Source organism: Myotis myotis, unplaced genomic scaffold (genome assembly GCF_014108235.1).
Source record: "Myotis myotis isolate mMyoMyo1 unplaced genomic scaffold, mMyoMyo1.p scaffold_m19_p_11, whole genome shotgun sequence".
NCBI lineage: Eukaryota > Metazoa > Chordata > Mammalia > Chiroptera > Vespertilionidae > Myotis > Myotis myotis.
In genome coordinates, this window is record NW_023416315.1 from 73,639,033 (window position 1) to 73,711,121 (window position 72,089).

Genomic DNA, 72,089 nt, shown 5'->3' on the forward strand with positions numbered 1-72,089 from the left:
TATGTCTTCAGAAAAAAAGAAAATCTATAGGACTTGGCTTAATTTTACCTGGAGAAAAATAGAGTAACATGAAAAACATTTCAAAACTATCATTGACATATAGTCACATTTGGTAAGAAGAATAAGACCCTTATAAGACCCTTTTTGTAAGTTAATATAAGATGTTAACATAACCTTTATCCACTGACTACTTCATCTTCATCTCCAACCAGAGGTCTGCTTTTTTGTTTTTTGTGTGTGCATGGTTGTTGTTTTTTTAGATCCAGATTTCACGTTCTAAACCATAACCCTCCACTTGACTCAAGTTCAACAAATTCCAAAGCAAAATCATCATTTTTTTTTCTCAAGAGAGAACAATTACCTGTGACTTGAAAATGGGTCAGATAAGAATGAGGTGGTGAGGGGAGTAAGCCAAGCATACTCCAGAACCAGTCCCCTCAGGCACTTCCTCATGTCTCTTGCACTGTCTCCCCGCCATCCTGGCTGTGTAAGAGGCACCCTGCCTAAGAAAGATGTCCCCAGGTGATGCCCACTTCATCTCTCCAGTCAACAGAAACCCAAGCTTCAGAACTAAACAGCTGCCTGGCAATCCCATATCTTCCAGCTCAAGACTGAATTCTAAATAACTATGCATCATAGTGCTCCCTGTCATCTGCCAATTCAATAGTCATTTCCTTTCTTCCTAGATCAGAAAATTATTGTTCTGGGTAGCTACATGCCCAGCCCTCAGAGCATGAATTATGATTGGATAGTCACCTATTTTCCTTTTCCTCTGAGCATGTGACCTAGTTCTAGCCCATGAAACGGATCACTAGGCAAGTCTGTTAGGGGCTCCAGAGAAAGATTTTCCTTCTTGCTAAGAGAGTAAAATACCCCTTTTCCCTCTCTCTGCTTTATACTTTGGGTGCTGCTATGTGAGGGAGTGGTGCTTGAATGAAAAGACAAACCTGAGAACGGAAGGCAACACTTAGAGGATGGCATAGCAGAGAGGTTAAAAGAGAGCTTCTTAGAAGCCAAATTTGTGCTGGGCTATGACTTGTCTTTAAAGCACTCTTAGTTTTTAGTTACTTGTTGCCAAAAGCATTCCTAACTGATGACTCATCCCTCTCTGGCAAACTGTCAGAACTAACCTTGGTATGCCTCTCAGCCCTGTTTATGGTAGGCATCTATAATTTTTGGCCTCATTTGGAAACCTGATATCTATTCTGCGTTGTAAACCCCCTAATCTGGCCCTATCTTCCTATGCTCCCTAATATTACCTCTTAGGGAGTCTACCTTCTGTGAACTGCAAACTCACTTGTACTCTCAACCTCTTCATCTCTTTGCTCCCCCTGATGATCTGTTTCCCAGCAAGGTCTCTGTTTCTTCCGTAGTACTTCAAGTAGAGACCAGTACTTTTTCTCCATGTGGGCATTTCCCAGTGCTTATGAGGTAGGTGTCTTACTTATTCTCCATTGCTATTTCCATGAATTCCTTTTTTTTTTTCTTTCTAACAATCAAAGTTCTTTGAAGTATAGCAAATGACCTCAGATTTAACCACTCATTTCTACCTTTAGTTGGCATCTACCAAATTCCAGGACACTGTGTTTTTGATAACTTTAGCCTCTAGATCACTCTTCTCCCCACTATTTTCCTTGCTGTTACTCTTGGTGACTTCAACATATTCACAGATGTCCATCCACATTTGGGCCTGTTATTTCCCAAGTTCCTCAAATCTAACAATCTTGTCCTCTCTCCTACTTGGCTGTAACTCTGAGGAGAGGAAGAATCAATGGGACCTGACCAGGTCTCTGGACTCCTAAGCATAGCCCTCCTTTTTGAACTATACCATAATGCCTTCACAATCACTATTTCTGGTGATATCAACTCAAATGTCTCTCTCTGCATTTGATAATAGTTGACTCTAATGACGATAACAGGATATAAAGATTTTATTTTTTTGTTTGTCTTTTTTAATGTGTGTGGATGTGTGTTATTGTCTGAAGGTCAAGATATCCTGGAGAAGCCCAGCCAGCATGGCTCAGTGTTGACCTATGAACTAGGAGGTCATGGTTTTTTGATTCCCAATCAGGGCACATGCCCAGGTTGTGGGCTCGATCCCCAGTGTGGGGCGTGCAGGAGGCAGTCGATCAATAATTCTCTCTCATCATTAATGTTTCTATCTCTCTCTCCCTCTCCCTTCCCTTGTAAAATCAATAAAAAGATATATATTTTTTAAAGATATCCTGGGGAAAATTATTGAATAAAAATCAATAGTAGCCTTCACAAATGTGAGCATGATATGCAATTCAAAACAGGCATGAAAGTTAATGATATCTTGTTTTGAGTATTTCAAAATACATTATCAGATTAAATAGAAGCTACAATGGCATTGTTTCCCATGAAGAGAAACAAATAATTAGCTAAGCTAAATATAATTTAGCTAATGGTAAATATATGAAAAATGCACCCATGTACCCAACACAATGATTCCTTTTCACATACAAGAGTATTCAGTGTAATCATGACAGTTGACATGGAACACTTAAACCAGGAGAGGTCAAAGCAGGGCAGAGAGAAGCTAGTAAGAATTTGTCGTAAAGTGCTATTAAATGGAGACAGCACAGGAGTCATAAGTTTTCTGAGGAAGTAAGTGAACACATAGAAGACAAGTTCAGATCTGCTAGGGCAGATCTTGAGACAAAGGCTTAATACAGATCTTGGGTGGTGGTGTCTACTTGGTAACCATGGTGAAGTTGGGTGAGCTTTAAACACTGCATGTTGGAAATTCCTTAAGAGTGAGTCAATAATACATCTTTTGCCTTTGATGAAATTGGGTTGAAATACTTCAAAGTCAGATTTTGAAATCTATGCTTGAAGACTTCAGAGTCATAGAAGTTTCGCCTATCCTTGATTAAGAAAAACAAGTCTTAGCTCCCCATTTCCAGAAAAATAAAAAAACAACAACGATACAACAAACATGAAGGCCAGTGAGTCTCTTGAGCAACTGGTATTTCTTAACGGAATTAAATCACCCAATCCACTGATTTCTCAAAACTATAACTGCAATCCAAGCGTTACAAGAAAAATTTCTTCTGCTTAGAGATGAATAGGATATGTGTACATTCTGTGAATGAGTTCATGATTTATTATTCTAAGACGGTCTGTTCCAATAAGATAGTAAATGTATTACCTTAATATACTTCATCAACTGATAATGTGTCAAAATCTTTTTTTTGAACTTCCTGGGTCTAAGGAAAGACATTTCTCTCCTCTTTTTTTCTTATGTAACCCCTCTGTTCTCAAGTACCCACTGCTGATTAGGGGAAAAGAGAATCAGAATTCATCATTATACCTTCTCTAAAAGCAAGATAGTGGCTTCTGCAGAAGGGAAAAGCACATCTCTTTTCTTACTCTCTATGGTACCTTTATCATGGTTCATATTTTGCTATTTTCTCCCTTTCAGTCTAATCCCTTTCAGGGTAAGGGTCTCTCTACTGCTGACTGCACAGATGTGGTTGTTAAATGCCTGCAATATTGAGTGCAAAAAGGATAAGCTATATCTTCGAACTTAAATGGGATTTGGATGATAGAAACTTCTATTATTGACCAATAGAAAATAAGTAGAACAAAAGATTATTCATTATCTATTTTGAAAAAAATGCATGAATCTAGATAAAAACTTTTATTACTTCCCTATCTTTTCCTCACTGCAAGAGGATTTAACTAATCTATTAACTATCTTGTTCTCTTGTGAAGTGTTCAAAGGACAATGTATCTGAAACAATTCCTTTTTACCTGATTAACACTTTAAAGTGGCAGGAAACTTTGAAACCTTTCATATAGAGAGTTCATTCTCTTATAAGGCCAAACTAAACATAAATCAGGACAAAGAATCAAATGTAGTCATTACGTATCTCCCTGGCAAAGTAGTTTATTGTTCTAGGAAATTCCTAATATGCATGCAGTTAGCATCGTTGGTAGTGAAATGTGGTTTTGGTCAAATTTCTTGGGCCTTTACAACTCCTAACCAGCCTGTTTCTACCTCAGACCCAAAAGAATGGAGGCTAGACAGGCAGACATATGAAGAGTGGCCATGTTAGTATGTAAGAAAATTGTTTCAATTTATTCCTATTTAGCCATGTTTTGGGAAGAGAGGGAGTGAATTTAAGGAGAAGCACGATCAGTCAAACAAACAGAAACTGAAAAAAATCAAATTATTCTGGGTTTTTGCCGGAGTATGCTGCTATTCCCACTATACAGAAATACTTCACACTGAGGGAAAATACATTCATGATTTGCTAATCTGAAGAAGAATAAATCTACTAATATTCCACATTTGTTTCCTTTTCACAATAGGTTGCCATGAAAAAATTCTTAGAAAACCAAATCGAGTTGCAATTTGAGTATCAGAGTAATCCTTGTTAGATTTATCTCAAGAGAAGATAGTTTTTCCTTTTTTCTAAAAGAAAAATAACTCCCACAGGACTTGAAAACTAACAACTTAAATACCTTGATTTATTTTAACGTTTCATAAACTTATCCCTTTATTATAATGAAAATTCTAGTTTCTGCTTTGTCAGAAGCAGCCTTTGTTTGGGTTGATTTTAATCCTTGGAGACAGCTCCCCCTGCTGCAATAAGTGCTTAATTGCAGAAGGATTTTTTTTTTTTTTTTTTGCTTTCCAATGAAAAGGAGCAAAGATGGCTGCACTTTAACAGGAGGCTGAGTGCCCTTGTTCCATAGACTGGATTTACAGCTAAAATTCTGCACAGCCTGCTTGAAAAAACAAGGCAAGTATAGCTGATTGGACTATATTTTGTCTAAGGAGCACTGAAGAAACAAGATAAGACTGGTAGCCCTAACCGGTTTGGCTCAGTGGATAGAGCGATGGCCTGCGGACTGAAGGGTTCCAGGTTTGATTCTGGTCAAGGGCATGTACCTTAGTTGCGGGCATATCCCCAGTAGGGGGCGTGCAGGAGGCAGCTGATTGATGTTTCTCTCTCATTGATGTTTCTAACTATCCCTCTCCCTTCCTCTCTGTAAAAAATCAATAAAATATATTTTTTTAAAAAAGACTGGTAAACGAGGGGGAGTTGCAGAAAGGGGGACCCCCCTCCCGAGATGGTGCTCAACTGAGAGGCCTGACAGTGGCTGCAAAGCTCCCTTTCCTTGGGAGTATGAACTGGCATCCGAATGCAAGGCTATCAAACCCTGAGTGATGGAGATGGAAGGAGAGCCCGTGAAGCATTGGGCAGAGGAACCCAGGGGAGCAGTCTGCCTGGGAAGCATGGTGTGTGCCTTCCCAGGGAAAGAACACGCCTAATGTCAGCAGAAGAGCCGGAGAGATTCACCAGGGTGTGTGGCTCCAGAATAGAAAGCAGCCTGTGGGTTGCAACCAGCGGTGACCTAAAGGGACCCTCTGCTTTCCTGAAAGGCATGGGACAGAGCCCCAGAAAGCATCTCAATTGTGTGGCAGGGAGAAGAGAAAGAGGATCCCCCCACCTCCAGAGAGAGTCTGAGCTGCAACTTCAGCTGCCAGCAGGGCAAAGCAGGGATTTAAAAAATATATGTATTTTTACTGATTTCAGGGATGGAGAGAGAGGGAGAGAGAGAAACATCAATGATGAGAGAGAATCATTGATCGGCTGCCTCCTGCACGCCCCACACTGGCCATGTGCCCCCACCGAATCGAACCCTGGTGTCCTGATTCATGGGTTGACACTCAACCACTGAGCTGTGCTGGTGGGGCAGAGAGCAGGGATTTGTTGACCCACACTGAAGATAGCTGGAATCGCGAACGGAGCTGGGAATTTCGGCCTCAGCTTTACGAGACCAGCTGTGTGGAGAGCCTGCATGGGGCTGACTTTGTAATCCCTTTTCCTTGATGGGAGTGCAAGGACAATGAGTCCTAGCAAAGCAGTTTTCTGCTTGTTTCTTTATCTTTTGTTTTTGTTTTTGTTTTTGTTTTCAATGGCACCCCATGATATCCACTAGGAAGACATATTGGAGAGAAAGACCAGCAAGCGCCAGGCTTTCTGTCTGCATTTGGCGAGGCTGACCCAAACGCCCTGAGTTCAGCCAGCGGTTATGGGGAAAGGTGGGTGGAGTACCTCTACCTCTCCTGTAGGCTAGGAGCACCTCCCCAATAGGAAAGGGCTGGATTAGCTCTCTGAAGCCCCAGATACTCCCACTGGGCAACATTCGGTGGGGAAAGGGAGAACAGCTCAGAGGAGGATAATCCAAGAATAAGACTCTCATGGACTATTGTTTGGAACCAGGAGGAAAAGCTTAACACCCCTCCTGGGGGCTGGGAAAGCAATGTGCTCACCGGAGATCAATCCTACTGAACCCAGGACAGCTGAAACTGAAAAGGCAGTAGGCTATATCCAAACAGAACCTACATCGGGCCATTTTAGGGGAACTAGGGTCGGAGGACATGGTACAGACTGAAGAGTTGGCTTCAAAGCAGAGATTAATCTCGCCTCAGTGAGTGCCTGATGGCGAAATCTCTAAGTAATGGGCCCCCTAGCCCTAGTTATGTTAGCCTGCCTCCACCTTAAAGACACTCTTCGAAAGACACTCGAGAAAGACCAGGAAACTACAGAGGGAGGCGGCCCTCAGAGAGCCTCAAACTGACCAGCTACAAACGGACACCAAGAGCCAAACTTGGACAGCCCCTGACATTGGCTGACACCAAGGCACTGCTCAGGAGGCTGAAACCAGCATACAAAACAGTGAGCGTAGCCGAGACAAACTTCACTTGGCTTACTTTAAAAAAAAGATAATTGTTTTATTTTGCTTGTATTTTTGTTGTTCTATTTTAAATATTTTCTGCTTTATTGCCTTGATGTTATTATAATTATTAAGTTTTTGCTTTTCTCTCTTATTTCATATTTCTTATTGGCTTCCTTCCTTACTTTTTTTTCCCACTTTCTTTTGCTTTACATCTCTTCTTACCTTTGCATAACATTTTTCTTTCTCTTCTTGTCTTTACTGTTTTCATTTTCCTACTCTCTACTCTTATTTTGCTCTCCCTTCTTTCCTTTCAGAAATCTTTTTTTCTGCCCAGTAACCTTTTTATTTACTTTTTTTTTTTTTTTTTTTTTTTTTACTATTAGCAATATCCTTTTCAATTTCTTTTTATTGCCTTAGTATTTGTGTTCTCTTTTCTCTTCGGTTGTTTTTATCATGGTTATAGGGATATTTTGTATGTTCCAGTTCATTTCCTGTCGGTTTTGTTTTGTTTTGCCCTGTCATCACCTGTACAATAGTTCACACAGTGTGGTTGTGGCTGAGCCCCACAGTTAGCCAGCCTGAGAGGACAGCTCTCTGACAAATAGGACAACAATCTAGATCTAACCACAACATGAGAACCCAAATAACACACAAAGGGACACACATACAGCTCAGTAGTTCAAGGAAAACACTGGGTCCTACAGAACATTTACTACAAAAGCCCAACCCACAAGACTGGGAGTCAAAACAAATACATATATAACGCATAGATACAAACACAAAGAGACAACTAAAATGGGGAGGAAAACATCCTCAAAATTTAAGAAAAGGAGGAATTGCCTGAAAAGGACCTAGATGAGATGGAGGTAAGCAAGTTTTCAGACATAGAGTTCAGAGTAATGGTTAGAAAGATGCTCAAGGAACTCAGTGAGAACTATAATAAACTCAGTGGGAACTTCCAGGGAGTTAGTGGGAACTACAAGGAATTTAGTGAAAGCTACGTCAGTATGAAAAAAGATATAGATATTATGAATAAGAACCAAATAGAAATGAAGAATACTATATCTGACATCAAGAATACATTGGAAGGAATTAAAACCAGGCACTATGAAGCAGAGGAATTATAAGGTAAGGAAGAAAAAAAAAATTAAGAGTACTCATACAACTCAACAAAAGGAAGCCAAACAACCCAATTAAAAAACGGACAGAGGACCAAAATAGACACTTCTTCAAAGAGGACATACAAATGGCCAAGAAACATGAAAAAATTCTCCATGTCACTAATTATCAGAGAGATGCAAGTTAAAACACAATGAGGTACCACCTCACACCTGCCAGAATAGCCACCATCAATGTTAACAAACAAGTGCTGATGAGGATGTAGAGAAAAAGGAACCCTAGTGTACTGCTGATGGGAATGCACACTGGTACAACCACTATGGAAAAGTGTGGAGTTTCCTCAAAAAATTAAAAATGGTACTCCCATTTGACCCAGTGATCCCACCTCTAGGAATGTATCCTAAGAATCCAGAAATATCAATCAAAAAGAATATATACACCCCTATTTTCACAGTGTTATTTACAATAGCTAAGATCTGGAAACAGCCCAAGTTCCCATCAGTAGATGAGTGGATAAAAAGCTGTGGTACATTTACACCATGGAATACTATGCAGCAATTAAAAAAAAAAAGGATCTCTTATTCTTTGAGACAGCATGAAAGGATTGGGAGAGTATTATGGTAAGTGAAATAAGCCTATCAGAGAAAGAGAAGTATCACATGATCTCACTTATATGTGGAATCTAATGAACAAAATAAACTAATGAACAAAATAGATCCAGAGACATTGAAGAATGCAACAGACTGATGTATTTCAGAGGAAAGGGGCAGGGGCTGGGAAGAGATTAACCAAAATGCTTATATGCTTGTATGTATAGCCAATGGTCAAACAATAGTGAGGGGGAGGTCTGGGGAGGCGGCAGGAGAGGGTGGAGGGGGTCAACAGGGAAATAAATGGGGATATTTATAATACTTTTAACAATAAAAATTTTAAAAAGAATATGAATAAAGGTACAATTATTAAAGTAAAAGAAATTTTATTTTGAATAACATACATATCATTAATTTTATTTATTTTTCATACTGCATAGTATATGTAAGTATACAAGGAAAAATAAACATTAGGGATACCTATGGAATGAAGTATATGGGAGAAGAAGGCTTTCGATATATAGGCTTAGTAGCATCACAGGACAGTATCCATTAGAAAAAAATAAAAACCATGCAAAAATATATCCAAATCATGGTGAGTAAGTGCAGTCAGTACAAATTATAGTTTCTTGGGTATAAAAAGTATATATGTTCTTTGGATTGAAAAAATAATATATAAATATGCGGCATGGATTTTAAGTCCAAGCCAAATATCATCTAAAGTAAAAAGTGGGATGCCACATGTGACAATAAAATATTAAAGGCCACATATGGAGGTCACCAGCTTACAAAGAGACTACTAAGAGGTAGGGAAAAAATTTTTATATAAGAAATGCAATGAAGTTACCTCTGTCTAAATTAGAAAATAGTGAATGCATCGACATTAAAATGATAACAGCTCCCCATACTATGTTGCGTTTCTATTTCCTCTGTCAAAAGAATTCACTGTGCATCACTACAAAGTTCAGTGAATATGATGAGGTAATAAATGTAGAGTTTTGGCATTAGGGAAAGTTTAATATTTTTCATTTTACACTAGAGGGAAACAAGACTATAGAACAAGAAATGATCATCTCTCCATTCAGCACACTACCTTTTAATTGTTTCAGATATACTGTTTGGCACAAGGGGAATAGAGATATAAAGATATAAACCCAACCTTCCAACTCAAAGATTTTACATCTAGAAAGCTAAAAGGATAACATTCTTTACCATTTTAAAATTAAATGCTCAAAGTAGGTTTTAAATGTTGAGATGATAAAAAAGATGAGAGAAAAACAGCACAGAGAGATACTTAAAATCTTCTGGTTTCCTTTATAGTTTCATTTTTTCCCATTTATTTTTCTAAATTGCATTTACAGTAGGAATGCAGACCACTTTGGATAGCTGTGGCTCAATACTGCGTGGTGCTCTCCTCTTAAGACATCATCTTCTTGCACTCCACCGAGCAGAAAACCATCCCTTCCACCGGCATGAACTTCTGCCCAATGAGGCACTTGCTGCAGCAGGAGCACAGAAAGCACTCCGTGGAGGCATGCCAGCTGAAACTGTTGTAGGTCACCCGCTGCACTTCGGGGTCGATGGCATTGTGGCATCCCTGGCACACCTGTTAATGACACACAAAAAGGAGAGCTGAGATTGGCCTTTCAAGTAATCTTTCTAGCCAACAACTGTTAAGGGGGTTTATATGCTGAGCACAGTGAGAAATAACAGATGAAGCCCAAACAGGTAATCCGATGCTTGCAAAATATCCCCATGGTATTCAAGGCAGAAAGTCTTGATGGCAAGTTCCAAAGCAGTGCATCTGGTTCAAGGGTATTCTATTATAATTGCACATTAGAAATTACAAAAAAGTTTATGGTTTTTCCTACAACACCAAATTCTAGGAAGGCTGTGGAGCAACAGGAACTCTGTCATTGCTGGTGGAAGTGCAAAATAAGGCCATTTGGCAGTTTAACTAAACACACTTTTATCACACAATCCGATAATCATGTTCTTTGGTATTTACCCAAAGAAGTTAATAATTTCTGTCTACTCAAAATCCCTTGCCTGGATGTTGCTTTACTCATAATTGCCAAAACTTAGAAGAAATCAAGATTTCCTTTATTAGGTGAATGGATAAATGGTGGTATATCCAGACAATGAAATATTACTCAGTGGTAAAAAGAAATGAGCTATCAAGTCATAAAGAGACATGGAGGAAAATTACATGCAAATTATAAAGGGAAAGAAGCTCATATAAAAAGGCTATATAGTGTATGAAGTCCAACTATGACATTCTAGCAAAGGCAAAATTATGGATACAATAAAAAGATGAGTGGTTGCCAGGAGTGGAGTGTGTGGCAGGGAGGTGGGAGAGATAAAGAAATAAATAGGCAGGGCACAGAAAATACTTTTTATAAAATAATAATGATGTGTGTATGTGTATATCTACTTATATAAAAACCCTGGGTGGTGTTCATCACGACCAGACCAGAACCTCGACCAAGCGGAAGGAAGTCAGTCCTGAAGGGGTTGTCTTGGCAATGGCTGCGCCCTCCCCCGAGCTATTTCCAGGAGCTGTTTCCTGTAAGGGCAGGGTTTGAGGCAGGAACCCGCCCTCGGAGCGTGGAGGCATATCTTTATAAAGTGGGCCACCTCAGCACAGCCAAGGGTGAACCTGAGTGGGGGTGGCTGAAAGGCTTAGAAAACAGACAAGAGAATGAAAGCTGGGTCTTGGTGGGACGCTGCTTCTCTGAGAGACAGCGCCCACGCCCACAGCCATGCCTTTATTTTATAGCAGATGCTACGAGGCAAAGTAAGGGCGTGACCAAGATGCTTACCACATTCTCCTGGGTTTCAATCCTACTCAACTACATGCACCTGAACTCTATCAAGCCTACATCACTCAGGCACGTGGGGCCATGTGTTCCGACCATAGGTTCAAGTTTACAACTACAGCTGTTGGCTATAATTGTGCTGGGAGGGCCCTGCCCTCCAAGCTGGGACTTGCACATGGCAATGAGAGGACTGTGCCCTCTCATCAGTACAAGGCTTGAACCTGTCCAAAACACTGTAGCGGCTCTCCACAATAAAGTTTTAATTCTGTTTCTTTGTTACTGATATTGTGGCCCCACCCCATAACAAAAAAGCAATTTCCGAGGATGAGGCCCAGGAATCAGGATTTTAAAAATATTCCCAGGTGATTCTAATGTGCAGTCAAGGTTGAGAACCACTGCTATAGATAATATTAAAAATATATCTAAAGGTACAATTCTTTGTTCAAAAAATGAGCATGTTCAAAAATTAAATGAAGAAAATTTGGATATACTCGATGGAAATTTTCACACATATTTGAGTGATGATTCCTTGATTCCACAGATGATGCTGAAAAGGAAAATTTTCCCATCGAATTTCTTAATAGTATTATTACTCCTTCGGGAATGCCGTGTCATAAATTAAAATTGAAAGTGGGTGCAATCATCATGCCATTGAGAAATCTCAATAGTAAATGGGGTCTTTGTAATGGTACCAGATTTATTATCAAAAGATTACGACCTAATATTATCGAAGCTGAAGTATTAACAGGATCTTCAGAGGGAGAGGCTCTTCTGATTCCAAGAATTAATTTGTCCCCATCTGACACTGGCCTCCCATTTAAATTGATTGGACGGCGGTTTCCCGTGATGCCAGCATTTGTGATGACTATTAATAAATCACAAGGACAAACTCTAGACAGAGTAGGCATATTCCTACCTGAACCCGTTTTCGCACATGGTCAGTTAGTTATATGTTGCTTTCCCTCGAGTTTGAAGAGCATGTGACATTACAGTTAAAGTTCTAAGTACTTCATCACAAGGGAAATTAGTCAAGCACTCTGAAGGTGTTTTCACTCTTAATGTGGTGTACAGGGAAATATTAGAATAAGTTGAATCACTTTATTAGTCATTGTTTGCATCACTCTTGTTTTTATTGTTTTTATATCATGTTTTTGTTGTTTTCATACCATGTTTTTGTCGTTTTTATATCATGCCTCTGTTGTTGTTATATCCTTTTGTTACTGTTTATTTATTAATAAATTTATGTATTATTTTCATATACATTTTACTAATTTTTTTTCATCTCTCACACTTCTATTATAGAGAAAGGGCAAATAGCAATATTAAAATATCTCCGCTAATAAATTCCCTTTTTAAAAAAAAATATATATTTTGTTGATTTTTTACAGAGAGGAAGGGAGAGGGATAGAGAGTTAGAAACACTGATGAGAAACATCGATCAGCTGCCTCCTGCACATCCCCCACTGGGGCACAGAAAATACTCTTTATGAAATACCGCAACCAAGGTACATGCCCTTGACCGGAATCGAACCTGGGACCCTTGAGTCTGCAGGCCAATGCTATATCCACTGAACCAAACTGGTTAGGGCAATTAATTCCCTTTTAACGTGCATGAATTTCATGCACCAGGCTACTAGTATATATATATATATAAAAATATGTATACTTTTATATAAATATGTAAACATTTTCTATATATATAAAAGCCCAGCAATGAGAAAGGCAGAATGACCAGAATGACTGGTGGCTATGATGTGCACTGCAGCAGCCAACCAGCCTGATCCAGGCCCCAATCAACCACCAACATCCCCTTTGGGGAGAGGGAGGGGCTGGCCAGCCAACTGCCTGCGGACTCTCCCCCCCCGGGCTGGTCCGGCCTGATGGGCTCCCATCGGGGCAGGCCAGCCAGACCCCATCCGTGCACAAATTTGTGCACTGGGCCTCTAGTATAAATATAAAATTATATATGTACTAGGGGCCCAGTGCACAAATTCGTGCACCTTGAAAGGAACTGTGGGCTGCGAGGCTGTGGTGGGCAAAGGAGTGGGTCTCGGCCCATCCTCTGTGCCCCTGTATGGCCCCTCCTGCCGCAGCCCCCAGTCCCGTCTGCAGCAGCTTCGCTCCCGCCGCTGCTGCTCCCACCCGCTGACTGTGCCAACCCTGCTCACACTCGCTGTGCGGAGTGATTAGGGCCAGCACCAGCAGTGGATTCAAGTGGGGCTGGTGCTGTCAGTGGGTGCAAGTGGGGTGGCGCCATCAGTGGGTGCGAGAGGCGGCTGCCGGCCCTGATCGTTCCTCAGGAGCAGGGGGAAGTGGAGAAGCCCTGAGGGGCAATCGGGGCCAGTAGCCGCCGCTTGCACCCACTGATGGTGCTGAGCAATCGGGGCCAGCGCCAGGGGCCAGTGCCAGCAGCAGGTGTAAACGGTGGCTCCAGTGCTAGCAGCAGGTGCGAGCGGGGGCGGGGCCAGTGCCGGCAGTGGGTGTGAGGGCCCAAGGGACCGCAGAGCACGGGAGCAAAGAATTTTCAGTAACCACCAGAGGCTTGTCCCGATGACAGTGACCAACAACCCGCCTTGGTCTGGTGCCCCCGCTTACCTGCTCCACCATCCCGCCGTGGCCAATGCCCGCCATGTTCTATATGCACCTCCCGGTGGTCAGCACACGTCATAGCAACTGGTTGTTCTGCTGTTTGGTCTATTTCCATATTAGAGTTTTATGTATATAGCTATTTATATGTAAATAATTTGTCCATTCTATACATTGTCCAAAACCAAAGAAAATACATCAAGAGTGAACCCTAAGGTAAACTATGAGCTTTGGGTGATTATGAGTGTCAATGTAGATTCATCCTTGGTAAAAAATGTACTATTCTGGTGAATGATATTGATAATGGACAAGGCTATTCATATGTAGGGATAAGGGGTATATTGCAAGTCTTTTACCTTCCATTCAATTTTGTTGTAAATCTAAAACTGCTCCCCAAAAAAGTCTTAATAAAAGACTTTTCTTCACTCCTTTAGAATTTGAAGCGTTAATTAATTTTATCAGTCTTACACAAGATTATTAGCACCACTAATTTCTAGATAATAGTAAGTGAAAATCATGTTCAAAGTAATTAAGGACTTAATTAAAAACACAGTGTTTGAGAATAATTAGTTTGCAATAAAAACATAACTTGTAATTAATTGGCTTCTGTTCTGTCATAAGTCATAATCTATATATATATATATATATATATATGTGTATATATATATATATATATATATATATATATATATATATATATATATATATATATATATGTATGTCTATATATATATATATATATATATATATATATGGCTAATATGCAAAGTGTCCCCTCAGGAGTTCGACAGGGAGACTGGGAGTTCAACTGCTTGCTATGACGTGTGCTGAACACAAGGGGGCAGCGTGGAACGTGAGGGGTGGGTGGATTTGAGGAGGGTCATCCAGCCTGAGCCTCCTTACTTGACTAGACCTCAGAACGTGGCTGCTCCTCAGCAGGCAAACTGGTTAGGGTGTGAAGTGAGACCCTGTTACAAATACCCAATTCAGGTTGGCAGTATACTTTCCATAATTTTTACAGCTCCATGACCTTTAATTACAGAAACTGTAGCTGTTTAATTCACACACAGTCTACCCAGTCTTCCCTGAGAAGCAAGGGAGAGAATCTCTTTGCATAATCAATACAGAATTCCTGAGTATAATAAAAATGAGTGTTTTAATTACAAATGCCCTCCTATTTTTAGCGGCACCATGCAAGCAATTGCTTTTTATATATTCGTTTATAGATTTATAATTCATTTTGAATGTTCTCCTTTGTAGTTTTCTATATTTTATATTAACTTTTCAATATTTTTTAACTTATTTATGTAAAACAGAAGGACTTCACACTCAATTTTTTATTCCCTTGCTTTTAGACCATGAACCATCTTCTTTATCTAAGCCTATATTTGTGGATCTTTTTATAATCTTTTAAAACACACCCTATTATCTTTAATTTATGAGAGATAACTACTGTTCAAACTATACATAAAATTAATTATTTAGGTTAAAACATAACTAATGAACACACTAAATTTAAGGTTTATGTTTTCATAAAATTTAGTTTTATTAATAACTTGATTGCCGTTCATCCCAAGGTCTGACACATAATACTAGGTGAAACATACTGACCCCTGGTTCTTCATAAACCTGGAAGCAGCCCAGCCCTCACTGAGGGTTTGGAACTACACAACCCAGCAGGGAGATGATGTGCTTCCTGTGTTCAAAAACCTCAAATATTTCAGAGCTCTTATTTCCTTCAAGCCCTCCTACTTTTTTTATTTTATTCGTGTACACAATGTGAACTAGCGAATGCAAATTGCTGTAAGGAGCGCTCTGGCAGCAGGGCCCTGTGAGATGTTGTAGATGTGAGTTCTGGAAAGGCCCTTTGATATTGGAATTCCAGAGACAGAGACAAGCTCAGTGCATTTCCCATTATCCTCCTTCTAGGTTAGGTTTTTTCCTCAGAAATGCCTTGTTTTGAGTTGAGTTCTTGTCTTTAGATTAAACATAAGTTGTATCTCTCTCCTTTTATATAAAAAGAAAATTAAAGGATCTAAGTAGATCAATCCCCTAAACTGAATAACCTTCTTCAAAATTTTACATCATTTAGCATGTTGCATACTTTCTTTGCCACCAGCTGGAATCTGTTTAGGTGGTGATATGTTCATTTTGATATTAGGGAAAGGACCATAGTATATCTTACATAAAAGAAAACTTTTAAAATCATATCATATTATAAAGTGAAATAATTTAGAGAGTATCTCTTTTTAAAAAATCATATCTGTGATTATAATCCTCCACTGAATTGATAAAATGCAATGAAGAGAAGCTTGTAACAGTTAAAGCAGCTCCATCTATTTAAAGCGTCATTCAACAAGTATTTATTATCTACTGTATTGTTCTAGTGTTGGAAATAGAACAGAAAACAGGGCAGACAAAAATCCCTGCCCTTGTGGAGTTTGCATTATAGTCCTGGAGACCAAGGTCACTCACCCTACAATAAAATACACATTATGATATTCCTCTTCTGTAGAGAAACTTGCAACTCTATTCAGAAAAACAGGACTTCTTGGCTAGATTATGTATCAGGCCACATGGTGGTTCAACATCTTTTCCCCAGGTATAAGGAGGGTCCATGTTGACCTCAAAACAAATGATAAATCTCAGAGCGGAAGTCAATTACTCAAAAGTTTCCTAGGTTCAGAAAATGAGGATATGAAAATGAAAAGGCAAGCTCTATGTTCCAGCTACTTATAGTCTAGTGGAGGAGACAGATGAGTTACATTAACAATCACACGCATGTGCGTAAGCACACACAGGGACCCAGGGGAACGGAGGGGTAGCCAGCCTAGTCAGAGAGAAAGGGGTGGGACTTGGTGTAGGGAATTAGGAAAGGTGTTCTGAAAAATGTTAAACCTAAACTGAGTCTGGAGGAAAGTGCTGGCATAGTCCGGTAAAACAGGAATAGGAGGATATATCAGACAAAGAATAAGTGTGAGCAGAAGACAAAGAACAGTGTATGAACTAGAAAATGCTGGTAGCTTGTGGAAATGTATGATTTGGGTTGGAGAACTAGTGGAAGCAGCTACATAGGCAAGAAGAGACTGGCGCATCGATTAAGCAAATGCTTAAGGAACAGATCTGCATTTTGAAAGATTCCCTTCCATCGTTATGGAAGGTGGCTTTGAATAAGATCAAGAGTGAATGTGGGGAAACCAAATTTGAGGCCACTGCAATAATCAAATAACAAAAAATAAAGGTCTGAAGTAGAGTAGCTGTAAATGTGAGGTTCTGAGATATGTTGATGAGGCAAAGTTGATAAAAAAAAAAAAATTATATCTGAGGACAATGGATAAGGGTTGGAAATTGGCACTGACACCAAAATTTGTTACCTTATTTTCATAGTATCACACTCCTAGAACTATATAAATATGTCATTTTATTTCTTAGTGAGGAGACTCCTCTACTTGATAGCTCAGGGTAATCTTTAACTAGGATGTATTTTTCTGCATATAAAAAAATGTCTATTCTTTTCATATCCCCTGGCTTATTTACCATATGTGGTCAACCTTTTATTTACTCAATTATCTCTTGACCATCATGCAATAGCAGCTCTGTGTAAGTAGGGTAGATCCAAGAAAAAAACAAACAAAAAACACTCTCACATTAAATACTTGAGTGTTTGGTCTGAGCAAATAAATCATTTAGATTTATTTAGTGCAACCCAATAGTACATATTAAATCATTTAGATTTACCAAATTCAAACCAAGAATTACAGGTCAAATTTTGTTATACTAAATTAATTCCATGAGCATTTAAAAAAGAGGCAATGACAGGCTGGTATGGTTCAGTGGTTGAGCATCAACCCATGAACCAAGAGGTCTCCGGTTCTATTCCCGGTCTGGGTACATGCCTGGGTTTCAGGCTCAATCCCTAGTAGGGGATGTGCAGGAGGCAGCTAACTGATGTCTTCCTCTCATCGATGTTTCTATCTCTCTATCCTTCTCCCTCTATCTCTAAAAAAAAACCCCATAAAAACATATTTTAAATAAATTTAAAAAAAGGCACTGTACAGGCTCCAAACAGCAAAAACAAAGCTCTGGTGGATGGTCTAATAACATGAACAGAAACCATAAGTACTAAAAGAGATCTAAAGAATATGAACAGCGCCTAGAACTCTTAATTTAAATAGAATCCGATCTGCATGATCAGAATCAATTAATCTCATTCTCATTAAGAAACTTTTTTTAAAATGGGGATTTGATTATCAAGTAGCATTTAGGATGCACAGCTAGAAATCTTGCGGTGGCCAACAGTGAACACATGTATCGCTTTTGCATTATCTGGATTTTAACACCCGAGGCAGGAATTACGTTTCGTATTTGAAAGTAGTACTTTCTGTTTCTCACTTCTAAGAGGCTTAAATAAAGGCATAAAGTCCAGTGATACAGCAGTATCCCCAGAATGCTCCTCACCACAGCGTGGTTCTTCACGTAGCAAGGCTTGCACACGGGCTTGTCGCTGACCATCACGTAGATTTCCCCAGCGAGGATGTTGTCACAGTCAAAGCAGCAGAAGTGTTTCAGATGCCAGTTCTGGTTTTCTGCCTGGGTATACTCATTGCTAAAGATCAGCTGGGAAGAGAATAAAAATAAGATGAAGCGTGGATTTTTGCTACAATAACAAAGCTAGGCTCTTTAGACAACAAGTACATCAACTTACTTTCTTGTCTGAAAATAACCTAAAACTTGAACTTAGGTCATTAGTTAGTTTAGTCCAAATCAATTTTTTGCATTTCTGGACAATCTTTCCTTAGTCAACACAATGAACACAGCATACAGAATGATTGAAATTAAAGTTTTTCATTCAACTTTTTTGGACGTAAATAAAGCAACTGATGCTTGGCTAAGTTATGCTGCCTTCTCACCAAGGGGAGCCTCCGGATGGCAAGGGGACCATATGGGGAAACAGAAATGAGCCTGCATGCAAGTGGCCCAGAGAACTTACCTCATCACAGCCAGCACATCGGGGCTTCTCACTGTCGCAGTAGTGTCTGCCACAGTACAGCTTCCCGTTCTTCCAGAAATAAATCATGTCGACCAGGAGTTCCCGGCAGGTACTGCACACAAAGCAAGCTGGGTGCCACAGCTTATCGTAACCAGCCCTTTCAGCATAGATGGCTGGGTCACCTTCCTTCATGCTCAGTTTGCAGCAGTAGCAGGACTGAAAGGGAACCCATCCAAACAATCTAGTCATCATACAATTGGCATATCTCATCATCAGCTTTAGTAAAAATTCAGAGAAACCACTTTTAAGAGAAATAATTTCTACTGAAATTAGAGTTTGTTCATGTAGACAATAAGGTGAAACAATCCTTGACTTTCTCAAGGCTGTTCAAACCTAATTCTTGCACTCTATGTGTAACAGAGTATTGTTTCCTGAATTAAAGCACTTATGGAAAAAGGCTAAGAGTAATTTTCACCTAACTTTATTTCATTTTTCCATCACCATTTATCCCCTCTATGCCCTCTTTCACCTCCACCCGTGCCCCTCCACCCTGCAGGGGGCTGTTGGAGGTGGGAGAAATGAGCAAAAAAGAACATTTTCACCTAAATTTTGAGTGGGTCTCTAAAAAACTATTACCTTAGAGCTTATTAGTACTTTTTAAAAAGAATTTCTTTTTATAAAACTAAGTCTTATTTGTTGAGGTGCTAACAGAATCTATGAGAAATATATTACGTTTAGTTCTCGGATGAACCTGGAGAGCATTACGCTAAGCAAAATAAGCCAGTCAGAGAAGGATAAGTATCACATGATCTCACTCATATGTGGAATATAATGAACAAGGTAAACTGATGAACAAAAATAGATCCAGAGACATAGACACATCGAACAGGCCATCAAACCTCAGAGGGAGGGCAAGGGAAGGGGGAAGAGGGGTGCGAGCAGCCAGGGAGATCAACCAAAGGACTTGTATGCATGCATAACTAATGAACACAAGACAGTAGGGGGGTGAGAGCATGTGCTGGGGGGTGGAAGCAGCCAGGGAGAGGTCAATGGGGGGAAAAAAGAGACAAATATAATACTTTCAACAATAAAGAATTTAAATTTTAAAAAAAGTTTTTTGTACATCTGTATCACAATTTTCTCCAAGCCATAAAAAAAGACTTCAATTTCCCTCTTTAGGAGAGATTTTAAAAACTGTGATGAATATATATCCACATAAATTTAAGTCTGAATTTTAGGTGCAATGTTCCAAGCAAAACTGAATTAATCTAATCACATATTACTCTTATTTATGGGAATAGATAATTAACACCAAAATTATGTTTAGAAATAGATTCTAGATTAGTATGCTATTCCAGCTTGATACCAAAGCTAACTACTGTGTTTACTAAAACTCACAATTATCCTTGGCAATAAGTAGTCAGAAAACTTGGCTCCAGACCAGTGGTTCCCAAAGTGGGGCACACGCCCAACAGGGGGTCAATTTGATTTTTAAGGAGGGCAATTTGTGAATGAGTGATTAACAGTGAATTTTTTTTTCTTTCTTATGGTTCTAGGGACCTTATATAATGTATATAAATATATACTGTGACATATTTATGCATTTCAGTTCTCTATTATGTGTTTTGAAACTATTTGCTATTTTTTCATATCACTTCATATTATTATTTTTTAACAATTTCTTAGTGATATCTTTCTCAGTACAACTGTCCTTTCATTCTTTTATTTTTCTCTTTCATGGATGCCATATTCTTTGGAAGCTTGTTTAAACCAAGTTAATGGTCTTTTAGGCTTCCTCCATCTGAATAGCAGTTCACTTTTTGAATAAAAAGAATTATATGTCACAGTGGGGGGGAGAGGAGCATCAGGATTTTGGAGATGCTTAGGTGGGGCATGGCCTAAAAAGGTTGGGAACCACTGCTCTATATACAGGTTTCAAACATGACGATTCTTTAAAATCAGCATAAACTGAATTTTAATTCAATTTATTTCCCTCACATACACCCTTTTGGAAACAGAAGAGTGGTCTCCAAAAAGGTTCAAAGAAAGGGTAAGAACCTCTAAATTACACCAACTGGACCAATGTGTGACCACTGTACTCACATACTGAGTTCTTCTGTGTTCTGCCGATGTGTCCTTCATGGTCCCCACTGATGCCACGGTGCTTCTGTCTCCGCCAGGGATGCACATTCTGTCGGAGTCTTGAGCATTCATCTCACGGGGAAGTTTGACATCTCCTACTCCCAGAGCCTCGCTCTTGTATTTCTTCACAAACTGCTCCATCTCCTTTACCTCTTTGGGAGACAACTCATGGCACTTTGAAGGGTCCTGGTCGTGTGCAGGGAGCTGCTTTGCCAGCTGCTTCTTCCGGTACTGCGCCCCCTCCGAGCCCGCCACTGGCTGCTTCTCCTTGGGCAGCATCTGCATGTACTGCCTGGCCTGAGCCACAAGGAGACCAGTGTTAACTAGGAGATGACTTGGCAATTAGGATGGCAATATTATTTTATAGACACATCAGAAGCAAGTTACTTAACAGAAGTTGGTTTTATCTACCATAGTATTAACAACAAATTCTCTTCACCATATAAGTATCTTGAGATATTAGCATATTGAAAAGTGATATACCTAATAGATTTAATTCAATAAAAATTAACACATCTTTCTTCAAAAAAATTAAGATTTTTTCCCTAGCTGGTTTGGCTCAGTGGATAGAGTGTCGGTCTGTGGACTGAAGGGTCCTGGGTTTGATTCTAGTCAAGGGCACAGGCCCGGGTGGCAGGCTCAATCCCCCGTGGGGGGCAGTGCAGGAGGCAGCTGATCAATGATTCTCAACACTGATTTTCTATCTCTCTATCCCTCTCCCTTCCTCTCTGAAATCAATAAAAAAAATATATCTTTTTAAAAAAATTATTATTTTTTCAATTTATGAAAAGATTTGGGTTACTAATGTTTACTTGTGCAAAATATAAAAATGTACAACTGTAAGAGAACACAGATTTTTAGGCAGCATGTATAGAATGGCCTATGGATCAGCAGCATTTTCATTATAAAAAATATCACCGTAAGATTCACTCTAATGACTTAACTCATGTTCTTAAAAGACTTCCAAGTGTCTCATCTGGTTAAAACAGGAGCATTATACAAAACACATTTTTTTGCCTTACATAGTAAAATATAGTGTTGAATATGTTTGGAGTTCTAAATAATGACAGAAATTTTATTCCTAAGATATTATTTACCATCATAAGAGGAATATTCTCAAAAGTAAGCTACAAGAGTCACTAGATTTGAAAAATATCTGTTTTCTTTTTCATCTAAACTATTCATAATATCAAACCATTCCCTCAGAGGTTAATGTATTTGATAGAAAAATGCTATGAGGTATCTAATCCTACTTTCAAAAGACTATAATAAGAGTTGAAAGTCAAAGCAATGGGACCCTAGGAAAATAACAGACCTGAAGTTGATTAGGTCACTAAAGGAACTGCCCTAAATAAGCAGTTGGCGAAGCTTAATAAAGATTCCTCGTCCCGCACACCCGCTTATTTACCAATGCCTGATTCTGAACAGGAGGAGCCCACTCGTAGGTAACTGTATTGATGGAGACATTCTTCTTGGCAGCAACTGGATTGGTCAGTATCATCACATTGCGTTTATACATGGGAATTCCATCTGATTTTAGCTTTGCAATCAGGGTGGTGTACTTGGTGTCTTCAAAAAGCTTCCCCACTTTTCGGTCCTCTTCATGGCTCAGTAGGACGTCATGTTCTTCTTCACCACACTTGCAGTTACGACATATTTTTCTATGATTTTGGAAAAAAGTAGGCAATGATTAATTCTACAAAATCAATTATAATTATGTGCATACATTTATAACTCACAAAATACTTTTACATATATTCCATTTTATAGCACTCAAGGGAAAATCTTTTTTTTTTTGTCAGAGAAATACTAAGTAGTTATCCATAAATTTAAGTAAGAAAACATAAAAATGTACCCTCACTTTACAAGACCTTAAAAAAGTTAGTTTTTTATTTTAAAATACATGCTCAAGGGGCCATTCTGAGAGTAACATCACTTGGTATTCTTCATTCTCATAAATAAGTAATAAATAAATAAATAAATCCAGCAGAAAAGTATCAAAGCAAGAAGTTTCTTTTCTTTTTTTAAATAATCACATTTTATAGCCATTACTCAAGTTTTTCTTTAAAATGAGAGATAGAGAGATTGATATAACTTTTCTCATCAAGGACTAAAACTCTAGATTTGGGTTTATCTTTTCTGACCAATTTCCTTTCCCATTTCTTTCCTCCTTTCTCTGCCCTCTTCTTTTATTTCTTCAAACACTTAGTGATCTCCTACCATGTGCTCCATTATGTATATAAAGAGATAAATGAAAGTTTCTGCTCTTCTTACACTGCCAGCTCCCCCAATATGGTCTAGTTCATAATTACTCATTCATTCATGCAACATATATGAGTGTCTATATACCAAGCAATGTACTTGATAGTAGGACATAATGGTGACAAAAATAGGTCCAGTCTCTGACATTCTAGAACTTCCCACCTGATGGGGAGACAGACATAAACACACACACACACACACACACACACCTATAATTGCATTTGTGATAGGAAAGAAAGTACAGGGCACCTTGAGAGGACATAATTTTGAGTTGGAAATGATGAAGAAAGAAGTTTAAGAACATTGCTCAATAAGAAAGTGACATTTAGGTTGAGATCTGAAGTATGAGGAAAATATAGGTGTGAATTGAGTATGTGTGTGCATATTTAGGAAGGGGAAAAGGAAGGAGAAGAAAATCCTTCAAACATTCTGGGTAGAAAGTATATTGGCGGTGGTCCTAAATTAGGAAGAGACTGTTCCCTTAGGCTCCATGACCAGAGAAGGCTGGTAGTGAAGTAAGAAATGCGCAGTGTCAAGAATGGGAGGTGGCCATGGGATTACGCAGGGACTTGTAGGACACCTTTAGGAATCTGGCCTTCATTGTAAGAGCATTCAGGAGGCACTATAGGCTTTTAGGTTACAGAATTACATGATTAGAACTATCATTTAAAAAATTGTAATATCTGCCCTGTGGAGAGAAGATGAGGGATACACATAATTGGAAGTAGGGAGGCCAATTAACATGTCAATGGTTTCAAAGAACAAATCAAAGGACAAATTTAAGATCTCCTTGAATGTAAACCTGACTACACATTGTGGTTGATTTGGATATAGTGATGGTGAAGGGAAGTCCTGGCTTGTCAAAAAAGGACGAGGTCACAAAATGAATACAGGTTTCTGGAATGAGTAAGTTTGTAGAACAAATATAATTTATTAAGAAAATAAATGCAAACAAACAGATCTGAGGTATGAGGAGAAAAGGTTGATGGAAGGACTCCACAAATGAATTACTGTTAATTTTGAAATATCTATTCAAATATTGGGTAAAGAGACTGGGTAAAGATCTCAAGTACATTATAGGATATATAGATCTAGTGTTAAAAACTGTGGCCTGGTAAAATATGTAAACTCAAGAGCCAGGGAATGATGAATATGCATCGTGAGTTGAATAGGTCACCTTCACTTCCCAGGGGAGGAGTGGAGGAAAAAGGTGAGGACTCAGGAAAGAATCTGGCTGAAGAGCAGATCTAGAAAATGTGAGAGGAAACTGGAAATAGAGACTGTGGTGTTAAAAACAAACCAAACTCCAAGGCAACAATAGCATGTTAATCAGGGGGCATCTGAGAGTTTTAAGAAACATTCTAATATCCTTACACTGTCAGGAAAATATTGAAGATATAAATTAACATTAGATGTTAAGTATGCATGTTAAAATATCTAGATAACTAAAGAAAGAAGTATTGCATATAGTCTCTAAACTAACAGAGAAAATGGAATCTCTATATATAAAACCCTAATATGCAAATAGACCGAACAGCAGAACCACCGAACAACCAGTCACTATGACATGCACTGACCACCAGGGGGCGCATGCGCAACATGGCAGGCATAGGCAGCAGAGCACGGAACATGGCGGGCAGGATGGTGGAGCAGGTGAGCAGGGGTGCCAGACCAAGGCGGAGTGCTGGTTGCTATCATCGGGGCAAGCCTCTGCTGATTACTGAAAAATCTTTGCTCCCACATGCTGCAGCCCGCCCAGTGCTCGCACCTGCTGCCGGCGCCAGCCCCGCTCGCACCCACTGCTGGCACCTTGGGCCAGTCCTGATCACTCAGCGCCGTCGGTGGGTGCAAGCAGCATCTGTCCGCCCTGATCACCCCGAGGGCTTCTGCACCTCCCCTTGCTCCTGAGGGGTTATCGGGGCAGCAGCCACCACTCACACCTGCTGCTGGCCCCAGTAGCTCTGTGCCATCAGCGGGTGCGAGTGGGGCCGGCACCGTCAGCGCACGGGAGCATTGGCGGGAGCAGAGCTGCTGGCAGACAGAAGACCGGGGGGCCGTGGCAGGAGGGGAGGGGTGGGGGCGTGTAGGATGGGCCAAGACCCACCCCTGTGTCCACCGTGGCCCGCAGTTCCTTTCAAGGTGCACGAATCCGTGCACTGGGCCCCTAATGAAATTATAAATACAATTAGTCAAGCAGAAAGCAATAAGAAAAAAGAAACAGATTAGGACTTGTAGAAAGCAATAATTAAGATGGCTGATATAATCCAAATATATCAAAAGTCACAATAAATGGACTTAATTCTATAGTTAAAAGCCAATGGCTTTCATTGGATAATACAACAAAATCCAACTATATGCTAGTGTAAAAGACAGTTAAAACTTAAAAAGTGAGAAGGGATGAAAGTATAAAGATCCAAAAAGATAGTACCAACAAATACCAGCAAAATTAAGTTCGATACCTCTATTAATATCATACAAATTGGACTTTAATGCTTTTTCCTTTTAAAGATTTTTAAAATTGACTTTTAGAGCAACAGGAAGGGAGAGATTGATGTGAGAGTTGAGAGAGAAATATCAATTGGTTGCCTGCAGCGAGCCCCCTAGAGCGTGTGAAGCCCACAACCCAAGCACCTGCCCTGACCTGGAATCAAACTGGTAACCTTTCAGTGCATGGGACGATGCCCAACCAACTGAGGGACACCAGCCAGGGCTGTTTTTTCCTTTAATGAGTATTAAGTCATTACACAGTGACAAAAGTTTAAAAACACCTCTATGATGTAACCTTCTAAACTTAATAATAACCTAATAACCTACCTACAAAATATATGTGAAAATAAAGAACTCTATAAGAAACAAATAGACAAACCCATCATTACAGGGAAACTAACAAAATTAGAAATAAAGATTTGAATCAGACAATTAATAAGCTTTATCTAAAAGACACATAAAAAATACCATAGAACAGTGACTGGAGAATACACAATCTTTTCCAGGCACTTAAAATACTGGGAAAAACTGAACATAGAGCAAGTCTCAAGAAATGCCAAGGACTGATCATCAACCACAGTATCCAAACAGAATGCAATTATGGTAAAAATCATCAACAACAAAACAACTAGAAAATACTTCTTACAAAAAACAACAACAAAAAATACTAAAAAACTCAGTATTGAAACAATCACAATAGAAATTAAAACAAAAATATTTTTTTTAAAAAAAAGAAAACAAAACTTACTTCTTGAAACTTGTAGAACACACCTAAAGGGATACTTAAAGGGAAATAAATAGCTGAAATGCTCAAATTAGAAATAAAAGATTAATAAGCTAAGTGTTCCTTTCAAGAAGTTAGAAAAATGAAAAGTAAGCCTAAATTAGAAGGAAGGGAAATAAAGATAATAGCAGAAACTAATAAAGTAAATGTTTCCTTCTCTCTAAATGCAGAAAAATCCTTCAATAACATATTCCAACATCTTTTCTGATTACATTTTGTTTATTAATTCTAGCTATTGTAGAGAACTTGAAATAATTTTAAAAAGGGTTTCTGGGAAAAACAACAACCAAAAAAACCTCAGCATACATCATACTTAGTACATTCATTTTAGGACCTAAAGCAAGAAAACAACCTTGCTATCACTACTTCATTCATATTGCCCTGTGGGTATTAATCAGAGCAAACAAGAAACACTGAAGAAATAGAAGTTATAAGGAATCATTAAAAAGAAACTAAACTACTGTTATTCATAGATGCTATGACTAATCATATAAAATGCAATGCATTCGCATCAATAAGAATTTAGTAAGTTTTCTGGATTTAAAGTTAATATAGATAATTGGACTTCTCTACATGAGAAAATTAGAAGAAACAAACAAAAACTCTGAAATGAATCTCTTTGCCAAATAAATTATTAAACAATTACAGATTTTTATGTTCTGAGTTTTCTTGAGGTGAGTTTTGCAAATGGAAGATATTAGATCTGACCTGTATAGTTTCAGAAAGTGAGAAACTGAAGCAGAGACAGACAGAGACAGCAATGGAGAAGTATAAAGGGTGGGGAGGCAAACTACTTTCCCTGAACACACAGTAGTCAGAAATGTTTATTTGGCAAGAATCTGCTGAAGAGTTTGCATATTCTGACTAAAGACTCTTACATCTGGTTATCTCATACTCCCATCTAGTGGGAAGGAGCATACTATTCTACTACAGGATGTTGTCTTCATTCTTGTTTTTTGGTTAACAGAAACAATATAATTAAGCATAAAACTGTCACACTGCTTTTGGATCAAGTGTAAAATCACACCTTTCTGAGGGGAAAGAATTGGGGTGGGAATTTAGTTCTGAATATAGATAAAGAGGTCCATATGTGGCTGTGAATTATGGCATACATCCTAATAATTAGCAAGTGATTGACTAAAGAAGTAATAATGTCACAAGGATATGTGGTGACTACTAGGCTTCTATAGCTGTATAACATGTGCACCACAAACCAAGGGAAGTTAGGTTTTTAGAAACTGCAAGATAAATAGTAAAAGAGTAAGTGAAATAATGCCTGCTGATTTCTAAAGCATGAACTGTAACGAACTGTAGCATGGATAAATAAATTATATTTACTGTGAAAGTGATATATGCATATTAACCGATGATATCAGAGCCACCTGTACTCTTTTTCTTACTTTTTATCTTGGCTGTTATTGGAAGATTCACATTTTGAGGAAACCTGTTTTCTCTACTGACCCCTTAACCCACCCAATATACTTTAATTAAGCAAGTAAAAATCAGGTTAAAACAGTACACCAATAGCAACAGGGATGAGGGAAAAGAAGTAGCTAAAAAAGTCATAATATGCTCAATTATCAGTTTTCTGAGTGGGGAAAAAACCTATAATTGATTAATTACAATTTTTTGAAGTCACAAATATATAACAAGCTCATCTGCATCCTCGCTCCATGGTTGCGAGGTGACTGGCACTAACAGAGCACTTGGCAGGAATGTGACTTAAGAAGGTGGAATGGCTCTTTCAGCTGGAGTTGTCATCACTGGAACAGTTGGAATGACTACATACCTTCCAATCACTTACACTGATTATGCAATAAAAAGGGACAGCTACAAAACACTATGCAAAAAGAAACCTAAAAAATGTGGGCCAGGGACTAAGAGCTATCCATTGTGGAAACCTGTGCTCTTTACTAAATTAGTTTTAAATAATTGTTTTAAATATTTTGCAGCAGTACTTTATATTTGAACCTCCCATATTTAAATTAGTAAATTTTATTTTTTAGAAATATGTTTTAAGAACTTTTAAAGTCATTTGGAAAATATCTGAAAAACTTCCTATATAATAAAAGGCTAATATGCAAATCGACTGAACAGCAGAATGACCAGTCACTATGAGGCGCACTGACCACCAGGGAGCAGATGCTCAATGCAGGAGCTGCCCCCTGGTGGTCAGTGCACTCCCACAGGGGGAGCGCTGCTCAGCCAGAAACCCTGAGCTGGGCTCACGGCTGGCAAGCGCAGCGGTGGTGGCAGGAGCCTCTCCTGCAGGTACACCACCCCCCCCACCAGTGCATGAATTTCCTGCACCGAGCCTCTAGTATTAAAAGGAAAACCTTACTGAGGAATTGGGGAAGAAAAGGATACTGTTATCTTGGCATTCAAAAAGGGGCATGAGAATGAGTGGAGCATTTATCTCATTTAATTTCAGTCTGTAACCCAGATTCCATCCTTCTTAAGAAAATGAAGGACTTTTAAAAAATGGTTTTATGAAAAATGAAAACAAAAACAGGACATGGGTAAGCACAGTACCTATGTGGTAGGGGCTATGTTTGTAAGTTAGTATAGTATCTTTCCTCAGATGAGTCCTAAATAAGTTTTGATGATATATGTACACTTAGAATACTTTGTGCTTACTATATTCGAGTTATACTAATTGCTAGCAGTTATTTCAGGAGCATATAAATCAATTCCCATACTCAAGTGCAATCGCCAAATCTCTACATCTTCCAAACTGTTCTGTAGAGTAATTCTCCCCAAACTCTCCCTGGGATGTTAATTATACAGGACGGAAAAGGAGGTGAGGAGTGTCAGAATTTAGTTTAAAACAGCCATTTTTATGACTTTTAAAAAATGCAAAGGAAGTCTGGTAGACTGGGAAACTCTAAGGTGTTGGGAGAGGAGGATTATTTGTACTAAAAATTTGTACATTAATGCACACACATACAAAGATTAATATGCATGACAAATCAAAACTTCATACTCACAATTTTATATTAAAACTTCAGAGTTCTTTCATTAAATCCTAGACAGTACCAAAATTTACCAAAAACACTGCCTCAAAAACACACACATAGATTTACAGTTTCAAGCCAAAGGCATTCAAACTATCCCTCATCCTCTGAAAAGAGAAATGTTTTTATATCCCCATTTGTAAAAATTATTTTCCCAAGGCAAGTAGTAGCAACTGGAGTGCTCTAACAAGTTGCCAGTATTCACAGTGATTTAGAGGCATGGCCAAGGCACTGCTACAAACCATAATTTTAAAAGGGTTGGAAGATGCCCTTTTATAACAGGGATACACATATATGGACTTAAGTGTGGGCGTCTGTTATAGAATTCAACACAGGCATGAGTCCATTTATGGTGGGGAATTTTTAGTTTCAGCCAGCTCCACACCAATCAGGCATTCTCTCAACTGATCTATGGCTCCAATAATATTGCTATACTTTCAATATAAAATAATTGGCTATAAACTTCTTAAAATCTTGGGTTTATGTCTTACATTTCATAAATATTTGTTATCTCTAAATATTCCTTGAAAGTGTGCCCAGAAGGTAGTACTTTTTATTCAGTAAGTGTCAGGCATCCTGAATCTTCTATTCTCTAGTCTTGTAATCACTGGTGCACTGAAGAAGACTGACGAAGGGGAGCGCTCATAGTTAAAGGGCCCCATGTCCACTAAGATGTCTATATCACAAAAGTACCACACTTTAGAGAAGACACCTGGTGCTGTTTTAGGTTCACTGGTCATGACAGTGTACGCCTGGGCCTAGTTTCTGCTCTGTGATGTAGAAAGGTGGTGGTGATAAGGAAGGTTTTGGCAAGCTTGGATCCAAACTCCAGCTCTGCCATCTTTAAACCATGTCTTTGGTAGGTTATTTGACTTTCCTAAGTCTTTGATTTCTCATATATAAAATGGGAAAACTACCACTTATCTCAAAGGTATAACCAGGTACATAAAATGTTGTGATAAGTAGAATTTTAAGATGGTTCCTATCACCTTTACTCCCAGGTGTTACTTTCATGATCATGTAACTTTACATGGCAGAAGGGAAATTATCCAAATTTGCCTAATTTAATCACATGAACCCTTAACAAGCGATGAGTTTTCTCTGGCTGAGAACAGAAGAGGAAGGCAGAGAGATATGAGGTGCAGAAAGGATTCTAAGCACTGTTGTCGGCTTTGAAGATGGAAGTGCTCTGTGTGAATATGAGCGGCTTCTAAAAGCTGAGAGCAGCCTCTGGCTGACAGCCAGCAAGAAAACAGGGACCTGGCCTATGATTTCAAGGAAATGAATTCTACCAACATCAGCAATGAGTCTGGAAGCAGACTGTTTCCCCAGAGTCTCCAAATAAGAGCCCAAGCCGGCCAAGATTTTACCCTTTCAGGCCCTAAGCAGAGAATCCAGATAAGCTTGCCCAGACTTCTGACCTAAGGCATAAACGGATGTTGTGTTAATTAATAAGTATTGTTTTCCTGTGCCTCCCACCAAAAAATCTTATGTTGAAGCCCTAACCCCTGATGTGACTACATTTGGAGATAAAACTTTCAGGAGATAAAGTTATATGAGGCTATAAGAGTGGGGCTTTAATCTAAAAGGACTGGTGGCCTTATAACAAGAGGGAGAGGGAGGGAGGAAGGGAGATCTCTTTCCATGTGCACACAGGCTAGTAGTCCCTCCAGAATTATAAGGAAGTAAATTCCTGTTAAGCCACACAGTCTGTTATAATCTGTTATTGAAGCCTGACAGACAGATACTGGGGGCAAGGAGGACTTGTCAGAGGTAGCGCTTGAGCTGAAGCATGAAGAATAGGAAGGATTTTGTGTTTCCTGGTGGTGAGATACATGGTCTTTCCAGGCAAAGGAAACATGCAACAAGGCACAGAAATTTCAGGTAGCAGCATCCATCCAAGCTGTTGGAGCACAAGGTACTTGGAGGGGGAGTGGGAGAGAAGGCTAGGAAAGCAAGCTGAGGCCAGACACTGAGGCTTCACATCAAAGGCCAAAGACTTAACCTAAAGGATCAAGTTCAGTGGGATGGTACCAAAGGTTCTTAAGTATTGGGAAGTATAAATAGTATCCATTTTCAAAGGACCACTCTTGTGGCTGCGTAGGAGGACAGACTGATATAAAGTGGAGAATAATTTAGCTCTGACATTCACATTGTGCCTCATGAAACCCATGGGTCCTAGAAGTCAAGGGTCACCATAAAAATGGAGAAGGCGGCTAAGTGGGCAGGTTCCTGGGACCCCATGCCCACTTTAATCACAGCAGTTGTGTGGCCCTAGCCTCAACCTGGAATCTTTGTTACACTCGGGACAACCAGCCTATAATATTTTACTTCAAAGACTACTGAAAAAGTGGGTGATCTGTAGGTCAAGGACACTACCCTCAAAGCCTTCCAATTGTGGTGAAAAAGTCAGAGAATTATCAAGAATTCTCAGAAAAATATATCTGGACTCCTGCCAGGAAGAAGACAGAACTAGTACCATGTGAATGGGCCCAACCTAGATTGGGGGTCATGCCAAAGCCCTAGTCTTTCATGGCTCTTAACATAGCCTAAGACTACACCTAGACAAGTGATTCTGTGTGGAAACAAAATTGTAAAATAATTTTCATGCCACAGGGATCTACTCTTATCTGATATATTTTTACCTCAAAATATCAGGTTGTGACCTGAAATAGGAAAATAATATAGAGCAAACAAAAAGTACTATAAACTAACCTTCTGGTTTACAGAAAATATGTTATCATTTAGGAATGAGCTTTAAAAATCTCATAGCAATTTTTCGCAACTGTACTCGTATAGCAGAACTAGAGTATTTTAAGATTGCAAAGTAAGAACTTTATGCCCAGCAGAGGGCAGTGTAGCTCTCCACAAAGCCCTTATGAGCACAACAGAGAATGGTGAGCATACTAGGGGCTGAAATATTCTAATCCATTAAAACTATTTTGTGTCTGTCTAGTGACTTTACTTTTCTAAAACATGTCAGATATATTGCCTAACAGTTATCCTTGAAAAGGTAGCACAAAGATGAGCTATTAAAGCCTTGTAGTAATTAAAAAACTCCCTGGAAAAATTTAGCTCCCTACAAATAAAAAAATGATATGATCATTTCTGGGAGGGCTGAGGTTTGTGTTGTCTTCACTATTTAAAACAACTGCCTTTTTGTTTCCTAAAACTTAAAAGCTAGCTTTTTTCTTTTTCTTTTTTTCTTTTACAGAGAGAGGAGAAATATTGATCAGTTGCCTCCTGTATGTACCCAACCTAGGTTTGTGTCCTGGCTAGGAACAGAACCAGCAACCTTTCAGTGAACAGGATGATGCACCAACCAGCTGAGCCACACTGGCCAGGGCTAAATAAGCTGGCCTTTAAAAGAACCTAATATCCCATCGTTTTTTGTTGTATTTTTTTTTTACATTCTTTTTTAACTTACACTGTACACAGCCTTTTATTATAGAGAGTTTCCTATGGAAATAGGCAGTTCAGAGTGGTTCTCAAGTGAGGTTCATTCTAACAGGCAGCTGACATCCTAATGATGTATTCTGATTATTTTTTTCCTTCTAACAATAATGTGCTAATTCTAGCTTTGAACAGATTTAGAAACTACCATTATGGTCTTGACAACCATTGATGAACACCATTCATGTTCTTCATAAGAACAGGTTTTAAATACAATTTTAGCTTTATATGATATACACCATTACTTTTAAAACATGAAGGTAAGATCTACACAAAATTCACATTTTTTACCTACTAATATTTGTCCTCCATATATAGGCACTTGACTCAAATCAAGACACTGGCAATCAATTATCATTTTGTTGTTATTCTCATAAATTCCAGTGCTTCAAAATTTCTCAGCAATAAATTTATAATGGAAAATTTTGAAGAAATCCAGATTCAAGTTTCCTGATAATCTGGACCAGAATGCCCAATCCATCATTCATACTTATTGTTTATTGCAAATATACAGACAAAGATGTGCAAAGTTACCAATAATTATAAAGAGACTAATCATTAAATTAATAAACAGTCCTGGGAGATTACCACAAACCACAAAGAGATATACTCGGTATTCTAGATTCCTAAGAAATCTGAAGGACAGCAAACAAATTAAACAATTCTAAATTATGGCCCAATTAGCTCAAACTTTACAGGAAGGCAGACTAGCTTTATTTTTTATTTCTTATAAAAGAATGTAACAGATCTGCAACTTAGCAACCAAGCAACAGAACTTGTAAGAGATTTGCACTGTTTGAGAAAGCATTGCCAAAGAGTAGAAATTCCTAATGTGGTTGTAGTTTTCAAAATATTACCTCCAGAAGTGCAGTTCAAATCCTTCACATTTTTCTTTGCATTTTAAACAGGGGGCTCCAAATCCTTGCTCATGACCTAAGCCCATCTGTTAAAAAGAAAATAATGTGGGTTTATTATTACACATTTTAAAAATCTAAAAAACTCAATAAATTCCACTTTCAATTCCACTTACCGCTCCTGTTTAAAAAACTTTCAAACAAATCTTTTATGAGTATTACACTGTTTAGTCAATGATGACACCCAAGTATGTATATGGGGACTCCAAGTACATACATAACATACTTTGTATTCTTATTGCTTTTTTCAAAAAAAGAAAAGCATCAGAATAAAATTATATAGAATATTGCAATTTGCAAAAAGTCATGAATTGGTATCTTGGCCACTACATGCCCTGTATACAATATGTACAGGGAGCTTAGAAAGTAAGCTTGGCCCCAAATGACCTATTTTGTGTAAAATATTTTAGGCAGTACAATACAAATATTACTTATATTATGATAAATATAAGAATAGCAACAACAAACATATATTGGATGCCATGGAATTGAGATAAGTATGTATACCCTCATAAAATGCTTATAAAGTAGACAACATTATTCTCAATTTTAGAGATGAACAACTAAAATTCAGAGATGTTATGGAACTTGTTTAAGATCAAAGTGTTAATAAGCCCAGGTCTGGCTAACTCTGAGGCATGTGCTTTTATGCCAGGGTGGGAGTAGGGGAATTACAATTGCCCTTATTATAACAAAAGAATGTTTTTCTTTACCATATTAAACAATAATTCTCAGGAACTTCTTGACACATGACCTGAGTGCTGAATGGGGGAGGAGGAGATGAGGGAAGGACACAAGAAGGCAATGGAAGCTCTTTTACCCAACTATTGATATAATAGTAAAAAAGATCAACCAGCTTTGTATCAGCACATTGGCCAAAAAAATAGCTTATTTTGTGTTTTAAATACCACATTAGTGACTACTGAAAAAAATCATTATCTCCTAGTGCCTGGAGAAATATTTCAAGACAGACACACAACAAATTTTTTTCAATGGCACCATTTTGTAATGCTACCAAATTGTGTTTGTCACTAAGCATTCAAAATCACATTATAACTTGTTCCTTGAAAGATCAGCCCAGCCATGTCCTGAAGTTTAATAATTTTTTTTTTCACATAAAGAGAGCACTTCCTTTTTTTCTGAAGAAAAATACCACATCCTCTTACCATAACTAAAGGCATATTCAAAACCAGCTAGTCCACCCAGCTGCTTGGGAGAACCCAGGTTATTTTAAGTAAGACCATCTCAAACATGCTTTCCAATGGTGAAAAAAAGCTGTCCAACATTAACTAAACTTCATCACCTTTGCCACGTCTACATTATCAATTTTCAAAAGAATAATCATTCTCCAAATTGTATATTTAACTTAAACACTAGAATACACTTTTTTTTTTCTCTTGAGAAATCAAATCGTTTCCTTATCACAGATGATTATTGTTTGCAATACAGAAATAAAACGGGCTAAGCAAAAGCCAGAGATGACTAATTCGAGTTTTCTGGTCTTTTATAAATGCACTAGAGGCCCGGTGCATGAAATTCATCCCCTGGGGGAGAGGGGTTCCCTCAGCCTGGCCTGCACCCTGTCGCAGTCCAGGAGCCCTTGGGGGATGTCCTACTGACGGCTTAGGCCCGCTCTCTGAGGGAGCGGGCCTAAGCCGTCAGTCGGACATCCTTAGCGCTGCCGCGGAGGTGGGAGCGGCTCCTGCCACCGCCGCTGTGCTCGCCAGCCGTGAGCCTGGCTTCTGGATAAACAGTGCTCCCCTGTGGGAGCACACTGACCACCAGGGTGCAGCTCCTGCATTGAGCGTCTGCTCCCAGGTGGTCAGTGCATGTCATAGCGACAGGTTGTTCCACTGTTCAGTTGATTTGCATATTAGCCTTTTATTAGGATAATTAAAGTGTTTTCTCCATCACAATACTCATAGTAAAATGAATAGCTAATCTACAAAGGTGTATTCTTTTTCAAGCCCTTTCTAGTTTTCCATTAAGGAAAGTTAACAATCCTGAATTCACCTGGTGTATGGAATTGCTTCCTACTGTGTTCCATGCATCATCTGCTAAACTCTGATCCTAAATGAAAATTAAGATTACATTATAAAGGCTTAATCACATAACTCGTTTAAATCAACTACTTTAAAACTCTCTGATGTATAATTCTCAGTAAGAAATATATGTTACCTCATGACACAGAACTTACATACACACATACAAACTCATGTGTGTATAAGTATGTGCAAATCCTGAAACAAATAACTGAGACTAAGTGTGCTTCTGCCTTTAAGTGAAATGGGCACTAAACAAATTTTTGCCTGTTTTTAAATCTGAATCCCCTGGTCTGAGCAACACTGGGCTTAATAAAATACTACAAACATACTGAAAAAATACCATTATATTTTTTTATTTCTGGATGAAACTTATAAGGTCAGCTAATACCACTAATAGAACCTCAAATAGCAGACATTTTATACTAAGTAACTCACTGCTGATCTACAAAATCAGCCTTGGAAAAGAACAAGTTGTTTCTTTCCTAACTGCTTTTTATTTTCTTAAAATAGTTGTCAAAGTTTTATTAGAATTATTAAAACTGGTAGTATTCCATGAATATCTGCTCTTTTAAAGTGCCCCACACATTTTTGTTGCTGAACAGGCCTAGGCTTTCCCTAATATAGGAGATCAGGAAGCTAAAATCCAGAGGAGGTGACCCCGCTCGTGGTCACACAGTTAGTCAACAGCAGGTTAACCGAAAACTGGATGTCTGGCTCATGCTCCAGAGCTGAGGGGTAGACCTCTATAGAGTGCCCAATAGGAGCCCTTCAGTCTTCTGAAGAGATGATGTCCTGGCTCACTTTGGTTTCAAGGAAAAGGACTACAAGCCTCCAAAGCCTCCTGCGACGCCTCTAAGGAAGAAGACTTTCAGAGAGCTTTCAAAGGAAGATTTGGATCTGTCAGGAAGTAGGGACAGCTCTTTTGAACAAGTGATGCTTGAATTGTGATTTCTTAAAAATGGGAAGAATCTAAGTCAGCAAAGAGGAGGAAGAAGTTCATTCAAGGCAGAGGGGATACCACATGGGAAGGCCTGTGGCAGAAGAAGTCCTGGTAGAAGCAAAAGACATCTTCAAATATGAGAGGTGACAGGGCTAGCCTTGAGCAGGCAGAGTGGGTGTTTCCTCCCTTTCCTTTTCCTTTTCCCAAGGAAGAAATAAATGTTCTCAAGTAGTTGGTACCAAGTCTTGGGCTACCAGGTTTAACAGTGAAAAAGATATTCCCAGACAGGATGAGACTGTAAGGGAGAAGTGCTACCAAAACCCAGGCAACTGGGCTGAGTGTGGGAGGACAAGAGCCCCTCTCATCTCTGCTCCCCACACCTCAGAGGGGCCACCCTCAGGAACAGTAGGAGACCTGACTGAGAAAGGCAGTAACTTGAGGAAATGGCTCTACAGCCTGCCCTGGAAAGCTCAGAAAGCATTGCTCCAGTGTTCTTCCACCCCTGTTCGCCTGACTGGAAGGCCCAATTCATCTCCATTCAGGCTCCTTCCAGCACAGTTGTGACCACCTAAAACAAGTATTACCTCCCTACATTTCGTTTTTTTCAAATGCTCAAACACAAGGAGTAAGGGGACTCTGAAAATATCCGAGAGAACAAGTACATGAAAGAGGGTGGAATGAGGTCGTGGCAATATGATACACTCTCTCCTACGATAACTCAACGGAAACAGTTCTAATTTAAAATAAACACCCAAACAAAAAACACACCTCATTTCCAAAACCAGTTAGTAGCTAAAGCAACTAGAGAGAGTTTCAGACTGAAAATGCACTTATTTTGGGGGGAGTTTCATTTTGAGAAATTATTTTACAGCTATAAATATCTATATATATAAAGAGCCAGGGGCCATCACAACCGAACCAACGACCGAACAGACAACCAAACAGGCTGATAGGGGTGACAAGGCCGGCAGGGGGGTTAGAGAGGGACGGCCAAACAACTAAGCACCAGGCTGCGTGGGGCGACCAGCCCAGCAGTGGTTAGTGAAGGCTGACCAAACAACTAAGCACCAGGCTGCATGGGGCGACCAGGGTGGCAGGGGGGCGGGGCAATGAGGGGTGACCAGGCCAGCAGGGGGGGACAGTTAGGGGCGACCAGGCTGGCAGGGGGGCAGTTAGGAGTGAACAGGCCGGTAGGGGGGAGGCAGTTGGGGGCAACCAGGTTGGCAGGGGGGGCAGTTGGGGCAACCAGGCCGGCAAGCGGAGGCAGTTAGGGGTGATCAGGCAGGCAGGCAGGTGAGCAGTTAGGAGCCAGAGGTCCCAGATTGTGAGAGGGATGTCCAACTGCCAGTTTAGCCCCGTGGGGTCCCAGATTGGAGAGGGTGCAGGTTGGGCTGAGGGGGAACCCCCCTGTGCATGAATTTTGTGCACAGGGCCTCTAGTATAGCTGTAAAACTTAAACCTAATTGACAGTCAGCACTGAAGATCTCTAACTAATGCCACATTACTGGGTGGGAATTTCTTCCATATGCTTACCCTCTTTATCAACCTGTGAGGATAAAAAACCCACAATGCCACTCAAACAACAAAGATAAGTGGTTCACCAGCTAGTGTTTTCTCTGTTTAGTAGACTGCATGTTCCAGACTGAATTATAACCAGAGTGCTATTACGTTCTCTAATCCAGTTAAACCCAATGTATATAACATTGCACCGGAGAAGACATGGATCTACTAGAGTGAGGCAAATTTCTTCTGCTTCTCTTCCCAACCCAATTTAGGCATCTGTATTCTCCCCTTCACAAGTCAAGCACATATCAGATAAAGGGAATGTACTAGTATTAACTCTATAATAAAATGTGCTTCAGAACCACAGCTGCCCCAGGCACAGTTTCTCAAGGCTGAATCCAATATCTTTCAGGGCCAAGGGTCGCAGGAGCTGGGATTCCCTAACTCTTCCTAGTCTCAGTTCAAGATCTGAAACCTCCCCTGCCCCAAGAGTTCAGGTAATTTCTCTCCCTCCTTCATGCTGTGTTCAGGATTCCCTCACTATACCTCCTCCCTTCTCTCTACCCTCAACAAACACCATACCCTCTGGGCAGGGTTCTCCTTTCCTCAAGAGCCATAACTGTTCCTCTTGGACATCTAGATCATGTAGGTTAGTTCCTGCCCAGGTGCCTGGGTTCGAGAATTTTTGGTGAGGGGTAAGAACAGGAAAGGTATGTGGGGGGGTTGGTGGAGAGCCCAGAAAGCTCCTCAGCTAAGGCACCCTGACTGTTAAAGTGAAATGATAAAGAATTACATGGCAATATATCAATTATGTCTCAATTTTAAAAATTACATGGTTATAGATACTAGAGAACTAAAGAAACAGAGAACTATAGGAATGTAGAAGGATCACTGGAGGAGAGTCGGAAAAACTGGGATCTGGTAGATCTGGTCACAAGGTGTCAATGTCAAGTTTTAGTGATTTTAGGTGTCTTCCCTTCCACCCCCAACACCCCACCCCGGGCTTCATCTATGACTAATCAACTAGATGAACTTGAAGACAACTCTTAATTCTATAATTATGACTGCAAATTATGTTTTATATTAACTTTATCTTAGTTTGTTATTCAATATGGTCATCTGCTCAATGTTTTAAACACTAAATAGAAAATAATTATTTGAGAAAGCAACTATATTATTGGCTCTTATAAATCAGAATTGTCTGAACTTAGTTTGGAAGAATAGTTCATAAAGTACACATAGAAAACAAAAAACTTTAAGTTTTAAGGGATAAGACTCAGTTCTGTTGCATGTAATTATTTCAACAGCAAATATGATATGGTATTCCCTGCAGAAGCAACACTTGGTGACAAGTCCCAAAGCTGTCTATTTCATTTAATTTTAGTAACACATTCTGGATAGCATCAATACAAGGATATAACAGATTAAGATATCTTCTTCAGTTCCAAAGAAAGCAGATCTTTTTGATTGACTATATTTGTAAAACCTGTAGTCAGACTTTGAGAATACCTACCAAGTTCCTTTGAAAATATAAAAACAACCACAATATTTATCCTGAAACACAAGTCATAGAAAAATATTTTTTTTCTATGTGCTTTTTCTATGTGCCTCAACTATAGGCTCCAGATACCAAACTTATTTCCCTCTGATCTGTGCCTCCAAATACCCTCTTATCCCCTGCTTATTTTAGAATAAGAAATGGGAATGTAAATTTCTCCATATTCATAATTTCAGGCGACCCTTCTGACCCAGAAAAAGGTATTGCATATCAGATGGAGGGAAAAATAAATAAATAAAAGAAGGGTGGGGAAGATATAATGTTTCAAACATAATTTGAGTGATTTGAAGACCATTTGGATCTGGAAGATATTATGCAGTATTCAGGGTGAGATCATCTGATCATGCTGTTTTCATAACAAAATTTTCTTCTGGAGCAAGGAAACATGTCATTACAAAAAAGGGTAGTGTTACTAAGACTTCTTTAATAATCTTGAAATGAAGCTGACCAAAGTAGATTGTATGAAATATACATATATAATCCCCCTTCCTTTGTCTGTATGTATGTATATGTATATGTCTATTTATCTACCTATCTTATATGTATACTAGAGGCCCAATGCATGAAATTCATGCAAGAGTAGGCCTTCCTTCCCCCAGCTGCCCCTAACTGCCCCCCGCTGCCAGCCAGTTCGCCCCCAACTGCCCCCCCTGCTGGCCTGGTCACCCCTAACTGCCCCCCCTGCTGGCCTGGTTACCCCCAACTGCCCCCCCTGCCAACCTAGTTGCCCCTCACTGCCCCCCCTGCTAGCCTAATCGCCCTCAACTGCCTCCCCTACTGGCCTAGTCACCCCCAACTGCACCCCCCGCCTCGGGCCTGGTCACCCCTAACTGGCCCCCGCCAGCCTGGTTGCCTCTTACTGCCTCCCTGCCAGCCTGGTCACCCCTAACTGCCCCCCCTGCCAGCCTGGTTGCTCCACGCAGCCTGCTTGTTCGATCGTTTGGTCATTCCTCACTAACTCCCCTGCCAGTCTGGTCGTAGGGATGATAGTCAATTTGCATATTACCGTTTTATTATATAGGATGTTTTTTGGGAAACTATTGATACTTGGTCCTTTGTTGGGTACAAAGAAATGTTAATTTAAAGTTTAGTATTTTAGGTATATTATTAGATTTAATGTTTTCCTTTTCATAATTTGCAAATTACTTTGATTTCAATTTTTATGATAAAAGTAACCATTTATAAGTAATCATTTCCCATACTAATTAGAGTACCTACCAAAGCTATATTAATTGGGTTCTCTAGAGAGGGGGCATTTGATTTAACATGACCAGGTATTCTGGTCTAGTATAGGGAACAGGTATATTTTCCTAAACAGAATCTTCTTCAGAGTTTTTGTGGTAAATTGCAAATATGGCCACAATTTTTTTACAGTACTTCCTATTAAGAAATGTAGTCTATTTTCCTACCTTGTGAATTTGGACTGCCAATGGATTGATGGAAGTAGTGTTATGTGTACTCTAAGCTTGGACCTCAGGAGACCTTTTTGCTTCTAACTACTTTCTTGGAACCAGCTGCTGCCATTTGAAGTAGCCCAGCTCAGCCTGCTGGAGGATGACAGCCCCCATGGAACAGATGAAACATCGCAGCTGAGGCTCCTCTAGACCGTCTGTCCCAAGGTGCCTGCAGATGCAGTGAGCCAGCTGAACTCAGCACAGGGTGCTAAAATGCAGAAGCATGAGTGGAATATCATGATCAGAAACTACAAAATAAACAGTTATAACAAGCCACTATGTTTAAGGGTGATTTTCTTAGGCAACAAAGCATAACTTACACTCCTGCTAACTACTGGGATGCAAGTGAGGTATGGAAAGGGTTTACCCTCATAGCCCTCTGTACATATGAAAGGATAAAGAGTCAGGATACTGTAGCTTCCTTGATATCATTGTTCGTTTCAGAACGGCCCCTCTCTCTAATACAGTCAAATCTAATTTTGATTTGCAGTTATTCCATCAAGATGAAGGGAAATTATAATTAATTTGCAACTAAAATTTGATCCTAGTTGTCAAAAGGTGGTATAGGAATGTTTTGAAAGTTGCCTGTTTCCTCTAAATCGTTAGACAAATCTAAAATGACGTCTATGTGCCTTTCATGCCGAGAAGTCCTTGGGCTATAGTCTGAATATAGGACAAAAAGCGTATGAAATCAAACCACTTCTCTAATGAAGAAAAATCAAAAGATGGGTCAAAAATTAGTTAAGAGTCTTATGTTTACACACCACATGTAAACACAATTCATTTTTTGCAGGGTAAGGGATGGTGTGAAAAGGCCTGGCAGTAAGTAAATAATTTAAGGCATCTGGCAGGAGTGTTCCTGCGTCTCTCCCCTCCTTTTCTCCATTTACTCAAGACCCTTATTTGTGCTTAAAAATTTTGTTTTTGTTCTAAATGCCTCTGGGTGCCATTCCTGAGCAAAAGTGGGTAATGAGATTGTTTGTTGGATGCTCCCTACCCCAACCCTTGTTTTCTGTGCCTTCTCTTCATTGGGTTTTACTCCCCAGGTCCCTTGGATCCTCCGACTCCCCTGGGTAGCCTCCTGGAATGGATCTCTCAGCCAGTGCCCCAAGCCTTTCCCTTCATTCTCTGCTCTGTGAGAAACATCTGTACAGTAAAACCTCGATATAAAGGACTAATTCCGGTGAGGGGGTGTGTCTGTTAAAGTTAAAAGTCCATAATATAATAAAGTGGGTTTTCCAAATGCATATGTTAAAAAGTTAACAAATTAGTTTACCAATTTTTACGTATGAAGACATGTTTGCATAATTAAAATTTGGAACAGACTGTGGAATCTCAGAGCGAAGTCGAAAGCCCACTGTATAATAAAGTATGTGTTCCAAATACCTTATGTTAAAAAATTGACAAATTAGTTAGTTTACCTGTCTCTATGTAGACATGTTTGTGTAATTAAAGTTAAGTATGTATGAAAAGTTTAATTTTACAGAAAAGTTTTCTATATGTATTACTATAATTTTAAGTTTATACTGAATAGGTCTAGTAAATGCGTGCATTCACCAGTTACCATGAGTAAACAAATGAGCATGGCTGGGGCGTGGCTTAGTGCACATGGGAACAAGGGCTGGCAGGTGTTAAAACTGCTGCAGAAAGTCACCAAGTGACAACAGAACCAGTTACTGCGGGTGATTCGATATAATCATGTGATGTAATCACGTGCTAATCTTCTGTCAAACATTGTTTACAAGCAGTGACACTTGAATTTAAATATGTAGACTATAGTTGTATATATGTAATATTTATATTGGCAAAATTACTACAGTGTTTTTCCCAACATGGGACCTATTTGCTAAAATTTGTTAAAAATAAACTGAATTAATAACAAAAAATAGCCGGTTAATTTCATTATAAACAAATGTTGGTTAAAATCATTTTTAAATTAACAGGGTGTTAATTTTCACGTATGACACATGGACCAGAAATTTTGCCCATTTAATCCAGGTCCGCAAAATTGAGGGTTTACTGCATTATTTTCTTTTCTTGCATGTGCTCTGATTAGATATTTAGGGAATTAGTGCCAATAAGTCACATGATTGTACAGTCACCCTCCCCTTGCCCTCACCCATCTGTTACAACAGGTTACTCCTAAAAAATACTACAGTGGGGCCTTGACTTACGCATGTCCCGACTAACGAGTTTTTTGAGATACCAGCTATCTCTCCGCCGATTTTTTGCATTGAATTGAGAGAGTAATTTGAGTTAACGAGCTCCTTAACAAGCTCCTTAACGAGCTCGGTCTCGGAACGAATTAAACTCGTAAGTCAAGGCCCCACTGTACTACAGCCCTTAGGGTTGGCACAAATGGTGGCAATACTCAAGTGTTGGGTTACACAGAATCTACACTAATAAAAGAGAAACATGCAAATTGGTGTCACTCCATTACACCCACCAGACAATCGGATGAGTATGCAAATTAACCCAACAAAGATGGTGGTTAATTTGCATACACAGGCACTGAGCAAAGACTGAAGGCTCCGGCCAGACTGAAGACTGAAGACTGCAGTAGAGAAGCCAAGTCTCACTGTGGCTGGACCAAAGGCCTGGGTCCCGGATGCTGGAGGAAAATCGGTGCCAGCAGCCAGGGGAAGAAAGGCCTAGTGCACGTATCTTCATGCAACGGGCTTCTAGTCTATAATAAGAAAAGCTTAATATGCTAATTAGACTGGGCATCCTTCTGGACAACCTTCGGGATGAAACCGGGGCTGCGAGGGAAGCCCGGGTCCCGGTTGCCTGCCAGCAGCCATGACCAGGCAGGCAGGCAGGTGAGCGATTAGGAGCCAGTGGTCCAGGATTGTAAGAGGGATGTCTGACTGCTGATTTAGGCCCAATCCTGAGGGTCCCGGATTGGAGAGAGGCAGGCTGAGCTGGGGGGACCCACCCTCCCGTGCACAAATTTCGTGCACCAGGCTTCTAATGTTGTCATAAAATGTTTGATAATATATCCAGGTGCCTATTGAATGGTTTAAAGATCTATGAAGGGTTTTCCTCCCTGTACATTGGATTTCTCAATAATGATTATGATACATCTGTTTACTGTCTATGCAGACACTATACTTTGTGCTTTAAAACAGCGGTCGCCAACCTTTCGAACCTCACGGACCACCGGTTGGCGACCGCTGCTTCAAAGGTTTCCTTAAACCAGTGGTCACCAACCTTTTGGACCTCACGGACCACCGGTTGGCGACCGCTGCTTCAAAGGTTTCCTTAAACCAGTGGTCACCAACCTTTTGGACCTCACGGACCACCGGTTGGCGACCGCTGCTTTAAAATATTCATCTCCATTATCCTTAAACCCCGGTAAGATAGGTGGCTGTAACCCATTTTCAGATAAGGATCCTGAAGTTTAGATGGTTAAGTAACTTTGCCAAATCCACACAGTAAGTTCCAGGGCTAAGAACTGAACACAGGATTCTAAGGCTGATAATCAGTCTTGCTGCAATGCCCTCCTGCGCTCCAACCTTTTGCTTAAGGTATCCAATGATCTAAGGAAGATGAAAGATTTGTGGAGTCAACATGGTCCGGACCCAAAAGGGGAGCCAAGCACAGCCTACATCAGCTAAACCTCAGTGTGACATTTCCTCCTCTACCTCAAGCAATGACACAATGTATTAAAAAAGAATCAAAAGTAGGATAGATCCTAAACTGTAGGTTTGGCTCCTATGCTAGCTCAGTGACTTCCATAATTCAAACCCATGACCTGGAAAAATGAGTAATTACTGCTGACCATGTACCTTGGCTTTACTCTAGAAGAATCAAAACTAAAAAGGTAATAGTATGAATAGCACGAGTTTACTGACTTTTCACAGCCATGTTCTTTCGGTTCATGTTATGTATTCTTCCTGAAATGCCTTTTTTTTTTTTTTTTTTTGCCCAATGAAATGGAATTTTTCCTATGAATGTTGTTTCTGCCATAAAATACTCCCAACCCACATAATTACAATTATTTACTTCTGCTTCTGAGACTTCATAATAGTGGTCTATATTCCTATTATTGCAGCACTACAAAAAGTGTGGCAGTCCATGAGACACATAAGCAAACTGAGAGTAAGCAATTAGCAAATATTAAGCAACTTGATGCACTTAATAATTTTTTTAATTGGCCTTGCATTTGTCTTTTTTTAGTAATTTATTTCATTTTTTTCATTTATTTTATTTTACCCAGCATCGTAGTTAATTCACACACCTACCTTGCCCACTAGCTAGCTTGCCAGCCTGCGTTTTTTAAAATCTGCCCAAGCTGACACCACAGTGTTTTGGGGATACGAGCTCAAAAGGTAATATAGATAAAAACTGAGTTAAGATTTTTCTGTAGTCTTACATTTAAACTGCCCTCTTAATAATCTCTATGAAACACAAAAGGTAACTTTCTCTTGTTTAGCCCCAACTGTTTTTACTGTAGGCCAATATCAGTAAAGGGAGGCAGTTTCTTTCCTTCACTTTGTGACTCATTCTATCATGGCTTCCATGGTGCTACTCAGAGAAACAAAATATCCACATAATATCTGCATGATCATTTTTCAATGAAACATGATATCACTTTATCTTCAAAGAAAGCAAGGGCAAGTTCACTGTGGCTACAGACTTATTAGTAGACTCATCACCAAGGCATTTGTCTGAGGCTTTCAACCTTCTTTGCTGGTCAGATAAAAAGCTGTGCAATGGACACACAGAATCCTTTTTGAAATATTGCGTGGTGGTCAGAATGTCATTATAATAAACACAAGATGAATCATTCATGTTTTTAGGATGACTCAGCATTTCAGAGATTAATCATCCTATATAATAAAAAGGTAATACGCAAATTATACATCACTCCAACACACAAGTTGGCTGCCACAAGATGTCCATCAGGGGAGGGCAGCTGTGGGCAATCAGGCCAGCAGGGGAGGGCAGTTGTGGGCAGTCAGGCCTGCAGAGGAGGGCAGTTAGGGGTGACCAGGCCTGCAGGGGAGGGCAGTTGGGGGCGACCAGGCCTGCAGGGAAGGGCAGTTGGGGGTGACCAGGCTGGCAAGGGAGGGCAGTTAGGGGTGACTGGGCTAGCAGGGGAGGGCAGTTGGGGGCGACCAGGCTGGCAGGGGAGTGGTTAGGGGGTGATCAGGTTGGCAGGCAGAAGGGGTTGGGGCAATCAGGCAAGCAGGCAGGCGAGCAGTTGGGAACCAGCAGTCCAGGATTGTGAGAGGGATCCCAGGTTGGAGAGGGTGCAGGCTGGGCTGAGGGATGGACACACGGACAAACACACACCTATGCATGAATTTCATGCACCGGGCCTCTAGTATATACATAATAGTAGTCTTACTGTCAGCAAATGAGATCCCAGCAATTCTCATTGCTGCCTTCTCATACAGCTCCTTCCTTTAAGCTTTGCTCAAACCTGAGCAGCCCCTAATTCTTTCTGTTGTTGTTGTTTTGATATATTTTTATTGATTTCAGAGAAGAAAGGAGAGGGAGAGAGATAGAAACATCAATGATGAGAGAGAATCATTGATCGGTTGTCTCCTGCACAACCCCTGCTGGGAATCGAGCCTGCAACCTAGGCATGTGCCCTTGACTGGAATCGAACCTGGACCCTTCAGTCCACAGGCTGACACTCTATCCACTGAGCCAAACCAGCTAGGGCAGCCCCCAATTCTTAGCAGACTACCTAAGGATCAGAGAAATTAGTAACTGAAACTATGCTCTTATCCTTTTTTAATATATCTGAAATAAAGGTAGGAATACCTGGATTCAACCAATTTTTATAGGTATATACTGAGTGTGACAGAAACATGAAAATATGTCTACAGCACTGCTTCCAACGGTAACTAGTGAGTTTCTTGTAGATTTTTCCTCTACCACCTTCTGCTCTTTCCTAACATTTTTGACAATGTATATAATAATTAAACAGGTTGGTTAAGAAAGAGGAAAGCAAATTGAAAAGTCATTATAGGGTCACAGCCTGAACTTGCATTAGAAAATTATAGTTATACATACCCTTCTCTCTTTAATTCCCCATTATATAGTAGATCGAGTTGGGTAGATTGAGTGCTTTGAAAAAAACCAGTAAAACTAAATCTGACTGGAGCTGTAGAGCTGAAAAGCAAAATATCTAAATGTAATTCTCTATTTACAACACTTAAGACAGTTTTTTTAAAATTGTTCTTGTTGAGAGTATTACAGGTACCCCCTATCTCTCCCCGCATTGCCCCCCTCCAATCAGTTTCTGCCCCACTCAAGGCCTTCAACACCTTATTGTCTGTGTCCATAGGTAATGCATATATGCATATACTAGTAAGTTCTTTGGTCAATCTCTTCTCCGCCCCCCACCCCTTCCCTCTAAGATTCATCACTCTGTTCCATGTTTCCATGACTATGGTTCTATTTTATTCATCAGCTTATTTTGTTCATTAGATTCCTTATTTATTTTGATTTTTAGATACAATTATTGATATGTACTTATTGCCATTTTATTGTTCATATTTTTTATCTTTTTTTTCCTTCATCTTCTTACTAACTGCTTTTCTCTTGATGCTTTTAAGATTCTTTTCTTTAACCTTTGGCATTTTTATATGACAAGAGGCCTGGTGCACGAATTTGTGCACCAGTAGGGTCCCTCGACCTGGCCAAAACCAGCTATCCAACATCTCCCAAGGGGTCCCAGATTGCAAGAGGGCACAGGCCAGGCCGAGGGACCCCACCAGTGCACGAAAGGGACCGAGGAGGGACTCAGGAGGTTGGCCAGCCAGGGAGGGACTACAGGAGGGCTCCAGGGCATGTCCAGCCCATCTCACTCAGTCCCGATCGGCTGGACCCCAGCAGCAAACTAATCTACCAGTTGGAGTGTCTGCCCCCTGGTGGTCAGTTCAGGTCATATCAAGAGGTTGAGCAGCCTTAGCATATCATTAGCATATTACGCTTTGATTGGTTGAACGGCCAACCAGACGACCGGACACTTAGCATATTAGGCTTTTCTTATATAGGATGTGTCTTGGTGTGGGCCTTTTGGGGTTCCTCTTGTTGGGGACTCTCTGTGCTTCATGTAAGTCTATTTCTTACAAGTTCTCTGTTATTTCCTCAAATAGGCTTTCAATGTCTTGCTCTCTCTTTTCTTCTTCTGGCACCCCCGTAATGTAAATGTTGGTTTGCTTGAATTGTCCCAGGGGCTCCTTACACTTTCTTCATATTTGGATTTTGTTTTTTCTTTTTGCTCTTCTGATTGGGTGTTTGTTGTTGTTGTTTTTTGTCAGATTGGCAAAAAATATATTTTTGAGTGTGCTGCAGAAATTTAGTAATTAGTTATGTGTGCCATGAGATGATAAAGATTGAAAATCACTGATATAGAGGGAAAAAGTGATGCGTGTCCTAAGAGTTACAAAAGAAAGAGATTTTGCATCTAGCTTTGGAACAAGAAGAAATATTTCATGGAAGTTGGTACATGGCGGGAGTGGGGGGGGGGCGGTCTTGAAGGATGAGTAAGACTTAATATTTTAGATGGGTAAGTAAAGCCAAGCAGTAAGGTGATGGATGGTACACAGCTAATAGCCAGCTGAAATATAAATCCCCAATTCTACTTCATAGTATAGCATAATAAAACAAGAGGAACAGAAAACCTACTATAGTTTTATTCAAAAACAATATTCAGGGCAAGTTAGAGAAAGTGACTTTTCATATCCAATTAATGTAATGAATCACATCATTGGTTAGAAGAGAGAAAAGCCAAGCTGAGGACCACTTTACTTCCTTTTGTACTTGTTCTCAAAGACAGAGTAACTGCCTCAAGGCAAAGCCCTGGAAGTACCTTGCCCTGCCCTCCATTCTCCATGGCCTTGCCAATGATTCTTGCAGCAAGACAGGCTTCAAGCAGAAATCCAACTACAGATTTGATCATCAAGGTCACTGCATACTTGCATTTTCCATTTCAATCAGGAGCCCCTAAAAGAAAATGCTCATTCTAATTTCTAACAGAAATAATATATGTGGTTCAGTACTCTTTCCAATTGGTTTCACTGTGATTTTTTTTGTTTAATGACAAAAGCTTTTAAAACAAGGTTGGATGCTAAGAAAGGGGATTTTTAGTGACTTATCTTTAAAATGCATCTAATCTTTTCTTTTAACCCTCTCCCAAGAGTATGTTGTTGTTTTAAAATTAATTTGAGAGAGAGAGAGAGAGAACAAGAGCAAAATATTGATGTGAGAGAGAAACATTGATCAGTTGCCTCCCAACATGCCCAGCCAGGATAGAACATGCCACCTCAGGATGTGCCCTGATCAGGAATCAAACCCACAACCTTTTGGTGTACGGAACGACATTCCAACCAACTGAGCCATCTGGCCAGGGTGCATCTCATCTTTTAAAAATAATAATAAAATAAAATAAAATAAAATAAAATAAAATAAAATAAAATAAAATAAAATAAAATAAAATAAAATAAAATAAACAAAGAGAACTAGAAAGAAATGCAAGATGTTAGAAAGAATCAAAAGATAGAAGTTAGAAGGCAGAATAAATAAAGTACAAAATTAAAATCCTTGCAGCAATTTCAGGCAGCATATGGGAATTACTGGAGTTCTGTTTCCTTTTAGCATGGTTCTCTTTCTCTCTGGTATGTTTTTAAAGGAAAGAAAAAAAGTGATTTTCATGGGAGAGTAACACAGAAACGAAAGAGGAAAACAGCTGGCTGTGGGCCATGCTTTACCATTCACCCCAAAATCAAACTCTGTTCCTGCTCTCCAAAAGCCATTGTTTTTCGCCAAGTAGACACAGGCTCTACTTACACAAAGTCAGTTATAATGAAGAGACTGAGACACAAGGAAGAGATACAAATGTATAATTCAGAAGATAGTGCAGAGATGTAAAAGTCAAATTCCATTCTAAAATGTTATTAAAACAAAAACTCTGCATAACCAAACTGGCTCCCACATCCTAGCAACAACTCAATCGCTTCAAATAAAACAAAACGTAGTAAAATCTAATTATGAAAAAGAATCTAATTATGAAAACCCCTTGTCTTTGTGATGGTGGGTTTTACCTGGTAATGAATCCAAATGTGTGCAAATGATAAATGGAAACCAACTTCTCCTTTTATAAACCAAGAATCCTAAAATAGGATCATTCACTTCATTTGTTGTGGAATAAAGACAACCCTCTTTAATTCTTATACAAAATATTAATGGAAAAAAATAACATCTTTCATCTACCTAGGGGAAATTCCTTATGAAAACAACAGTGTAAGGGTTTTAGAAGGGGAAAATGCCACATATCTTAAAACAGAAATCAAATTTAGTTTTATTTAAATAGTTGGTTGTGTCTTTGCGCCAACTTCTGACCTGGCTTTTTAAAAGTTACATGCAAACTATTACTGTTCTTGTATACCGAAGTAAAAAAGGAGACCTAAGGGTGCCCAAATAGGGTGAGAGGGCTTTGCCAGTAGATCAGAGATAATCTTGTAATGAGTCCTTCTGATGTGTTAGAAAACAATTTCTAAAGGTAATAAAAGAGCTTTTTTGTTTGCTTGCTTCTTTTGTTTGTTTTTAGATTATGACTAAGACTATAAAATGTATTCCTGGAATCTCTAACCTTTGGACTGGGAAACTTTTTGTGGAACCCACAGGATATTGATTCTTTCAAGAGTCCTACAAAGCCATACAGAGGGTATAGTTAGCAGTCAAATTGGACATGTTTTAGATCTTTTAATAGTTTCCAATTGACTGATTGAGGACGAGGTAGTGAAACAAGGACTTGTTATTGTCATGCGATTATCTGTAAAAGTTTTACATTTATGGTATCCTTTTTCTTGGGGAAGGAAAGGAGAAAAATTAGAGAGAAGGGTAAGATTCTTGGTTGAAAAGATAACCTTTTAAAGTAAAGGGGAGATGAAGGAAAATAATTACACCATATATCCAGGGCATTATTCATCATAATCCACATTTTAACACTAAGGAAATGGTTTATAAATAATGTCTGCCTTTTTCCCTTGCAAGCACAAAGTTAATTCTTAACGTTGAACTTTCTCCCTTGGAAATATTTCTTCTTTTGTCTCAAGTACCTTTTTTTTTCTTTTAAAAAATTAATTTTATTGGGATGACATTGGTTAATAAGATTATATAGGTTTCAACTGTATAATTCTATACAACATCATCTGTATATTGCATTGTATGCCCACCACTCAAAGCCAAATCTTCTTTCATCACCATATTCAAATATCTTCAAGATCATTTTAGATGTCGACTTTCTTTTTTTAAGTAGACTTTATTTTTCAGAGTAGTGTTAGGTTCACAGCAAAACTGAGCAGGAAACACAGAGTCCCCATATATCTGCTTCACACACAGCTCTCCCAGTATCAACATCCCACACCACAGTGATGTATTTGTTACAACCACTGTGTTGGACACATCATTAGCCCCCAAAATCCACAGTTTTTATTAGTGTTCATTCTTGGTGCTTTTTATTCTATGGGACAAATATATAATGACATGTATCCACCATTACAGTATCATACAAAATAATTTCACTGACCTAATAAAAAAAATCTTTCACCTATTCAGCCCTCATTCCCTCCCTCACCAAAGAATGTTGACTTTTAAAAGTAGTTTTGAATCAATATTAATAAGCATTAAAGACCCCTCCAAACTTTAGACAACTACTCAATTAAGTAACTGTTACCCATTTAAAAAACAAATGTTCCTCAACAGAAGACTAACTAGGCAGCAACCAAAGTGCTCCCTTAGTGGCAAGCAACATTAACAAAAAACATTAGCGTCATTTAAAAGCAAATAGAAGAACTACGGAACCAAGTGGGAAAAGACTGGAATGCAATCACACTACTCGTAAAATTTACATTTTCTGCTCCTGTCCTTAGATTGCCTTTGAATGCCGGTTCCAGTAAGGGACGACCTGTTTTCCCACTGCAAGTTTTTTTCAACAGCTTCCTAACCTGAATATTTGAATTTTCATACATGTTCAAAAAAAATCCAATTTGGGGCATGAACAGAATTCATGCTCAAGTCAGGACTCTGTCTTTAGAAGACAAGATAATGGCCACAGTGGACAACCATCGTGGGCAAGAGAAGAACTTAGGTTCTATGCTCTCTGCAGAACTTCCTTCCCTGTTTGATAAGGGGCAGCTGGCTGAACTTCAGGGCGAAGTCAATATGAGCAATTCCGTGGAACCAGACCTCACACCCGGCGCATCACACCGGAATGTGACATCAGCATCCCTTATGCGTCATGGCGGGACCCCATCCCTTCCTCCCCGGAGACGCGAGGCTCCCGGACAGGAGGGGGCAGCTCAGATGGTGCCCTGGGTCTGGGCGGGAACCATCCCTGAGCGCTGAAAGCCCGGGCGACAACCGCCTTTGGAGAGGGAGGCAGTGCTTCGGAAGTAAAGAAATGAATGACCACACACACACACACACACACACACACACACACACACACACACACACACACCAATGATCACTCTTCACGGTATCACGCCCTCGGGGGCGAAGCCAGCGCCTTCAATCAGCGCTCGCTGCGGAGAGCCCACAGCCGCCTCGCTGGGAGGGGCAGTCGGGCGGCCAAAGTCACCCCAACACCTAAGCCACAGAGGCGACACGAAGTTGAACTTCCTGGGGCCGGAAGAAGCGGTGTCAGGGTCCCGCCCCGCCCGGCGCGCCCCTCGGCTCTCCCCTCCCGTTTCTTTGGGGGGCGGCGAGGCGCAGCTGAACCGTCTTAAGAAAAGTTTCAAATACTTCCACCCACGACGCGGTTGGTCCAGAGAGGCCCCGGGATTTCAGGGGTTCAGGGGGGCAGTCGGGCACCCCCTCTACCCCGGGGGCAGGTACCGGTGCCGCAGCCTCGGGTGGCAGGCCCTCGCGCCCCACCCACCGCCCGCGGCCAGGTGGAGCGGCCGCCCGCGCCTACCTTCTTCACTCTGGCCTCCAGGTTCATGTTGGCGAATCGCGAGCTTCCGTCTCCCGCCCAGGATCTCCCGCTCAGGTCCGCCTGGCCGCCGGCCACGCCGCGGCGACTGGGGTGAGGGAGGTCGGGGGTGACAGCGGGGAGCCCGGCGCCTCTGCAGCAGCCACTCGCCCGGCACCGGCAAACTTCCGCAGCCCCGCCAGGCGCAGCCCTCCTGCGGCCGACCGGGAACAAAGAGGCCCGGGCAGCCAATGGCAGCGGGGCGGCGCCGGCCGCCGCCAATCAGCGAGCGCCGCAGGCACCTTAAGCGGCCGGAATGCGGCGCCGTCAAGGTGAGGGGCGGGGCCACGTCCCGAGCGGCGCCCTAGGCAGGCGCTCGCCTCGCTGGGACCCGGTGGCTTCGCGGTGCCTGGGTCCCCTGCAGACCCCAGTCCGCACCAGACCCCGGTCCCCTATGGACCCCGGTCCTCACCAGACCCCGGTGCCCTGCAGACCCCGGTCCCCTGCAGACCCCGATCCCCTGCAGACCCCGGTCCTCACCAGACCCCGGTGCCCTGCAGACCCCGGTCCTCACCAGACCCCAATCCCCTGCAGACCCCGGTCCTCACCAGACCCCGGCCTCCCATGGACCCCGGTCCTCACCAGACCCCGGTGCCCTGCAGACCCCAGTCCCCTGCAGACCCCGGTCCCCTGCAGACCCCGATCCCCTGCAGACCCCGGTCCTCACCAGACCCCGGTGCCCTGCAGACCCCGGTCCCCTGCAGACCCCAATCCCCTGCAGACCCCAGTCCCCTGCAGACCCCGGTCCCCTGCAGACCCCGATCCCCTGCAGACCCCGGTCCTCACCAGACCCCGGTCCCCTGCGGACCCCGGTCCCCTGCAGACCCGCTTGTGAAGGATGGGACTCGGTGTGTCTCCAGGCTTAGACGAGGAAGAGCCCTCTCCATTCTGGCAGCTTGTACCTGTGTCTGCTTTCCACCTGTATGCTGAGGGGTGCTTATCCCCCTACTAGCTTCTTGGTTTATTTTCCGGGCAAGGAGAAAGCAAAGGCATTGTAGAGGATGGGCATTGCACCCCAATTTCACTACTGAATGGTGAAGGTAGCCCTTTCGCAAATGCTTTCTCCACAGTCCCAAGCACCGACAAAGAACCTATTGTAGAATGGAACACCTGAAGCCTACATAATTTTATTAACCAATGTCACCCCAATAAATTCAATAAGTAAACATAAGGACTTGGGATTTGATTCTAGGGTGGGGTCAGAGAGACCTCGGGTTCTAAGTGGAAACCCTGGGAGCATGATTTTTAAAAAATGGGGGGAATCTCATCTCATATTCTCAGCATCAATGAAGATTGTCATGTATGTTTTCTGAGCATTTGATTGCTCCAAGGTGAGAATGGTGTGAGACTGGTGAGGCAGGTCCTGTGGTTCCTTGGGAAGTGGAGGCTTCTTGACCCTGCTGTGGGGAGCGGTGTGAGGCTGCTCAGGTGTCTCCTGTTTGGGGAAGCAGTTTCACAGCCCTGACAAGCCCCGCTGGAGCACCAGCACGGGATCCGTTTCATGGCCTCATTCAGGGACAATTGAAATAAATACCCGCAGGTTGGAGGATCTGGAAGGGATCCTAGAGGTTACTGGGTATGGCTTTCTAATTTGACAGGAAGCTTCGGATACCAAGGTTGCAAAGACCTGCCCAATTGCTGAGTCTCCTGGGGCAGTTAGTGCTCATAAGTGATTAAGCAATGTATCTAGCATATTTGAGAATGTAAACACAGCATTTTCACTAAGTAAAAGAGAAAAGTCTAGGTTTTGTTTGATGTTATGACAAAATTATATATATATATAAAACGGGTGAACAACAGGTCATTTTCTAATCTGGAACCTATTTTTTTTTTTTTTTAATGAAAAAGTCTCTACTGGGGGAAGGGAGGATCTATGTAATACTTTCAACAAAAAAGGTTTAAAAAAATAAAATAAAGAAGTCTCACCCAGCTGGGTGGCTCAGTTGGTTGAGCTTCCTCCCCTGCACTAAAAAGGTTACCAGTTCGATTCCCTATCAAGGCACATACCTGAGTTGTGAGCTAGATGCCTGGTCAGGGCACATATGAGAGGCAACTAATGCTTCTTTCTTTCTCTTTATCCCTTCCTCTCTCTCTCTAAAACCAATGAAAATATCCTCAGGTGAAAAAATAAATAAATAAATAAATAAATAAATAAATAAATAAATAAATAAAATAATAAAATGAAAAAAAAAAATCCCAGATAAAGTAGATGTTTGGGTCCAGATGTCTTTCCCATTTGCCTCCGAAAATTTGGTAACTGAAAACATTCAAAATTTATTTTAAGCTTACACTTTCAACCCCTTGCCTACTTAGCTATTTGTTAACATTATTCAACAGAACATTGATTTATAATGTGCATGTTTTCCTTATCCTATTAATAAACTAAAAGTGGAATGACCAAAATGAATTATTACTCAATTGAAGTAAATCTTTCCCATCCTGTTTTCCCAAAGCAGCCTAAAACTCTGGTCCCCGACAATGTTTACCCAGTGTAAAATTCATTGACATGAGTTTATGACAAGGCAAGTCAGTTTCTTTCAGGGAGATTAACAGATGGAAAATATCCAGTAAAACAGTTTAAATAAGGCATCAAACAAATGTTGTAATAGAAACTTTTAGTTTAGTTGGTGGGATTTCAGAGATGACACTAAGGAATCTGTAACCATTAAAAATTGATTTTAACTATTACATACTGTACTTCCTCTCCTTCTTGGCATCTTCCAGCATCACTTTGTATGTGTATCATTGGCAAGGATGGAAGTTGAAATTCAGTGATTTCTGTCTGGGTTCATTACTGTACAAATTATACAGAAAATAAAATTGAGATGAATAAGTGCTAAGTTAGGAGGCTTAGATTGTGAGTCCCTATTCAGCTAGTAAAGTGTTAAGCTAGATATTAATGTGTTAGAACTGCCCTACTTGGTGACTAGATGTGTTGATGATAGAGGAATGAATAGCAGATGGTACGCACGTTTCTGGCTTGATCACCTTTATAGAAGATTCAGGGAATAAGAAAATATAGAATGAGGGGCAGGATTTTGTTTAGTCTTGCTTTATTTGGGGGATGGTGGAGATAAAGAGTACTGTTTTAAATATATTGGATTTTAGATTGGGATATTGAAGTGAAGTAGCTAAATATAAGATGAGACCTGAACTGGAACAGTGATTTAGGAGTAAACATCCTACATAATTAAATAATTGGAAACTATGGGTGGAATAAGATTACCATGGGAGATTGCAAAAGAAGAGAATATCAGTGACTACAATTGAGCAAAACTGAGCAAGAGAAGCACAGAAAGGAGATGGTGTTAGTCAGAGGGTGAGGAAAAAACTATTTACTGGAGTCCCAGTGACCAAGAGAGGAAATTCAAGAGTTAATTAGTCAGCAATGTCAAATTGTAGAGGAGGATCAAATGCCCATTGGATTTAAAAATATATTTTATTGATTTTTTACAGAGAGGAAAGGAGAAGGATAGAGAGTTAGAAACATCGATGAGAGAGAAACATCGATCAGCTACCTCCTGCACACCCCCCACTGGGAATATGCCCGCAACCAAGGTACATGCCCTTGACCTGAATCGAATCTGGGACCCTTCAGTCTGCAGGCCAACACTCTATCCACTGAGCCAAACAGGTTAGGGCCCATTGGATTTAACAAAAAGAAAATCATTGATAAACTTGGGAAATGCCAGCTATTAGACATGAGCAGAGCAAGGACAATGGGCCAAGTACAGAAACTCACCAGGGCAGAAAGTTCCAGATGCCTAGCAAGGGGGCAAACCTGAGAAAACAAGAACTTCACCCTCAGGGTAACCTACCCTCTCCTAGCATACACTGGTCATGTGGTTTGGACCCCTGATCTTTCATGTCACTGGTCAGGTGGTTTAGACCCCATGACCTTTTCCTCCCTGAAGATAACATCTAGGCCTCAATTGTATTCCAGCTCCAGGCCCAGAAAAGCAGCAAAACCAGACAAGTGATGCTATGGCTGCCCTGCCCTGGACCTGACCAATCAGTGGAGACCACAAACCTGAAAGAGCATATCTGAAAAGCTGATCGATATTCTATGGAGGCAATCTCCTGAAACCTCCCCTAAGATTTCCACCTGCAAGAAAGACATAAATACACTGAGGACAAAGGACCCAGTGCACCCTCCCCCACCAAAGAGCATGCCAGTGTCATTCCCCCACAGGTATGTACCCCCCAACCTCTAAAGGACCCCATGAGACTTACAACCAGGGGAACAATGGACAACAGCTAACCCCCTGAACCTGTCTTTCTCCAAGGCCCCCTTTCCTCTGACTTCTCAATGAGCCAGAGCAGCCCAACCTAGACTTTCCTGTTGCTTCTTCTATACCCTTCCTTGTTTCACTGTCCAAAGTATATTTTTGCTGCCATCAGGGACCCAATACCCTTTGACTTAATGCTGTGTAGCCCTTCCCTTTGGATATTTCCATTCTTCATCTCCTTTTCCTTGAATAAATTCGATTTTCTTTAACCATCATCTGAGATGGATATTTAGCCTGTCCGTGTACCACCAACTTTAACCTTTCACTAGCTATAACCCACCTGAAATAGGATAATGGCCAAAATCAGGTAATAGCAATGAGTATGGAGAGTTGGAAGAAGTAATAGTGGTATTAAAAAGAGAGAAAATATTGGGATTGCTTGATTGGTTTAAAGGGAGGAAAGACAAGTAGTCTAGAATGATTTTTTGGCATCTATACTGGGTGACTGATATGATGGATGTACCTCACTCCTTAATGTAAGAAACACAAAAGAAGGAAGATTGAGAAAGATAAATGGGTTTAGTGTTGTCTGCATTGATTTTGCAAGGACAATTGGATCTGAGTGTGGTGATCAAAAGAAAGACCTGGGCGAGAGATACAGATGATTGATTATAAATACACAGGCACATACATATACTAGTACACAAATACATATGTGCATATAAACACAGACACAGTAAACATGCTAAAAGCACTGGGAAAAGGAAACACCAATAGGAAAGTTTGTGAAAAATTCAAAAAGAAATGGAGAGAAATATAAAGTATTATAGATAAAGAAACAAACATTGGAAATAGGATAAGACTCATGCATGAAGTTAGTGGAGTCGGAGTCTAGACCAGATTCCTAACTGGGATCTGACAAGATGGCGGGGCTGCCATGGGGGATTGCCAAGGAGGCCCAGCGTTTGCAGGCAGAACTTACTGCTGGCATGAAAGGAGAACCAGAAGAGAGCAACGCCTGTTATTTGCATGTGGCCCCAGGATTCCCCTTTGAGGGGGGACTTTTAAACTTGAACTATACCTTCCAGAAGAATACCCGATGGCAGCACCTAAAGTAAATTTCATGACCAAAATTTCTCATCCTTTTGTAGACAAGTTGGGAAGAATATGTTTAGATATTTTGAAAGCTAAGTGGTCCCCAGCACTGGAGATTCAGACAATTCTGCTCTTGATCCAGGCTATGCTCAGTGCTCCCAATCCAGACAATCAATTAGCAAATGATATAGGGGAGAGTGGAAGACGAAGGAAGCCCAAGCCATAGAAACAAGTGGACATGGACTAGGCTACATGCCATGGAGACTATTTAAATTGATCTGATCATCAAGTGTGCATCACTTCTCTCTGCCAAGATTCCTTCCTTTGTTGTTTGCATGTAATGAACAGTCTTAGAAGCATTACAGAACAAAAGCCCACACATCTCCAGTCCTTGGTGATTAAAAGCACATTAGCAAACCTGTGTCTTGTCCTGATTCACTGTTATAAAGCATGAGCGGAGGCTAGAAATATCTGGAAACGTTTAAAAGCAGTGGGTCCTCTCTACTTTTATTACTTTCCCCCATCATGGTTTAAGTATAAAGCACTGTGAATGAAGGTAGTTGTCAGGGTTAGCAGCCAGGGGTATTGGTGTTTTTCTTTGTTTTATTATTTTTTTTTGAAGGGGGGGTAGTTTTATGGGCTCTTCCCCCCCTTTTTGTGGTAATCTAATTGCATTGGATAAAAGCAGCTAACCAGTTCTTTAGAATATGCTCTCTAACCAAGTCTAACTTTATGTAGACGCAGTAGATGGACAAGCTTGATTGTTTGAACCAAAATGGGAACATTAAACAAGCACCATGGCCCTCACTAATAACGCTATGACTTTTCTGTCAAATGCAGAATCCTCCCTTCAGGGAAAAGCTTGTGACCGTTTTGTATGGCTTGTCTAAAAACTTTGTAAATCTTATGTTTTAGTAAAATATTCTTGTTACTCTAAAGAAAAAGAAAATAGGATGAAAAGATCCAACATGTGGACAATATGAGTCCCCAAAGATAAAAAACAACTAAACCAAAGGAACAAATATATACTAAAATCTCTGATTCAGGAAAACTTTCTTGAATTAAAAATAAGTGATATGAAACTACATATTGAAAGAACTTACTGCATACCTATGAATATTGACTCAAAATAACCAATATAAGACATATTCTAGTAAATTACTGGACTTTGAAAAATAGGGGAAAAATACTTTGGGTATCTCTCCAGATTCAGGGATGGGTATGACTGGTAAGGGGAAGAAAAATACATCAGATACTTTTTCTACATTAATCCTTTAGATCAGAATAAAGAGTAACATATTAAAGATATTAAAGGAAGCTAGCATGATTCAGGATTTTATATGAAATGACTTTCACGAATAAAGGGCACAGGCAAAGTTTTATCAAGGTATAGCTCAGGAAATACAGTTCTCATGCCCCTTCCTGAGGAATCACCTTCACATGGCTAGTGTGTGTGTGTGTGTGTGTGTGTGTGTGTGTGTGTGTGTGTGTGAATCCTTCTTTCCTTTCTCTCATGAAGACACCTTTCATTGGATGTAGAGGTCACCCCTAATCCAGCATCACTTCATCTTAACTAATTATATCTGCAAAACACCTATTTCCAAATAAGGTCAGATTCTGAGGCTTCAGTAGATATGAATTTGGGGGGACACTAGTCAACCCACTGCAGTGGAGTACCGAAAGCCACATAGCCCAATAAAACCCCTGCTTTGAAAAACAAACCAATCAGTGGAAAACACTATATCTTCCAGAAACGGGCATATCAGAACTAACTTTATTGTCAATGGAATTAGTTCCTTAATATTCCCTTTTAGATGCACTGGATTGCTACTTTTGAAAGGCTCTTCCTTATCCATTGGCTCTAAGGTGAATGCCAAGAAAGGTATTGTTTAAGATTTTTCTTCTGGAGAAAAATAAAAGCACCTTTTGAAGGATTGGAATATTTGAGATATTCCAATAAGGAAATAAATGGTAGGCCAGTTTTGCTAGGCTTGAGGCTTAAGGTAGCCATATGCCTGTCATTTTTATTTCAAGGGAACTTTAAATCAGTGTTTCTCAACCATGATACCAATGACATAATGAGCCAGATAATTCTTTGTTGTAGGGGGCTGTTCTGTATATGGCAGGGTGTTTAACAGCATCCCCAGTCTTGACTTACTAGATGCCAGTAGCACCCTGACCCAGTTGTGACAACCGAAAGAGTCTGTTTTCTGTACAGCAAAATTTTCCCCAGTTGAGAATCATTACTTTAAATTATTCCAGAAACCTATAATTTATTGTTGTGTAACAAACTACTTCAAAACATAGTAGCTTTAAACCTCAACAACAAAAACACATTTATTTTACTCACAAATCTCCAGTTTGAGCAGAAAGGCAAGGATCCTTTGTCCCTGCTGCATACAACATCAACTGAGATGGATGAACTGGAATAATGCAAGATGGCGTCACATGAATCATGTTGGCGCTGACTGTTGGATGGGACCTCAATGACGTTTGCAGGTGGGAGGCCTCAGGTGCTGTCTAGCATGGCCTCTCTGAGCTGCATGGGCTTCTTTGCAGCATGGTGACTGGGTTGCGAAAGCGAGTGTTCTAAGACAGTGAACTGGAATTTATGGCAGTTTAATGATCTGGCTATGAGAGTCACACCGAGTCACTCCCATCACGCTCTCTTGTTTTAGATAATCACAAAGATCTGCTAAGTTTAAGGGAAGGAGACAGACCCCCACCTTGATGAGAGGATGCTAAAATCACGATTTAAGAAGAGTAGGTATATAGGATGGGAGATATTGTTGCAATCTTCTTTGGAAAATATAATATTCTACCATGTGCCCTATTAAAATAAAAATTTACATCACTTCCACATGAAATATAATTATTTCACCTTAAAGATCTTTGCGTCTCCTCAATTCACAGTCTAGTATCTGTCACTTAAATCGAATCCAAGTGTGGATAATGCTCCTTACGTGTACCAGTAGCTAATTGATTACAGTCTCTGAGTATCATTTCCTTTGATCTGAAAATCTCTGAGATAAAGAAACATAGTACCTGTCCCTCACACTCACTCAACATATAGTGGGATAGTGCTTGAATATCTGCTATAGATTATCTTTTTTGAAAATAGGTAAAACAAGAAGCACATAACAGTCACTGGTTTGTAGCAATTCTGAAATCCAGCTAGGAACATGTCACTTTCTGGATTAAGACTCATTTCAACGCCTTGTACTGCTTTCTGAAGCACTCAATCCTTTTCCATCAAAGTACTCCATGTGTGCACCTGAGCCATTTTCTCAACCTGAGTCTCCCATGCGAAAGTTGGGAGTCCAAAAGCCTCTTTCTGTTTTGTACTGACTCTGTGCCTTTCAGCCCCAGCTGTTACAATTATTTAAAAAGCCTTGTGGGTTTCTCATGTATCAATGTGTACTCCATTCCTTTAAGCCAAAGCCACACCCACAAATCTCTTTGATATTACTTTTTCTCTACCTGGTGCTCCCAGTGTGAGATTCCCATGAGATAGCACATTTAGCATTCTTTAGTATTCTTAGAAACTCTTTTAAATGCAGACTTACTCCTAAGAGCCTTAAGGAGCTGTGTGCCTGCCAGGTTATACATGAGTCACTATATTAGGTATTTCTGAAGTCTTAACAAAGGCTCTTACACACCATTCTGGATTTTATCTTTACCCAGAAATCTCTTCTTAATTCTTCATTGTAAAAAATTGCCATATGAAAATGCTGGGTATAAGAAACAGCTTTACTTTGAACCCAGAGAATACTAATCCGTTTTTATTTAACAGTGCATTCTCTGGTTCCTCTCTCCTCTCACATTTTATCCTAAATCATAAATTCAGACAGTAAAAAGAGTGGCATTAAAAATATGGCATTTTTAATATTTGGCAACCATTAAGTCCTCGGTATTTTCTATTTTCTACATTACTACAAATAATAGTATTGACAAACTTTCTGCCACTACATAACAATTGCTTTCTTTTCTCCAGCTTCTAGTTACATATCCCTACTTTCCTTTAAGCCTTCACTGACAGTCTCCTTTTAGCCCCTTAGCTTCATCTGTCTCCTCCAAGCCCTTTAGATTTTCAAACAGTCACCTCAAGACCCTTCGAGTTTCTCCTCACTTTTGCAAAAGCCAATGTCACATGTTGTAGATTTTTTTGGCAGCATTCTACTTCGAGAATCCAAAAGCTGGTGTAGCATGTATTGCTTTGTACAAATCACCCCAATGTTATTTTCCTAAAATAGCCATTTTAGTAGGCTTAGACATTGTGTAGAGAGGCCAGGAACTTGGACAGAACATAGTGGGAAAGTCTGGTTCCATGATGGCTGGGGGTTTAGCTGGAGGCCTTGAAGGCTGGGGATGATACAGTGGGAGCCAACATCATATGGCTGTATCTTCACATGCCTGGCTGATGCTGGCTGTTGACCAGGACTCAGCAAGAACATCTACTGTGACCTCTCCCTGCGTTATTTCTGCATTGGTTAGTTTGAATTTCTTCACAGCAAGGTGGCTGGATTCCAAGGGTGAATACCTCAGAGAGCAAGGTGGAAGTGTATGACCTCTTTCTGGGCAGTAGTTAACTCAGCAAACCTGGGCTGTTCAAAACCTGAACAATCTAAAAGATGGGCTCTGACTGGATCCTAGGAGATACCCTCTAAACCAGCGGCTCTCAATCCGTGGGTCATGGACAATGAAAACACATCCTGCATATCAGATATTTACATGACGATTCATAACAGTAGCAACATTACAGTTAGGAAGTAGCAACGAAAATAATTTGATGGTTGGGGGTCACCACAAGATGAGGAACTGTATTAAAGGGTCGTGGCATCAGGAAGGTTGAGAAGCACTGTTAGAATATTCTGCCTGATAAGAATGTCATTGTATACCTGGAGACTTAGAGCACACCAAAAATGTGGCCTGTGGTAAGGGTCTTGGGCCATGCTGTGTTAGTTTGATCGCTTAAGGAGCTATAAACAAAATAACCAAGGCAGACATACAGGCACTCGATACTTATGTGAATGACCACCAATAATAATAGTAAACAACAAGGCTCAGGTGAGCTTTCCTGGTTGACAATATTTCATGAGTTTTGTCACCCTGGGAGAATTCAGTGCTGTATTTATTTATTTTTTAAAAAAATTATATATATATATATATATATATATCTTTATTGATTTCAGAGAGGAAGGGAGAGAGAGATAGAAACATCAGTGATGAGAGAATCATTGATCTGCTACCTCCTGCACGCTCCACACTGGGGATTGAGCCTACAGCCTGGTATGTGCCCTGACCAGGAATCGAACCCTGACCACTTGCTTTCGTAAGTCAACACTCAACCACTGAGCCACTCCAGCTGGGCTCAGTGCCATATTTAAACTCCACTTAGAGAAGACTACTAGAAAGCCATGCCTGATCTCTCCAAGGTTCTGCCCTGTGTTCCTTTTTCCTTTGCTGATTTTAATTATTATAATTACTTAATGTATTGTTTCACTTTAATAAACCGTAAGTATAGTGGCTTTTCTGAATTCTGTAAATCCCACTGAGTTATTAAAACTGGGTGTGGCCTTGGAGACCCAAGATATAAGAAAGGCTTGTTGTTTTTCCATGTGTCTGGAACTTTAGCTGGAAGGCGTGAAACATGGTTGTGGGATAGAATTACCTGAAGGTGCTTTCATGTGTCTCATTGGTGATGGCGGTTGACTAGCACTATCAGCACGAGCAGCGACAAATGGCCTCTCCATGTATTCTTTCTGCACGGGCTACTTTGAACTTCTTCACACTTGGCAGCTGGGTTCTAAGAACAAATATCCAAGAGAGCAAGGTGGAACTGCATGGCAAATTTCTAAGCTAGCCTCATAAGTCTCATGGCATCACTTTCACTAATTTTTTTTTTTTTTTTTTTTTTTTTTTTTTTTTGCCAAGGCAGCCACAGAGGTCCACTAAGGATCAAGGAGACATAGGTATTATGCAATAGGAAGAATGTCACATGGTAAGAATGTGGTGTGGGAGACATTTTTGTGGCCATCTTTGGAAAATAAGATGTGCCGTGTTCGTAAAGTAAAAGCTTTGTGTCTCTAGCTTATAGCCATAGATTTTATCCATTAGCAAAAATTTGGGGTCTCTATCTACCCCATCTATCCTCAATTTAATTGCCTATTCTAGGCCACTGACTTAGAACAACCAGATATAAAGCTTCACTTTGTCGCTGTGTTGATACCAGGTTACCATATTTTGAAATGAGGGTTTGGAAAGGGAGTCGGGCAGATGGTACACAGAAGATAATTTAGTGAGTCATGGGAGATTAAATGATCCCCATTTCTCTGACTCCTTCTAAAAGCACCAAGCACACTCTATTTGGTATAGGACAGTGATGGCGAACCTATGACACGTGTGTCAGAGGTGACATGTGAACTCAGTTTTTTGGTTGATTTTTCTTTGTTAAATGGCATTAAAATATATAAAATAAATATCAAAAATATAAGTCTTTGTTTTACTATAGTTGCAAATATCAAAAAATTTCTCTATGTGACACGGCACCAGAGTTAAGTTAGGGTTTTTCAAAATGCTGACACGCCGAGCTCAAAAGGTTCGCCATCACTGATACAGGACAAAGTGCTCCGTCTTTGTAATTCAGCAGGATTTTTGACCTTCCACTACAGCGGATTTCTGATGACAGGTGGAAAAGGCTTGTTTTGACAAAACTATTTATTGATCCCAATAGTCGCTTTTTGTTTTTGTTTTTTCTTTCTGATGAGCCAGCTTGGATCCTTGCTTGTCTTTGTCTTGTACTTTCTGAAGATTGCAAGGAGTCACCAGTATGGCTTGTGGCCTAACAGAAAAGGAAAAAGAAATTTAACCAACTCTCAATATTGTTTACAGAGCATTGCTAGCACCATGGCCTCCCTCCCCCAACAGAATCACATGTTTTCTTTGCAGCATCCCGCTTTTCTTAATGACTTGCCATTATCTAATTTCACGTGACAAAAACAGAATTGGAACTTGTTTAAACCAATTGGGATGACGAGCTTTATTAGAATTCTCTCTCCTTCCTTCCCTCACTCTCACTCTCTTCTCTCCAAACCTTCTTCTCCCTTCCTTACAGCATTTTTGGATTCATTCTCTCAGACTAGCTTCTCCACGTCATGAGGGTCACAGCTATAGATACTTCCGTGTCGCATCTCCCATAACCGAACAAAAGGTGGCTCTTCCTTACAAGTTCAAGTTTGAAAAATCCTTGGAATGATCTCTTTTCTATTCTCATTAAAATGAGGTGTCACAAGGTGTTATTATCCACTTCTGTTCCTTGTAATCTTAAGGCAAATCCTGGCACAAAGGCTCATTTTTCTATTCCAGGAACAAAACTTCCTAAAAATTATTTTGATTGAGAAAACTCCACACTATTGCACCAAGTGTAAGGTTTATTTTTAACCTAAGACCAGAGCAGTGAGGAATACCTTTTGAATTGTGGGATGAATTTAGAAATGATGTAAAAAGCAGATAGAAAAGATATCATCTGCCTCTTCCACAAGTCAAAGGTCAATGTTAACAAGTATTTTCTCACTACTTCCCTAGGAAAACAAGGAAAATGTGATATAAAAGAATTATAAAATAAAAGTATGACACATTATAGCATTAGAGTTTATTGCGGTAACTGGTGTGGAATCCCTAGCTTTGGGATGTACTAGTTTTATTAGAATTCTTGGAATGGAGACTTTTACATCATTTTGAAAATAAATGCAGGGAGTGGTGAGTGGTATTTATGGAATTATTATCTATATCAACAGGGTCCCTGGGTAGAATAATACGTTTTATCAATAAGCGATGAGGGCATTTTAAGTTTAACTCAGTAATAAAAACAGCTGTGGAAACATTCTGTGAGTAAGAAACCATGAGCACTGCCATAGACTGAATGTTTATGTCTGTCCTAAATTCCTATATTGAAACCTAATCCCCACAGTGACGATGTTAATAGGAGCTGGGGCCTTTGGGAGGTAATTAGGTCATGAAGGCAGTGCCTTCCAGAAGAGGATTAATGTGCTTATAGAAGAGATCTCGGACCCCCCTCAACCCTCCACCTCCCACCCCTCATCCCACCTCCCCATGCTCCTTTTACTATGTGAGACCACAGCAGGAAGACTGCTGACTCTGAACCAAGGAACAGGCTCTCACCAGACAACTAGTTGTTGTTTAAATCACCCAGTCTATGCTACTTTTGTTATAGCAGCTGAACAGACTAAAGCAAGACCTATGCAAAAGCTATACAAATAAAATCGTCTTACATTCTTTTAGCCATTGTAGTAGCAAATTATTTTCCGAAGATCATAATTATGATTTTTCTAGGAGACAGCCAGTGCAGTGTTTTAGTGCAGAAACAGAGACATTGGCTTGTATGTGAAATACAGTGCTCTGTGCAGTTCTACAAGGCTCAGATCTCACAGATATTTTAATTCCACATTAATTATAACAACCTTTTGCCTTAATAATGTTAAGTATTACTACTTAATAGTTAAAACCATAATTGTGCTTCATATAAAAGATTTATCTGGCTAACATATTGTCACTTAATAACTTTTTCCCTTTAAAAATTTACACAAGATCTCACTTTTAAACTGCTTCTCTTTGGGTAGGGCATTTCCTAAGAACTCAATATGTTATGACTAATGGAAATGTGCACTTTTAAGACCGCCTCTTAACTGTAATATAAATATGAGTTTCTGGCAAGCCTCAGTGTAATTTACTTTTCATAAGTTGAATCAGTCCTAAGAAGGGATGGCACAGCGTATTGGTGACTATTTTGTGTACAGCTGTTGTAATAGCTGGCTAAGGAAGAAAATCAATTATAGTTCTGAAAGAGATATAAATTTTGTTCATTTAAAACTCGGGCTGTTAAGCTCTGGATAAAACCGTAGTCTGGAATGCATTCTGGAAGGCTTTTACCATAAGAGGATGTACTAACACCTCTAGATGCCTATCAGTTAAACAAATGACTTAGTCAAAATAATGATGTTAGAGATGCCAAATAAGGCCAAGTTGCTCTTTTGGAATGTGTGAAGAGTAAATTGTGCAGTAAAATTTTCATCACATTTCATCTGTTTTTGACAGATCTCAGAAGCTATGTAAGTATTCATATGCACAGGAGAAATTCCAAGAGTATCCAAGAGGAATGGATTAATTGACTTGTAAGCTTCTTGTTAAGATTTAATTTCTCCATAACCTTAAAAAATAAAGACATGTACACATTTAAAATATGTACAGTTAATTTTATCCTGTTGCTTCTGCTCTTGGTAAATTCATAGGAAATAAACTATTTCATGTTACATTTCACTGCCTACAGCAGGCTACTAATTACATTCAATTTAATTGAAATCAATTCAATCTATATCCTATTGAGAGCTCATTCCTCTCCTAGTCAGTTTGGTGTATAGCCCAAAGATGTAAGGTTATCTTCTTTCTCTAGAGTTCTAGTGTGAAAAGAGTAAGTAATAGAAAATAGCTTAATAGCAGCTCATTCATTCAATTAATACAAGTTTTAAGTGATAGGGCTACAGATTTTTAAAATAACATATATATTAGTATTTGTATAACAGCTCTCTATTCATAATTATGAAACACTGGAAATAATCAAAATGCTCATTATCACTGGAGAAGTTATTTATAGCCACACAATGGAATTTAACACATAAAGTTAATGAACTATAGCTATTGCACCAACAATGAAGAATCTTCTACATAATGACATATTGGAGCAACTAGGTAGCTCCACCTAGAAAAAGATACAGTTAGACCCAGTCTTTATATTGTACACTGGTAAAAACCCAAAGATTTAAATAAAATCATTTAAATACTGGAAGAAAACATAAGAGAATTTATTCATAAAATTGCATTATGAAAGCACATTCTAACTTTGATTAAAAATTCTGAGCTATTTCAAAACTCACGAATTAATTACATTAAAAATCTTCTCCGTGGCAAAACTATCATATGAAAAGTCAAAAGACAAATTATAAATCAGAGAGAAAAATTCTTACTTGTGTAATTCTAAGAATTAATATGCTAGGGATTGCTTTTTTAAAAGTATCAATCTAAGAGAAAAATGTGCAAAGGAAATGAATAGCTAGTTCACAGATAAACAAATGACCACAAACATAAGAAACACTTATACAACATTCTCCTAATAAAAACAATTTCAAATTAAACTACAATGTGATTTGTTTTTTTTTACCTATTAGATTGTGAAAATCTAAGTTTAATGAAGCAGCGGGGATATAGGCATTCATATATCATTGGTATGAGTATAAACATGTACATCCTTTATGAAATGCAACTCGGTAATGCATATCAGAGTTACAAATGTATTTCCCTTTTGAGCTAGGAGACCCACTCACAGGATTTTATCCTACAGTAATACATGCACACACAAAAAGTGACCTATGTTATTATCTGCAACCTTAAAAAGACTTGAGAACATCCAAGTGTCCATTAAAAACCATAGTACATGCACTTCCTAGAATGTTATGCACATATAAAGAATGAGAAAGTGTTCTGTATACAGATAGGGAAAGATTTATATGTGATAATTATACCCCGAATGGCAAGCTGGGACTCTCCTCGCAGGTTCTTGTCTCACGAAGTTTGAAGAATAAATTTGCAGACTAAAAGATTTTTAGCAAAAGTGTGGAAATTTACTGGAAGCGTATACAAACTCCCACAGAGGGAGGGGTTCCCAAGTGGGCAACCCCCTGAGGAGGGGGTCTCCAAATTGGGAAAAACCTGCTCTCTCTCTAAAATGGGAAAAAACCTAGTCCAGTGAGTCTCTGTCTATGGGTTTATAAATGCTTGTAATTCTTTGCTCATTCTACTTTCTAATTGGACCCTTCCTTATTTTATGTTCTTCGTTCTTTCCTAATTGGACACTTTCCCCCTTTCTCTGGCATGGTATTAGTTTCAAAGCTCACCTGGTGCCCCCTTTTCCTTCCCCTTATCTTGTAACATTCTTGTAAACAATTTGGGGACTTGGAGCTGTCTCTGCCCATTAGGTATGCATGCTTCTCCCCTGGACCTCCCCTCCCTCTAATTTGCCTCTCCTTGTCTCTAAACTCCTTTCAATAGGTTAAGTACTTTTTCATTTAAAAAGGGGGGAAGAGTACAGGTGTGTTTGCTTACATTGGAAAGATTAAAAATAAATTAATAAGAGTGATTAAGTGAGGCCTCTTGGGAGGAGGAGGACTTAATAAAATGGTTCTTGATGGGAGTAAGTCTCAGGAAATATAGTTAAAATTAATGTATTATTTAATAGTTTATAATATGTGGCATTTACATGATGTTATAGTGAGTCTGGATAGGCAGCAATAGATGAGAGTGGATATTCAAAATGAGGAAAATAGCACAGCCAAGGCACAGAGGGTGTGAAGGCACATCCTGAATTATGAGAACTTGGGGATCAAGCCAGCTGGGCAGTTGGATTGGGCAGTAATGAGTCATAGACCAATAGATTCATAGGTTTGATTATAATGGGGTCAAGAGCTTATCTGGGAAGCCATTAAATACATACATCTTTGTTTACAGACAAGGACAAGTCCAAGAAATATTTGAGAACTGAAGACAGCAGCTCTAACTTCGGCTCTAGCCTTGAGGGTCATCACTAACCATCATCTACAGGACTAACACTGCCCAATCTTGATTATTTAGGAGTGTGTTGTTTAACTTCACATTCGTGAATTTCCCCAACTTCCTTCTGTTATTTTCTAATTTTATTCCATTGAAGTTGGAGAACACACTGTATGAGTTCAGTTCTCAAGTTAGTGACACATGTTTTATGATTTAACATATGATCTTCCTTGGAGAAGGTTCCATATGCACTTGACAAAAATATTTATATTCTGGGGACCCTTTCCCCCTCCCTACATGGGAGTTCATTCTGTGATACTCTTCCCACTCTCCATGTGAGAGTCTGTATCTCTTCTTCAATAAATTTCCACCTTTGTTATAAAAAAAAAATATTTATATTCTAATGCTGCGGGAGTGTTCTATAGATTTCTCTATCAATTACAATGTTTATAATGTTGATCAACTTTCTATTTCCTTGTTGATCTTCTTGTTATATGTATTATTTAAATTCGAGTATTGAAGTGTCCAACAATTATTGTTGAATCATCTTATTTCTCCCATCAATGCTGTCATTTATTGCTTTCTGCATTTTGGAGCCCTGTTTTTAGGTACATATATATTATAATTGTTTCATCTAATCAAAGAATTGCTCCTTTTAACATGATAAAAGTTCCTTTTTGTCTCTAGTAATAATTTTTATTTTAAAGTCCATTTTGTCTGATACTAGAATAGCCACCCCCAGCTTTCTTTGGGTGTCTGTTGACATTTGTCTTCTGACACAAAGTAGGGGGTAGGAAGGAAAAAGAAACTAGTGTTTATAAAGCTCCTAAAATTTTCTATACTATGCAGGAAATTTTCCATATTAGAAATATTTTTTTAACTGAGGATGATAATGCTTTCCAGGAATGACAACATTCTGGGTTACCTCTATGTTGCTGTTATATAACAAAGTGCTAAGTTTTCCTTTTTAAATTTTTATTTTATTATTCACAGTATTTCAGATGTCCCTCATTTCCCCCCCATTTGCCCAACTCCCATCACACTATTGTCTATATATGCATACTAGAGGCCTGGTGCACAAATTCGTGCATGGGTGGGGTCCCTTGACCGGGCCAGCGATAGGGGCTGATTGGGGCTGATCTGACCTGATCAGGACCAGCCAACTGGGGAGAGGGACCACAGGAGGTTGGCTGGTCATGGAAGGTTGGCTGTAGAAGTGCACTGACCACCAGGGGGCAGCTCCTGCGTCGAGTGTCTGCCCCCTAGTGGTCAGTGCGTCTTCATACCGACCGGTCTACCGGTTGTAACGGTCACTTCGGCTTTTTTTATATAGAGATATATTCTTTGGTTAATCTCTTTTCATTCCCCCACCCACCCATGCCTCTGGACCTATTTTGCTGGTGAATTTATTTTGTTCATTAGATTCCACATATAAGTGAAGTCATGTGATATTTACTTTCTCTGACTGGCTTATTTTGCTTAGCATAATAATCTTCAGGTCTATCCATGCTTTCACAAAGGGTAGAAAATTATTCTCTTTTTATAGCCACATAGTATTCCATTGTGTAAAGGTACCACCACTTTTTTTATCCACTCATCAACTGATGGGCACTTGGGCTGTTTCCAGATCTTAGCTACTGTGAATAATGCTGCCATGAACAAAGGGGTGCATATATTTTTCTGATTGGTGTTCCAGGATTCTTAGGATATAGATCCAGAAGTTGAATCACTGGGTCAAAATTTTTTTAATTTTTTGAGGAAACTCTACACTGTT

General features: G+C 39.9%; 1 protein-coding gene and 1 pseudogene across 2 annotated transcripts; one reads left to right on the forward strand and one right to left on the reverse strand.

Annotated features, from left to right (window-relative positions):
• Nucleotides 1-8,795: 8,795 nt before the first annotated feature.
• TES (testin LIM domain protein) lies at nt 8,796-53,551 on the reverse strand. 2 transcript variants are annotated; one of them, XM_036328916.1, is made up of 8 exons: nt 53,316-53,551; nt 41,333-41,585; nt 33,821-33,906; nt 22,372-22,624; nt 20,925-21,260; nt 18,822-19,037; nt 18,290-18,448; nt 8,796-10,032 (listed from the first exon to the last, which is right to left on the reverse strand). In XM_036328916.1, the coding sequence occupies exons 3-8, from the start codon at nt 33,904-33,906 to the stop codon at nt 9,844-9,846; spliced, it is 1,239 nt and encodes a 412-aa protein (XP_036184809.1). In that variant the 5' UTR covers nt 41,333-41,585; nt 53,316-53,551; the 3' UTR covers nt 8,796-9,843. The 2 variants fall into 2 exon arrangements, with proteins under 2 accessions (XP_036184809.1, XP_036184807.1); XM_036328914.1 differs by lacking the exon at nt 41,333-41,585 and having other exon boundaries at nt 9,423-10,032.
• A 4,973-nt stretch (nt 53,552-58,524) lies between these two features.
• On the forward strand, nt 58,525-58,968 carry LOC118665759 (annotated as a pseudogene).
• Nucleotides 58,969-72,089: the final 13,121 nt, after the last annotated feature.

What these genes read in the sequence shown, in the direction of transcription:
- TES (XM_036328914.1), bottom strand. Translation starts at nt 53,342, where the DNA reads ATGAACCTGGAGGCCAGAGTGAAGAAG. An exon ending in TTTGAACTGCACTTCTGGAG is followed by an intron (nt 22,625 to 33,820) that starts GTAATATTTTGA and finishes CCAAAATCATAG; the next exon opens with AAAAATATGTCGTAACTGCA. An exon ending in AACACAGAAGAACTCAGTAT is followed by an intron (nt 19,038 to 20,924) that starts GTGAGTACAGTG and finishes GTTCCCTTTCAG; the next exon opens with TCCTGCTACTGCTGCAAACT.